General features: G+C 48.2%; 1 protein-coding gene across 3 annotated transcripts; it reads right to left on the reverse strand.

Annotated features, from left to right (window-relative positions):
• Positions 1 to 13,429: 13,429 nt before the first annotated feature.
• LOC123162453 (pentatricopeptide repeat-containing protein At5g65560) lies at positions 13,430 to 47,196 on the reverse strand. 3 transcript variants are annotated; one of them, XR_006481287.1, is made up of 5 exons: positions 44,880 to 47,196; positions 43,862 to 44,078; positions 43,478 to 43,650; positions 43,212 to 43,403; positions 13,430 to 14,522 (listed from the first exon to the last, which is right to left on the reverse strand). XR_006481287.1 is itself a non-coding variant. In XM_044580235.1 (1 exon), the coding sequence occupies exon 1, from the start codon at positions 47,053 to 47,055 to the stop codon at positions 44,836 to 44,838; it is 2,220 nt and encodes a 739-aa protein (XP_044436170.1). In that variant the 5' UTR covers positions 47,056 to 47,196; the 3' UTR covers positions 44,149 to 44,835. The 3 variants fall into 3 exon arrangements, 1 of the variants encoding a protein (XP_044436170.1); XR_006481288.1 differs by having other exon boundaries at positions 43,862 to 44,075; positions 44,880 to 47,195; XM_044580235.1 differs by lacking the exons at positions 13,430 to 14,522; positions 43,212 to 43,403; positions 43,478 to 43,650; positions 43,862 to 44,078 and having other exon boundaries at positions 44,149 to 47,196.
• Positions 47,197 to 72,089: the final 24,893 nt, after the last annotated feature.

Below are 72,089 nucleotides of genomic sequence, written 5' to 3' on the forward strand. Positions count from 1 at the left end.
CTGCAAGAGCCCTCAGCATCATTCTTGAGATGTGCAGGGCCGACATGCATGCCAAGATGCTGGTCAAAATGGTGCGCGGCCGCGGAACCGTGATGGAGCTCCTTCTAACATAGTTAGAAGTCTGAGCACCTCCCGATCCTCGCGCTTGTCGCTGCCACCCACGCGAGCGGAGGCGTTGGCATGAGCACAGTTTCTCCTCAACTTTCCTCCTGCTACGGAGAAGCAAGAAGAGTGGAGGGCTGCTATCCAAAGCCTTATTAGCCACGCCAATAAGGATGGCCACCAGGAGGCAAGTCCTTCGCGGCACCGGTCCACCGAGCCGGAGCGCGCCGACAGTGGAAGGGTTGGAGGCGCCGCAACCACGGTGCACTCCCCTCCACCGCAACAGTAGCGGTCGCCAGCTCGTTAGGTCGACGCCCGTGAGGGCGTACCCACGGCATAGTCAGATGCACGAGCTCATTGCGACCAATGTCAAGTTCTTAGGGAACGGCTCAAGGACGACGCTCGAACCACCATCGAGCGGCGACGAGAAGCGTGCCATCAATCTGATAGGCGTGCAGGGCCCACTGCGTACAGGCCTGCGCCAGGGGATTCTGGTGACTTGCCTTACACAATAACTTGCCCAGCTTTTACCCGTGAGCTGCGGCAGTTCCCGTGGCCCACTACCCGCACGTTCAAACCAGAGGTCCTAGATAAGTACGACGGTAAAACTCATCCGTACGAGTTCCTGAGTGTTTACACCATCGCAATGCAAGCTGTCGGGGCTCAAGACGGCAAGGTACTCGCCAACTACTTCCCGTTGGTACTCAAGCCCAACGTCGGGTCGTGGTTGATGCACCTGCCAGCAGATTCCATCTCCTCTTGGTCGGATCTGTGCCACGAGTTTGTTGGCACCTTTACTGGAGGCCACACAACTCCTGGCCAGGCAAGTGATTTGCATCACATCCCCCAGAAGGATGGAGAATGCTTGCGCAAATACATACAGAGATTCAGCCATGTGCAGTGCAACATCCCAGATATTCATCCTGCCGCTGTCATCAGCGCGTTTCATCAGAATGTGCGCAACCGTCAGATGCGTGAAGAGTTGGCGATGAACAAGGTTACAGATGTTGCTGAGCTTTATGTTCTGGCCGACAGATGTGCTCGAGTTGAAGAAGGAAGGAAGTACCCCGGCGAAGATGCCGGCGCGGGAAGCGACTTTGGAGATGAAGACGTCGTCGCCCGGGCAAAGAAGGGCCGACGATGCAACAGGAAGCGCAAGGGCAAGACCGTACTTGCCGTTGAGGAATCCAACAACCCCGGCACCGCCAAGAAGGCCAAGGTTGACGACCCCGACAAGGAGATTGCCGGGTGCGACGCCTGCTAGGCCTTGGCGTCTGCCGACAAGCCGGAGGGTTCCGAAAAGCAATATTGCAAGATCCATCGCACCAAAGGCCATGACCTCCAAAACTGTCGGCAAGTTGAGCGGCTTATGGAGAGGCAGAGGGCTGAGTACGAAAGACGAGACAAAGAGAAGGGCCAGGATGGTGCTGAGGGATACGGCAAGAAGCGTGACGGCCAAGGGGGTCGCCGCAGCAAGGACAAGCAACAAGAGAGTCCTGCTCGAGGCCGCAACAAGAAAAAGGGAGATGATGATCATGACAATGACGATGAGTCCAGCAAGCACGAGTTTCAGAAGGCCACGAAAGTCATGTTCATTGATGGAGGCGCCTCGCTGCATTCTTCTCATCGCCAACTTAAATAGTGGGCGTGCGAGATTAATGCGACGGAGCCGACGATCGATGCCCAGAAGCCACTGAAATGGTCCAACACACCTATCATTTTTACGCCGAGGATCACCCTGATTGCACAATTGCGGTTGGGTGCTTGCCATTGTTGGTTTCACCAACAATTCACAACCTCAAAGTGACAAAAATGTTAGTGGGCGGTGGGGCTGGTTTGAACTTGATCTCGCCCAAGGCGATCAAGAGATTGCAAATCCCTGATGGAGATCTCGAAGAAACGGGCACGTTTCAAAGGATCAATCCGGGGAGAAGCCAGCCTAAGGGGAAGATCACACAACCAGTCACGTTTGGTGATGACCTGAACTACATGACAGAGAAGATCATTTTTTATGTCGCCGAAATCCTGTTGCCGTATAACGGGATCCTTGGTCGTCCCGCACTGGCCAATTTTGTGGCAGCGTCACACTACGCCTACAACACACTGAAGATGCCCGGACCAATGAGCATCATCATTGTCGGCTGCGACAAGAAAGATGAGCTCATCTATGCTGACCAACTCTACAGGGAGGCAGTTGTAGCACGTGCCGCCAAAGCACTTGCTCCTGCCACTGGAGCTCCTGAGGGGAAGAAGACCGGCAAGGCCTCAGTCGTCGGCAAGACCTCAACCACTGGCAAGACTTCTGGCCCCGGCAAGGCCTCTTGCACCCACTCCGGCAAACGCGCCTCCTCGGAGTGTTGTGTTCCCGATGAGGACGTGCCAGAGAGCTCCACCAGCAAGAGCAAGAAATCCAAGGCAGCACCACCAGAAACCAAGAAGGTGCCCGTCAAGGAGGACAGCGCGGGCGAAGCTTTTACCATAAGCTCCACCCAGCAAATAGGAAAGCGCTCTCGTCACCTTCCTGTGGGGGAATGTCGATGTGTTTGTATGGCAAGCATCTGACATCCCCGGCGTTCCCAGGGAGGTGATTGAGCACCACCTTGTTGGTTGTCCTCATGCGCGGCCTGTCAAGCAGAAGGTCAGGAAGCAAGCTTTGGAGCGGCAAGAGTTCATCATTGAAGAGATTAGGAAGTTAGAAGCGGCAGGCTTGGTCAGAGGAGTGCTCCACCTGACATGGTTGGCCAATCCAGTGGTGGTGCGCAAGGCAAATGGGAAATGGAGGTTGTGCATTGATTACACAGATATCAATAAAGCCTGTCCAAAGGATCCTTTCCCATTGCTGCGCATTGACCAGATAGTGGACTCCACTGCCGGGTGCGACTTGTTGTCGTTCCTCGACGCCTACTCAGGGTACCACCAAATCTTCATGACCAAGGAAGATGAAGAGAAGACCGCGTTTATCACCCCATGTGGTACATATTGTTTTATACGAATGCCTTTCGGGTTGAAAAGCGCTGGTTCAACGTTTGCCCGAGTAGTCCAAATTGGTTTTGAGCCCCGGCTACATAGAAATGTGGAAGCTTATATGGATGACATAGTGGTCAAAACCAAGGACAAAGCAACACTCGTGCAAGATCTGGAAGAAACATTTGCATATTTGCGCAAGATCAACCTCAAGCTCAACCCTGAGAAGTGTGTGTTCGGTGTCCCATCCGGCAAACTTCTCCATCTCCTGCCGAAAGTAGTCATCCCACACCCATTTGAGGCCACTCTCCTCATTGGCGGCCATGGCCTTGTGCTCCTTCTTCATGGGAAGGAGCGTCGGCTCAGTCTCCGGCTTGACGAGGCGGGAGGAGGGCGAGAAGGGACGCCGCCCTCGTTGATGATGAGGGCGCCGCCACGGGTGCGCCGCCCGAGCAGCGTCTCCTGTGGCTCCGGCTTGACGGGGAGGAGCGTCGGCGACCCGGAGGAACGGGAGCCCGACAAGGACGACGATGTTGTCTCCATTTGCCTCGGTATCCAGGAACTGTCGTGGCGGCGAGAGAAGGTGGGGGCACCGGGTACTCCAACCGCGGCAACCTGCCGACCTCGATGTGCTCGAGGACGGCTTCGAGCGTGTGCCCGGGACACCCCACCATTGGCACCGCTCCTCGGAGTTGAGGCGGCCACGGGGTTCGGGCCGTTCGTGGCAGCTAGCTGTTCAGCGTGGCGACGATCGAACTACGCCATCCACAGGTTGTGGTCGTCGAGGGCATACCTCGGCTGATGTCGTGCGTGCTCCGGCAGCGACGACCTGATGCACGCGATCTCGTTGCCCAGTTCAACACCGGAGGGCGGCGGTGGCACCGGGGCTCTGCGGCGCTAAGCCTCCACGAGCCCGACACCCACATGTTTGGCAGCGTCGGGTAGTGCACCTTGTAGAGGAGGCGGGCTTCCGCCTCGTGCAGGTGGCGGCGGTCGAAGCCATTGGTCACCGCTCCGTCGCCGGGGTAGCACTCTGCCATGGTCGCAGTTTTGAGACGGGGAGATATGGGAGAGGGGCGTCAGCGGCGAGAGGGTGAGAGGGGCGTCACCGGCGAGAGGGGGAGAAGGGTTGTGGTGGAGTATGCGGCCAACAGCGAGGGAGGGGCGGCTTTTATAGTGGCGGGTGGGCGGCGAGTAGGCGGCAGTCGTGTGTATGCATGGTGGGAGGGGGCGGGATGCGCGTCGGCGTGCCTTCACTGCGCCGCCCATGAGGAATCAATGGAAGGCTGGCCGGCGGCAGCCTTTGCATTGATTCCCGTGGGAAACCGAGGCGATGAGGACGATGAAAGTGCCCAGTCGCTGACTCGGCGGGTCCACATGATTTCACCAAAATTGTTTCCTCCGGCGCCCCGGGCGCCCCCCAGCGCGCCGGGTTCGGCCTGGGTCCGCCGCCGACCCTAACCGGCGAAAAATGGGCTTCTGGGGGCACGACTGGGCCGATTTTTTCGTGTTGGCGATAAAAAGGGGGCTTCAGGGGGTTATTGGGGGGGCGAGGGGAGATGCTCTAAGAGGCAATTCGCCCACCTCACCCTGACCCTCCTTTCCCTTCCCAGCCTCATTAATGCTCACCATTAGGACTTGGGAAAAAAACAATGGAACGAACAAAGGAGTAGAAGAAAGAGCACCATCCAAAACAAAATGATGAACACAAGTTTCCTCTCCACCATAGAAATATTGATCCCATTTCTCAAAATCCACCCTCAAACCAATGCTAATAACTCTTGAATTAATGCCCCCAAACTTTTCCTTGCCAGTAAATGATGCCCTATTCGAATTGGAGATGAAATTGATAGAAACTTCCCTCTTTCAATCTTCATAACTCACAGATCTGCAGATGAGATCCTCCCCGGCCGTCAAATTGGATAGCAAGAGCTTCTTCTTTGGGATCACTTTCTCGTTTTGATCCCCTTCCATAAATCCCACCATCCCGCAATCGCCGCAAGCACCGCTCTGGGTCGAGCGCGCAGTAGAGGATCCCCCCCCCCCCCGCCCCCCCCCCTCTGCACCACTCCACATGGAAGAGGCGCCAGATCCAGCCGCTCCTCACAAGGGCCCCAGGGGAACCCGAGGCCGGCACCGCCGCCATCTCGGAAAATTCACGCCGCCGGAGCTACAGCGGTCACCATGGCCGTCACCGGTGCATTTTCCGGAGCGTCTTTTTCTTAATCTAACACTATGCTCACATGTGTATTCTTATGAATGCAACCAATTTGTTCTTTTTTCAAAAAAGAAATCATGATTTGCATGCGCGCCGAGAAGGGGCCAAACTGGTTGGCAAATGGCAAACACATGCATTCATCGACGGAGGGCTCCTTTTTTTTGGCTGGAATAACGAGACTGCTCGTTCTGCAACTCGTTCTGTGAGTGGATGTGGTATTTAACATTAGGAAGTGTGAATTGCAAAAAATATCAACACTTCATACAAGGTTTGCAGAAACCACACATTTACGGAATTATGCCAAAAAGCACTAATTTTTTCATATTTTTTTGCAAAAAACACTAGTTGGCAGTTTTGGTCGTTTTGATGACAATTATGACAGGTGGGTCCCGAAAATGATGACATGGCGTAACTGATGATGCTGGAGGTCGTTAGAGATACTTTTTACCAAAAACTCCCTCACTTCTTCAAAAAGAAAACACCTGTGGTCAAACTAAAAAAACACGCCTGCACATAGGACGGCCGGACCTTGCCTCCGTCGCTGGCCTCGGGTCGTACACCTCTGGATCAGGAACATCGGACCAAACCGAGCACCGCCATGGCCGCCGCTTGTCGTTGACGTGGCTGGAGACAACCACGAGCTTCAGCATCATGTGCATCCGCCTCGCCCTGTCTCCCTCTCACTCCTGCTTCATTGACTGAGCCAGGGACACGCCATAGCCATCGGCAGCAACCTTGCTCTCCAACCTCGGTCATGGCGCACCATCATCAAATTAGCCACCGGCAGACTCCTTCGGCCCTCATCCTAGACACCGTCTGGTCCGCAGCGTCAACGCCGACCTCCTGGACATCCCAGCGTCAAGCTCCGCGTCCTCCTGCACCCTCGCCGACAAGCTCCGAGCCCCGGTGGTCGTCGTTGTTTCTCAACTCGCCGTTCCATGCTACCTCGCCTTGTCCGAGCACGCGCACGGGCTCGTGGTGCGTCTTCTCTGGTCCGCTCGCTGCAGCCTTCAAGCACGTCCCGGCGTCTGCAGCAGGAGGCCGACGTCGAGCCCCTCAAGGTGCCAGCACGCACGGGCACCGGAAGCCCGGGTCCGAGCTCGCGGGCACGCTGCCCGCCGCCGCCCTTGCCCCAGCTGGCCGCCACCGGATCGACCTCCATCGCCCCCCGCCCTGCAGCATGGCCGACTGGCCGCGGCCGGCGCGGCTGCAGCTCGCGGCCGCCAGGGCTGCTGCTCGCGCCCATCCGCGGCCACCGCGGCTGATGCCCACGCCCGTGTGCGGCCACCACGGCTGCTGCTCCGATGTCACGCTCCCCCAGCAGCTTCGCCCCTGCAAAAGCTGTTGCTGCTGCCGGTGCTCCGGCGCCCGCGGCAGCTGCTGCTCCCGTGGGGAAGGGGGCCGGAGAGAAGACGCGAGGAGGAAGGGGCTGATTGCTTTTTAAGTTTTTGAAGAAGGGCGTCTGTGTAAAATCCCCGGTTTAACGGCGTCACCTGCGAACCGTTACGCCACATCATCATTTCCGGGACCCACATGTCATAATCGTCATCAAAACGATCAAAGCCGCCAACTAGTGTTTTTTGAAAAAAGTTATGAAAAAAAATTGTGCTTTTTGGCACAATTCCGTAAATGTGTGGTTCCTGCAAACCTTGCCTGGAGTGTTGGTGTTTTTTGCAATTTACTCCATTAGAAAAGATACTTGACCGATGCAGAGAACCTTCCAACCAGAACGAACCTCAGGTTAACCGGGTGCACACTGACATATACGGAGAACACATGAGACTTCTCTCTTCAGCATCAAATATACAAGATACTGCTAAAATTCCATAAGCCCATTCAGAAGAAGCCCATGTTTGTGTTAAGATTAATTAACTAAAGGTTAATTAAGGTTAGTCCCCGCTCCTTCCCGTTTGGCAACCGCACGTCGGTTGCTCCTGAAGGGTTGTGTTCACCAACAGTCACGTTCCAGGAGGCATTCACATGTTATATATGTAACCAATCTGATGCAATAAGGATACACTTGATTCATTTACATCTCTTTCGATTCTCTCTCTCGATTTCTACTTCAACATGTTATCAGCACTTGCCTACCAGAGTAGAGCAAAAGAAAACAGAGAAAGTGAGAAGGAAAGGAGGACTCGCCGCCGGTGAGATGCCAGGCCTCGTCTCCTTTTTCCTTCGCCTCATCCGTGAGGACGGTCACGGCTACCGCCTCACCACTCGTCGCCGCCATGGAGTGGGTGGACTCCGGCGTTTCCGTTGCCGGATGCAGGCCATCCGCCGCTTCGACCGGATGTCGTTGGACGCGGCCACGATGGCGTTGGGAGGGGCGCGCGTGGAGGTCACCACGCCTTTGGACGCGGCCGCCGCGCCGCCGGATGCGCTCACCGCGGTGCTCCTCGTGCCCGTGGCCATACGCCGGTGGGGTTTGACCCCTGGCTGGTGGCCGGCCCAAGCGCTCCTGCAACGCATGGTGCCGCAGTCGCGCCTGCTCCGCCCCCCGGGTCTCCGCCTCCACCCCCTCCACCTCCGGTGGCCTGGCTCGCGCCGTGACCGACAGCGCCAGGCCGTGGCCGCCCGTGGCTGGCAGCGCCAGGTCGTCACATGGTCGTGCCAGCCCGTCCGCTTCGCCCAGCCACCGCTCGCGACATGGCCTCGCCACCTGCGCTCACGCGTGGCCGTGGACGCACTCCCCATTCTCCGCCGCAGGGACCCCATGGGGGCGCTATCGTCGTCGTCTCCTCTTGGGAAGGAGACCTCGTCGGTGCTGTGCCGGTGATCCCCGGAGATGCAAGGGCAGGCAGTGGCGGCCACTCCTCCCGACGGCTGCGCTGGGTGGGTGTGGGGATCGGGGTGTGGGGAGGTCTCTGACCTTATCCAGTAACCGCTCCATCCCCTCCCTCCACTTATGCGGTGGTTGCTGGACTGGGCCAGCCAAAGGCCGTGGTGGCCCAGGCCTAGGCGCTCTCGGCTGTGGACCGGCCCGAGCAGGATTTTTCTTCTTCTTTTTCTCTCAGTTTTATTAATATTAATACTATTTATTAGTATTCGCATGTTTTAGCCTGTTAATTACATTATTTGTCTTGAATTCCGATTTCTGTAGAGTACCTTGTATTCCAGTATGTGCTATAATATATTTCCATGTTAAACACAGGTCGAGATTAATTACATATATTATTTGCAACTGAGATATTTATCTCTTGCAAACATAAATTCAGTACCTCTAGAAAACTGATTTGCGATTGAGAATTTTCTTCTCTCGCAAAACAAGCTCATTGAGATTGAGATTAATTTTCTCCCACAAAATATTAATTCACTTTGCTGAATTATCTTGCAACTTGATACAACACCATCTCATTTAATTTGAGGTCTATACAATTCAAGTTTTCACTTAAATATCAAGTTTACAACATCATTACTATTCATTACAATAGTAGTGTATTTCGTTTGAGTATGATGTATTTCAGAATGTATGTATATCCATGTTCGCTACACGTCGAGATTAATACGTCTATTTGCAATTGAGATTTCTTCAAAGTGATTTCTTCAAATTGATGCTTGGGATCACAAGGTAGTGTGTAGATCTACTGCTTGTAGATTACCACCATTACTATTAAAGCTTACATTTTGTCATTTCGATATTATGATTGCTTTACAAAGTGTTCTCCCACACATTTTACTAAGTCATGACATAAGGCATTACGAGTGAGTATCTATTGATTTCACCAGATTATACTCTCTAGTGTTGCGAGATCTACTCCATTTTTGGAGATTATCTTCAAGGTGTCATATTTAGCAATTTGAGATTCACACTAATGGCTTCAAGATAACTTCTTGAAATACCCATTGATTTTGCTAAGTTCATTACAACATCAACCATGATGGTCTTGATTATCTCTGGTTTACCCATAGCGGTAACATATGGCTATAGAATTTGAGGCACTAGCCCTTAATGGCCACCACTGCCCTATCTGGGCCATGGACATCATGATCTCTCTTGTCACTCGTGGGATAAAGTGTGCAATCCAGGATTCAACTCTAGTCAGGATCACACCGCTAACAAAAAAACGGTGTCTTATATATCATAAGGCATCAGTTCAGATCTCAGCATCTGGTTATTCTGCATTAGCAATTCCTGGGATACAATGAACTCAAGGGCAACGGTTTGAAGCTCACTTCAACCTTCAACCCGACATCACCAGTGATGACGGGATCCTATGGGCACGGAGAACGTGTTGTTGAATATGCCTCAACCGACATGTTTGGAGACTATGAATAGTCTCCCAGTCCCCTGAGTGGTCAATATAATTTATGTCCATTCATGATGTTGTAACAATAACATGAATATTGTTGTCATCATATATTGTATATCACAACATATTGTCTCAGCATTTTGGTACAAATACATGTCTATATATAGATTTCTACGGGGTCAATCCGATGAAAGATGATATGTGCTTTATGGACATATGAACCACAATCTTTGTACTCAGGGACGTCCAATGTTTCCACTCTCATTGAGAGAAAGGAGATATTTTAAAGTCGCTAGACGCGATGAGGTATTTGTTGGCTCAACTCGAGTCATATTTACTATCCCTATGGGTACTCGAGTAACGTCGGCATGCTTTATTGCTTCCCAAGTTTAACTCCTACCCTACTAAGCTATAGAGATATCCGTCAAAATAGTTTCCATAGCGAATCTTATGTTGACAAGAAAGAGGAATACATTCTCTTTACCATATGCAACGGATATGGCAAGCACATTCTCTATGTATCATCTAGATTGTACTACACATACTACAAATCCCGTAGCACATGTTGCACCCAAGATAGTTTTCCAAAATGTCTTGTACATGACAAACTTGGCATACTCGCCTTGGTCATCGAGACACTAGGTTGAAACCAGCACTATCAGCAATTCCAATAGTTTATGATTATTATGATGCTAAATTCTAACGATATTTGGATTTTGTGTGCACTACAAGTGACACAGGGAAGCTCATTTTGAGGCTCATGCATCTTAAAGTCTACACTGAACCACTCAGACTCCTTGAATGCATCAAGTTGAGGTAAGTGGTTCTTCCCATCCATTGACTAGATATTCAGGTGTTCCATGGTTCTAAAAGACACATCTATACGATGGTCTCAAGTGTGGTTTATCCACACGAATCCATTGACTCATTATCCTAACATCGATTTCAAGCAAATCGAATGGATAACATTGTAGAATTCTTCTTGAGTGCCTTCTCTATGGTCCTCGGATTGAAGTTTAGCAATTTGTCGTAATGTCTAGACTCAAAATGGTTTGGTAGAATTCTTTATCGAAAGAGTTAAGCTCATGGCATTATCTTTACTTTGGAATTGCAACTTACCAACTTTACGTTGGAGTCATGAAGTTTTACACGCTCATGACTGAACTGCATAATATTATTCCCCTCTATCTTTGATACGTGGAAATATACAAAGTATTTCTCATCTGCAGTAATTCGGTTGCATACCGATATCACCACCCGGCATACATCATAGGCCCCTCAACATATAGTTGGGATCTATGTGAGGAATAACTGTATTACCGTCAATACCTCAAGCCCCTCACATGGGGAGTTATTCAAGGCTAGTATGTTGATTCAGTGAGGAACATTTCCAGGCATTAGGGGGAGATTTCAAATACTATAAAGAATGCCAAGAAATTAGTGGAACGTGCTACACATTTCTGCCTCAAATCCATGTACTCAAAGATATGAACCATGCGTTCAAAAGATTTGCATCACATTGCAGATAACCTACCAGATTCATTTACTGACTATAAATGTGTCATCCAATCCTAAAATCTTGCAAAAGTACACCTGAAAGAGTGGAGGTACCAACAAAAACCACTCCACTCCCCGTTGAATGTAACAGGGGAGATGTATGGCAAAAGTACATCAGGATTCAACTTCTCGCAAGCAAGGATATCGGGGCCTCTGAATCAGCAAATACAAGTCAACGTCACGTTGACAGACACCTAATGGGTAGTATACCCACTGGATGGGAAACCTCCACCAACCCGGTCATAGTGCACACAATGACTGGGACATCGGAATACCCGACTCAATCGCATTGGGATATCGCGAGCAATCACCATGGGTAACGATATTTCATCAACTCTATATTGATATATAGATTCTGAAGAAACATATAACTGGAAGTCGACAATTGTCGACATACATTTCTCAACTATATTGCAAAAACCTTTCAAATGATTCAGATCCAAAGACCATGGCCATGACAAAGTGTGAACAACACTCGGACTGAACTCAAGCAAAGGGTATAATCTAGGTAGAAATGATCTTGCTCAATAATTGGAAGGTATTCATAAGCAATACCTACACCAGTTTTCTTTTGGAAACAGAATGAGAACAATGAGGTGGTGAAACATAGAGCAAGTATTGTGGCACAAGGGTTCATGCAAACACCCAACTATTCTCCAGAGGTGGAATTTCCGATAACTTATATCATTGGCAGTACAAAATCATCTATCTCTGCAGTTGATAGAGTAGTGATTACATATCCATGCGGATCACTAGATTCAGACATATATGATTGATTCCCGATGGAATCTCAATTCTGAATCGAAATACAAAATGCAACATACATTGTGTAAAATCAGTAAGTCACCATATGATTTATTGTTGCCGGTACATATGGTACAACTGACATAGTAAGATCCTTATACACAAGGATTACTCCTACAACGATGATTATCCATGTTCATGTGTCTACAATGATGACATATGTAATCATCTAAATGACGGAGTTTAAAATGAAGGATTTGGTAAACCAAAATACCGCTCGTTACTACAAATTGAGCACCTTCATTCATACATTATGGTATACTATGTTGTCTATATTCATAATATATTGAAGAAATTCATTATGGACAAATCTTATCCATCCATAACTCTTATAGTAGTTCATTCTCTAAACGTAGAGAAAGATCTATTTATACCAAGAGATGATGGAAATGAGATATTGGGACTCAACATTCCATAATGCCATTGGATCCATCGAACACAATTGGTTGGTACTCAAGAATATCTTTCGATATCTCCAAGGCATCAAACATCTTATCCTGGTTTTTCAGTTTCACAGAAATGTGAGCACCGATATCATTAGATATATCGATCAGATCCCCACTATGTCAAATCATAAACAAGCTTAGTGTTCCTACTAGGTGTGGTAGCCCTCTCGTGAAGAGTCTTCGAAACAGACCTCATGGCTACATCCACCAACCATTATCTCAACGATAATGTTCTTGTGTTGACCGGATGCAAACAGGTTAATAATAAGGAATATCACTATATTGCATATCTTGGAAATCAAACCATGCTACTGATTTGTTCACCAGGTCTCTACCAACTTCTATGTTCTAGAAATGTGTTCATGGAATTGGTATATGACAGACTTCGGAATATGCAAGAATCAGGGGGAGTATCTTCCTGAAGTGTTCCTGTTAAAAGCATCATATTATACTTTTTCCCCTTCATGAGTTTACTTTATAGGTTCTCATAAAGGTTTTTAATGAACTAATATCAACACAAGACCATATGTCATATTTTCTATTTTCCCCACCGAGGCTTTTTCAAGAAAGTATAAGTGACATATTTATTGTGTTCTAAACTCTGAGTTTTCTCGTATTGAGTTAAAAGAGACAATAACCATTATATGTTACATCGTTTTCTCCTTATTTTCCCACTGGGTTTGAAGGAGTTTTAGCAACATATCAAACACCTATCTCCTCATATTTTTCCCACAAGGTTTTTGAAGGAGCCTATAATCAAGATGATGATTATGCATTGTCAGGTGGTGATTAGGGTGAAGTGTTAAGATTAATTAACTAAACGTTAGTTAAGGTTAATCCCCACTCCTTCCCGGCAACCGCACGTCGGTTGCGCCTGTAAGGGTTGTCTTCACCAACAGTCACGTCCCAAGAGGCACCCTTTCACATGCTATATATGTAACCGATCTGATGAAATAAGGATACACTTTTCATTTACATCTCTCTCGATTCTCTCTCTCGATTTCTACTTCAACAGTCTACTCGGTTTATAGAAGTGAAACCGGGTGAAAACCTGCACAAGGACCACACAAGCACAACAGGACATAAAAGAACGCCACAACACAAACATAAAATCACATTGCCGATAAAGGGGTGTCATCATACATCAGCAACCATACTCACAGCCGGGCGACTTCGACTTCGCCTCGACTTTACCAAAGAGCACCACTTGTTGCATCGGGCAGGACTACCACAAGTATGTTTTGTGACCTCGTCGACACCGGAGAGAGAAGCCATATCCGATGAAAGAGGAGCAAACATGTGCCGCTCCAACAAGACTTGCTTGATGCTGCAATGCATGTCACGTGTGCTCCAACTGCCCAACACTGACGGCCAACACTCAGCCCCAAATGGACACGCCACCGCAGACACCACCCCCACCTCGGCACCGCCAGCTTCCGACCAGCCACTTCACCAGTCTAGGTGCTCCTGCCAAGTGGTCAAAACTCCAAAAGAACAATGCTTCCATTGCAGAAACAACGCCAAGGGTGCTGTAGTCGCCGATCCGACGAGGCAGATATTGGTTTTCACCCGGAGAGTAAAGCTCGGGGATGGGAGAGGGGCCGAATCTCCTCGATGAGGCCTCCAAGAAGGAAACAACACCCGCGAGTATTGTCATCACCCATAATGAGCAGGACCTACGTCAGGAGTACTGCACACCTGATAGCACCCCAAACATCCCCCGCCCTCAAATGTGGAGCTGGAGCTCCTCACCTCCTAGCAGGTCCAGATAGCCCCCGCAGACAGAGTAGTAGAAGAGCACCATCCAGAACAGAGCACCATCCACACGCACCGGCCCTGGCGGGTCCAGATAGCCCCCGCCGCCACCCTTGGGAGCAGCGCGAGCGCTCGAGGGTAGGTTTCCAAGAGAACAAAGTTGCTATGTTCTTATTTACTATTTTGGCATGCTACAGAAGTACAATTGCTGGTGTCGCTACAATGTATTGGTAGCATACTGAGCATCCACCTAACCATTCTGAAATATGGTTATATATGACGCCCCGAACAACTACCTCCCTCACAGTTTTTCAGACACCTCTTTACACCAAGTGTGCAGCTTTACAAGCACCTGTCGTCCACGTGATTCTAAAATAATGGAACCAAAGTCTTCAAGTTGCCTTCCAAAACATTCTTGGAACTCTGCTCAGAAGCCAAATACGTTAGTACTACACATTATCATAAAATGTGAATGACTAACAAAAACTACATCTGTCCATCAAATTCATATGTTTCTAAACTTGACTCATCATACATAAGATAAAGATTAGGTTAAGTTTATACATAAGAGTAGTTCCATAATATAATGCTCATCGGTCCCAAATTATAAGACATAAATAAGACACTTATGTCTTATAATTTGGGACGGAGGTTGTATTCATATTACTTCTACTGATATACTTGTTCGGAAATTAATGGTCCACGTTGCATGGTGGAGACTGCGCCCATGTCCTACACATCATCTATTTACGGAAGGAAGTGCAAAACAAGAAAATGTTGTTAGGATAGTTTTATGTTGGCTATGGCCCCAGTTAGCAAACTATTCATTCCATTTGTTTAAGCAATGTGTGTCTTCTTTAACTAGTTTTATGTTCGCTATGCTCCCAGATCTAGATCGGAGTACGAATTCGCTCGGTTTGATCGGAAATTGATGTCCGATTCACCGAACTCTAATCGATCTCAAGTTTCCTTCCGATTCGTCGATCTCAAGTGAACCCAAAAAATGGAATTACAGGCTAGACCCCGCTGCAGCTCTCCTCTGTTGCCACGGCTGTCCATGTGACGACAACGATAGAGACATAGCTGCCGCACAGAGGAAAGATGCATACCTGAAGCGACGGGGTAGAAGATGTGTGCTTGTGTGTACGGACGAGATGTATAAATGTGGCACACAGGCACCTAGTGTGTTCACCTACATAAAGAGTACAATACACTGCATACTAGGGTTGGTGAATCGTCACAAACCCCTTTCACCAACCCCTTCTCTAATGGAGATGTGTACCCCTCTGATGGTGGACGAATTACTCGATGAGCTCGCAGGCACAAGGTTCTTTTCAAAGCTAGATCTTCGTGCAGGCTATCATCAGATTTGAATGCGCCCTAGAGATGAACCAGAGACGGCTTTCAAAACACACCACGTGCATTTTCAGTTCCATGCGATGCACTTCGGTCTTACGAATGCACCAGCGACGTTCCAGTGCGTCATGAACTCAGTCTTTGCTCTTTTCCTTCACAAATTGTGATAGTGTTCTTGGACGACATCCTGGTGTACAATGCATCATGGGAAGCTCATCTGGAACACCTACGCCTTGTGCTCGAGCAGCTCCATGCAAACAAGTTCTTTGCAAAACTGTCCAAGTACTCCTTCGGCAAAGCAACATTCACTATCTTGGCCATATTATTTCAGACACTGGGGTGGCTACGGATCCAGAAAAAACAGCTGAAGAAATGGCCCGTGCCCACCAATGCTACAGAATTGCGAGGGTTTCTCGGATTAACAGGGTACTATCGCAAGTTTGTTCGGAATTATGGTATCATCACGAAACCCCTGACACAACTGCTGACTAAGAAGGGGTTTGTCTGGTCTGAACATGCTACATCAGCATTTGAGCTCTTAAAACAAGTGATGACTCGTACCCCAGTCTTTGGCCTTGCCAAATTTCAAGCTGCCATTTGCCATTGAAACAGATGCTTGCGCAATAGGGGTCATGGGTGGGTGCTGTGCTGATGCAGAATGAGCACCCCATTGCTCATATGAGCAAAGCATTAGGATTTATGAATCAGAAATTATCCATCTACGAGAAGGAATTTCTTGCACTAATTATGGTTGTCGATAAGTGGAGGCAATATTTACAAAGAGGGCCGTTTGTCATCTATACATATCATAAGAACCTGTGAAGTCTGACTGAACAACAGTTGGGTTCAGATCTTCAGCGCAAAAACAGGCAAAACTTGTGGGGCTGCAGTTCAGTTTCAAATACAAATCAGGGGTGGACAATAGTGCCTTAGATTCATTGTCACGAGTGGGGCACTTGTTACTCCTGGATGGCCTCTCAACTTGTCGGCCAGATTGGTGTCTGGACCCAACGCTATCTCTGTAACTTGACAACACCTGACAGCAGAGTTCAGTTAATTTGAATGGTCAAGGCGAGCGCGCGAAGACAGCTGAGCCGTCCATCTCGGATCCAAGGTCTCCTCTTCAACCGTACCACTTCGCTGGATTATGGTGTAACCGTCGCCGTGGATCGCGCATCGAACGGCCCCAAGACCTGGAAGAGTCGCTATTTACTTTCCGACAAAAGGGCTTCTGTTGAACCGGTATGGGCCCAAGCCCATCAAGCCTTTTCACTTAGGGCCCAAGCCCATGAGGAGGTGCTGACCTAGAAGGAGGCATCCAGTCCTCCCGTTCTCAGCTGAGCCACCACACACATACGACACAGCCACAAACAGGGTGAGCCTGCGACTCAACATGGTATCAGACGCAGGCGAGGTGCTAGGGATGATGGCGACGGTGGCCTAGTCGCCGGCCGACGGCGCATCTGGGCGGACGTGGCTGTGTGCGAGCGCACGCGTGCAGCTGAGCGTCATGGCGGCGAGTGCATGGCGGCTGCGCGCGGGCCAGCGGGAAATCGACGGCGGATGTGCGCGTGGAGGCGTGCGGTTGTGGAGGAGAAGAGACGGAGGAGCGGCGAGCGTGCAGAGCAGGAGAGGCGTGCTGCTGTCGTTCGCGCGGAGGGAGAGAGCGAGTCCGCATGGCTCTGCTCGTTGCCGTTGTGTCCTGGCTGCTGGGATTGAAGAGAGGAAGGTGCTGCTGATTGTTGCTGATGCGTGTGCGGAGAGTGGCAGGGGAGAGATTGAGTGGAGAAGTGTTGCTGCTGGGTTCGTCTTGGTCTGCTGCTGTTGCTTCGTGAAAGGAAAGAGAAGTCGAGCTGTGGGCTGCTGTTTCTGCTGTTTTGCGGCTGTGGGCAGAGGGGGAGAAAGATCAGAGAGCCTTGCTGTGTATGTGCAGAGGACTATTGCTGCTGATTCTGCAGAGGACTGTGTGCGGCTGTGCTTGCTGCTGTTGTTGTTGGGTGTGTAGAGGCTGTGTCCGAAGATGAGTGAGCCAACAGGCCTTGCTAAGGCTTTCGAGAAGCTAGCTAAGATCCTCGAGGAGTCGAAATCTGGGGCCATCGTTCCTCGACAGGAAGTGGCTCAGAAGATCGAACTGTCGCCCATGGACATGAAGTTAGAGGGGACTACCAATTATCTGAGTTGGTCCCGGAGGGCGTTGCTGGCTGTGGAACAGAAGGAGCTTGATGGGCACCTGTTGGGTGTTGTTGCTGAACCAGGAGACAAGACTACTGTGGAGGGAAAGAGATGGAAGGTCATAAACTCTGTGCTCATTGGCTGGTTGTTGAACTCGGTGGTGCCCCCCATTGGACGCTCTATGGAGGGGCTATCCACATCCGCTGCGATATGGACGACTCTGTCCACTTTGTATTCAGGCAAGGGCAATGTCATGCTAATTGCTTAGATTGAGGGGAAGATTAGTCGGCTGCATCAAGGTGATGACATGTCAGTGATGGCATATGTGGCAGAGCTGCAGGCTCTGTGGGCAGAGCAGGATAACTGCGACCCTCTGGAACTCTATGATACGGCTTGCATCGAGTCAGGGCGCAAGTGGATTGCACGCAGGCGTGTGCTGAAACTGTTGGAGGGTCTTAGAGGTTGCTTTCATGGCAGGAGGGCATCCCTGTTGCACCAACCTCTTCTGCCCTCTATTGAGGAGGCTATTGCTGCAATGTCTCAAGAGGAGGTGCGGCTATCTCTTGAGCATGCAGACATGAAGGCTGTGCCGGCTTCGACATGTGCAGTCACTAAGCGCATGGAGTGGAGCAATCCCAACAAATGTCATATCTGTGGGGAGATAGGTCACTGGAAGTGGGCATGTCCAACTCGTGACAAAGGCAGAGGATACAACAGAGGGGGAACTGGCAGAGGCAGGGGTGCTAGAGGCAGAGGTGGATACTCAGGGACCTCAAGGGGTCAGGCTTCTATGGGCAGAGGTGGTTACTCAGGACAGTCATGAGATCAGAGGGCTCACATGACAGGACACTCATGGGATCAGAGGGCTCACATGACAGTGGCAGGAGACACTGGGACGTCAAAAGGCAAAGATGCAGATGATGCTGACTATGGAGACTTTGCTCTCTGGGCCTCCACTGATGAAGGTAATCCAAAAAAGGCATCTCTTGCTTCTAATGAGTGCGCTCCAGAGTGGGTTCTTGACTCTGGAGCATCTAAGCATGTTGCTAGTAAATCCTGCGTGTTTGAGTCTTACAAGAAGCACCCTCCATCTCACACGGGCACTATGCAAACTGCTGATGGCACAAACCAGCCTGTCATAGGGGTTGGCACAGTCAAGTGCACTCCGACCATCTCCCTATCCTCAGTTTTACATGTGCCAGCTTTTCCTGTCAATTTGGTCTCTTTCAATGCTCTAATTGATCAAATTGACTGTCGTGTGATCCTTGACAAATTCGGTTGCGTGATTCAAGAGCGACAGACGAGTCAGACGGTTGGGACTGGCACCAGGCGTAGAGGGCTCTGGTACATGGACCAGGAGGTGCAGACGGACTTGGTGTGTGCTGCGACCATGGAGGACAAGGAGAAGGAGGCGATGATCCATCACTGTAGGATGGGCCATGTATCTTTTGATAAGATGAGTAGAATCTTTCCGGATGTTATGTGTGGGATAGGCAAGGGCAAGTTGACATGTGATGCTTGCGAATATGCCAAACACACACGAGCTTCATATGTGAGTAAGGGGCTTAGGAGCATATCTCCTTTTATGCTTATTCATTCGAATGTATGGAAGAGCCCAGTTGTATCAATGAATGGAATGAAATACTTTGTTACATTCATCGATTGCTATTCTCGTATGACTTGGATTTATTTGACGCGTCACAAAGATGAGGTGTTTAGCTGTTTTCAGAATTTCCATGCCTTGGTGAAGAATCAGTTTCAGGTGCAGGGCAGGTGATCAGGACTGACAATGGGACAGAGTATGTGAACAACACATTTGGGGCTTACTTGTCTGATCAAGGTATTCTTCATCAAACTTCATGCCCAGACACCCCTCCTCAGAATGGAGTGGCAGAAAGGAAAAATCGACATATTCTTGAGGTTGCTCGGTCATTGATGTTTACGATGAATGTGCCCAAGTTCTTGTGGAGTGAAGCAGTTATGACAGCCACATACTTGATCAACCGGACACCATCAAGAATACTAAGCATGAAATCTCCGTGTGAGCTAGTATATGGAGAAACTAAGTTTGTTGTTCCCCCAAAGTTGTTTGGCAGTACTTGTTTTGTTCGAGATCACCGTCTTTCTGTTGGAAAACTTGATCCGCGAGCAGTGAAGTGTATTTTTCTGGGCTATTCTTCTAGTCAGCAGGGATATAAATGTTGGTGTCCCTCAGAGAAACGCAGGTTTGTCAGTATGGATGTAACCTTCAGGGAGTCTGAGCCATTCTATGGTGAGCCAACAGATCTAAGTTGTTGTTTCAAGAGCTTGACCATTTACACTCTGTGCGGGATGGTCAAGAGGGGGAGAAGGCTGTATCTCACACTCAGGAGGATTCTGTGGGCACTAACATTGATGATGATGTGCAGGTTCAAGTCCAGCCAATTGTTGGTACAATTCCGATTGGTACTCTCACTGATGGTGGTGTGCAGGTACAGGTCCAACCAACAGTGGGTTCCATTCATATTGGTAATCTCCAGCTCCCTGTTCGAGATCGGTGGCAGAAGACCCCCCTAGTGTACTCTCGACGAGAGCCACTAGTGCATGACTCATCTGACACTTTGGTATATTCTCGGCGGCAGCCACTTGTGCAGGAGGGGGAGCAACAAGTGCAGGGGGAGCAGTCAGTGCAGGGGGAGCAGCAAGGCAGTGGTGCAGGCTCATCTGACACAGTGGAGCTACCTATTGCGTTGCGAAAGGGGACACGTGAAGCGGCACAGAAAGCTTTACCACCGAAGGTTTTTGATAATCATGACATTGGAAATTTTGTGTCTTATAAGGCTTTGTCTCCTTCCTATAGAGTGTTTGTTGCCTCTCTTCAAACCGTGTCAATCCCAAAGGATTGGAAGGCTGCAAAGCAAGATCCAAAGTGGCGTGAAGCAATGATAGAAGAGTTGGAAGCACTGAGGAAAAACAAGACGTGGGTGCTAACCACATTGCCGGCAGGAAAGAAAGCAGTGAGTTGTAAGTGGATCTATACAGTGAAGCAGAATCCTGAGGGGAAGGTGGAATGGTATAAGGCCAGATTGGTTGCCAGAGGATATAGTCAAACTTATGGAATTGACTATGACGAGACGTTTGCTCCAGTGGCAAAGATGAACACAGTAAGGATATTGGTTTCCTGTGCTGCAAACTTTGGGTGGAAATTGCATCAATTAGATGTCAAGAATGCCTTCTTGCATGATGAGTTGCAGGAAGAAGTGTACATGGAGATACCACCAGGTTTTGGTACTTCACAGACCACGGGGAAGGTATGCAGGCTGAAGAAATCCTTGTATGGACTGAAGCAATCGCCGAGGGCTTGGTTCGATAGGTTCAGACGTGTTGTCCGTGCTATGGGGTATGGTCAATGTAATGGTGACCACACGGTGTTCTACAGACACTCACTCTCTAATCGAAAGATCACCATTCTTGCAGTTTATGTGGATGACATTATCATCATCGGAGATGATGAGGAGGAAATAAAGAGATTGAAGGGGTGTCTGAGCAATGAGTTTGAGGTGAAGGATTTGGACAACCTAAAATACTTCCTCATGAAGTCATTTATCCTTCAGAAGACAAAAATGTCTGCATGAAGTTGACGCTCCTCATGAAGTCATTTATCCTTCAGAAGACAAAAATCCAAGACTTGTGTAACCAAGCCAATCTGCGCATTCACCTTCCTAATGTGGCCTCCACTTCTGGTCTTGCTGGTCAGATTAGGCAACCACGTCAAGCTGATACTGAAGCTACTACCAGTACAGTTCCATAAAGGCCTCAAAAACACCCCAAGGTGATGACAGACAGAGAGCTTCTTGTCTCTCTTCAACAAAAGCAGGACAAGCATCACTTATGGCAAAAGCGTCAGATGCAGAGTCTGCTAAGTGACATCAATCGCGTCAGGAACCTCTCCTCCAAAAATGCTTTTGTTGCTCATGAAGCTAATCGCCGCGCTTGGAAGAGCCTCACACTCCTATGCTCTGAAGATGACCTTGCTGCCGATGGCTTCAAGGAAACCTTCAAGTTTGGCTCCAAGCCCCCATCAACAAAGAAGTGGCGAGCTATGTCGTCTATTGAAGACTCAGACTATTCTTCTTCTGCACCTACTGTTCATGCCCGGCTTGTTGATGAAGATGATGCCACTTCTCCAACAATGACTTCTCTGCATCGCGATACTGCATCAGGCCCTTTTGCACCGCCCAACACCAACGTCGACCCGGCTGCACCAACATCTTCACCACCGCCGTCCGGGAACGCTTAGACACCCTATGTCTTCACACCTTTTTGCTCATTCGATGACAAAAGGGGGAGAAGCATATGGGTTGATAGTCTTCAAGCGAGAATTTTGAGTCGGGTTTGTTGTATTTTGTTAAGTTTGCAACTCTCGTTTCGAACATTTGGTATTGGGGTTGTAAACTTCAAGTCTTGATGGACGTCTGCTACATTCGTTGTTGTTTTTGGTTGCCCGCTACTTAACTTTGATCTTATGCGCATTAAGTCATTTCGCAGACGCCCATATTCCATTGTGCATTTCATTATTTTCAATGTAATCTTTGGATGCACATGTTGTGCCTTCATGAAAAGAGGGAGATCTCCACAAAGCAAAATCTGCCATGTACATTTGCATTCGAAAGCAAATTACATATATGCACATCTTCAAAGGGAGCACCTACTACTTCATGAAACCAAACACCTTGTACCTTAACTTCACATATTTGTATCCCCGTTGAAAACTTCAACCAGTTTGTCATCAATCACCAAAAAGGGGGAGATTTTAAGTGCATCTAGTGCCACCCTTTGTTGGTTTTGGAGTATTGAAGACAAACTTGGTTGTGGGACTAACGTGTCTGTGAGATTCACAGGAGAACACAGGTAGAAGTCCTTATTGATTCGGTTTACCCATCGAAGATGACCCCTAAAAATGTATGAAGACACTGAAGACAAAGGTGGTTCACGAAGACATTCATATTGAAGATAATGGTTCATGAAGACATTCATTGGAGACAATGAAGCACGAAGACATAGTCTTTTGGTAGTTTCATTTTCTTAATTCTTGAGTCATAGGAGCCACTGAATGTCAAGTGGGGTAGAGGTAAGCGAAGTCAGAATCTGACGTGATGCTCAACCTAAAATCCTATGTCTTCAAGCGAAGATAAATGAGAGAAAATTTTATCCTGTGTTGGATGAGTCAGCTTTACTTGTAGCCCAAGTCAAGCTGTCGCGTGGGTTCAAATTCCGACCGTTGAACATGTGTCAGTTCCCCAATGATCCAGGGTCATTTCGGACAAATCATGTCGGGTTGCCTTTGAGAGAAGTACACGGCTTTTGTCGTTTGAGAGCAACCCTCCTCCGAAGCCTTTGAGAGAGAATCCTTACAAGGACAAACCCAAAACACCCAAAGCCCAAAGTGATTGAGCATCACTGAAGACATTTTGTTCTGAGTGAACTGAAGACTTATTACACTTGAAGACTCTAATCTTCTAGTCGCTTAGGCGTCCTGTTCTGAGCATCCAAGAGCCATTGTGGATTGCCGATGAACGAAGTCTGTAAAGGTTTGGAAGTCTACCTTGAAGACTTACCTAAGTGATTGGGTGAGGTCTAGGTGACCTTAGCTCAAGGGGAATAAGGTGAAGACAAGGTCTTCTGAGACGTACAACTGTCACAACTGTTGAAACCGGTCAAACAAATCAGTGTCTTCCCCAAGCCATTGGTCCCACCCTCTCTCTTTGTCTGTATTTGAAGATATTCTCTGAAGCCATTCATCTGTTAGCTCATTTATCTTCATACTTCTTGTGTTTATCTTCAATGCATGCATCCATGTATGAGGTCTACACCTGCCATGCCTGCTCATCTTAACCATCAATGCTGTTAGATCCTGTATTGCTTCCGCTACCTTCGTAGACATTGTCTGTTTTCAGAGCCTTTCATAAAAATCGCCTATCCCACCCCCACCCCACCCCACCCTCTAGTCAATAACTAGCACTTTCAGTTTCTCTTTCCACTTCCATGTTTGCCTTATTGGTTAAAATTTCATGGGTGTTTCAGATCTTGACTAAATATTTTCTGAAAAAATAGCGATATTTTTTTGATTTTGCATCTGCCATTTTTGTAGGATGTGCAAGGCCTCAACATGTTGAAGGCGTTGAAAACTGCTTCCAATCTTTAATTTAATTTCACCCATTATATTTTGTCCTAGCTTAAGGGGAGTTGCCAACAAGCTCATGGTAAGAGTTACATCGAACAAATTTTGTGTCATGTATAATATTAAGCCTACTAGACCTGGAACTGTTACCCACCAGCTATACATTGTGCAATATTAGACCTCATGTTTCATGAGATTTTGATCAAATTGCAATTTCGGGTTTGTCGGCTATACCGTCAACTGGTGATTTCTTTTTCAAGTACGTTGTCATTCCTTATCAGTTATTCCTTATCAATATATATTCTCTATTAAATTCCAATCTCTCTGCCATTACACGGGACATTGAGCATATATCACACATTGTTTCGGTAGCAGTTAAAGTTGATTATCATTAATAGTCAGCTTTAAAACATCTGTAACAGCTCAAGCACTATTTAGAGTGTTGCTTATGAGTTCCCCCATGAAGATACCTATCAACAACTCTGCTCAGTACTGTTACTTCTGTACCATAAAATGCCATGTGTCGGTGTACTAGAGTAGGGGTACCCTAGTATCCCGAACTTGTGCACGGGCAGTGGCAGCACCCCGCGGCAAGGCTTGCCGGGTGACCGCCAAGGTCCTCTGTGGTTCTTTCTGGAGCCATTCAAGAACAAAGTATTCAAGTCAAGGAGACAAGGCCCCGGCAAGAGGAGCTTGCCGGAAAGGCCAACCAAGGCATCTCAAGGAACTTGCCGCGACGTGCCACGCGTCCGGGCAAGGCCCGGTGAGCGACAAGCTTCCGGGCGCGGCAAGACAACGGCTGCGGCAAGGCGCTTGCCGCGGCAGGCAACCACTCTGTACCCGCGCTCCAGCACATCCACCAACGTGTCGCCCTGGGGGCCTTTCCAGGCGCGCGTGGCGAGAGGCTGTGCAGCCAGCGGTGGCGTCCCTGACGGTCCTTTTTTGCATTGTTTGGGCGACGCAGACAGGCATGTAATGCCTTTGTCCCCTGCCGTCAGGGTTAGGTAGGATGCACTGTACGAGTAGCTGTACCAACCACCCCTCTTTTTCCATTTTTACCCTTGTCTACGTTGCCACCTGTCGGTGACCCCTTGTGCGTATAAAAGGAGGCCCATGCGCAACGTAGAGGGGGGTTCGAAACCAGAAAACACTCACGCTCGGTCTCGCTAGCAGCTTGTGTGTACTGTAGCACTCAGCGCACCCGAGCAAGAACTCAATACAATCAGACAAGCAGCAGTAGGAGTATTATCTCTCCGGAGAGCTCCGAAGCTGGGTAAACCGCTCGTGTGTTTCGCCTCGATCTGCTCTTCGTGCGATCTCCGCCCCCCGCCGAACCGAAAGGGGCCCGGTCCGCCGGCCCCATAGGTGTTCGTGGATCAGCTTCCCCGACATCTTTGGCGCGCCAGGTAGGGGGCGTCGAGGTTGTGTGAACCCGATCCGGCGTGCACACGAGCCAGATCTTCATCTTCTTCATCAACATGCCACCGAAGAAGAAGACTTCGGCGGCAGCTGCTCCGTCCACGTCGATCCCACCATCACCGGAGCAAACGGGTGGTGGGGTAGACGCCGGCGGAAGAACGGACATCGACGAGGGAGCTCACGACGCTGCCAGGTCCAAGGACAAGGCTGCGCAGACCTCGGCATCCGCGCATGTTCCGCGCCCATCTCAGGAGGCGCAGGACCGACAGCGTCATGGTACTCGCAGTACCATACGCCTGTTGGGCCAAGATCGAGCTGGTGGATCTCGGGATGCTCAAGACCAGCATGCACGCCAACATGCTGGCACGAGCGAGGCACGGTCGCCTGGACGGGATACTGCTCCTTCTAACATAGTTAGAAGTCCGAGCATATCCCGCTCCTCGCATCGTTCGCCACTGCCTCCCACCACTCCAGCAGAAGCTTTGACGCGAGCTCAACTGCTCCTGGATTACCCTCCAACGGAAGACAAGATCGACGGATGGAGGGCCACCATTCAGAGTCTCATCGGCTTCGCCAACGGCGACACTCCGCGGCAGCCGAGTACATCGCTGCCGCGGCAGGACTGTCAGGCACGAGCCGGTGGCGACGAAACCGGTGGGGGTGCAACCACCATGCACTCTCCCCCCCCCGAAGGCCAAGATCGCCGACTCGCCGGATCCACCTCGACAGCGACTCCACCGCATCATCGGATCCACGAGCTCGCCGCGATCAGCGCCAAGTTCTTCACGAACGACAGCAAGAAGACGCTCGTATTCGCATCGAGCGCCGAAGAGAAGCGCGACGTCAATCGGACCAGCGCGCTGGGCCCTCTGTCGACATGCATGCGCGAGGGGAACCAGGCGACTTGCCGTACGCGGTAGGATGCCCTGCGTTCACTCGTGAGCTGCGGCAAGTCCAGTGGCCAGCACGAAGAATTTCAAGCCAGACGTGCCAAAGAAGTACGATGGCAAGTCGCATCCGTCGGAGTTCCTCAGCATCTACACCATCGCGGTGCAAGCTGCCGGGGGACGGGATGACAAGATCCTTGCCAACTACTTCCCGCTGGTACTCAAGCCCAATGTCAGATCCTGGCTCATGCACTTGCCGGATAACTCCATATCCTCCTGAGCAGACCTATGCCATCAGTTTGCCGGCGTCTTTACAGGCGGCCACAAGCCTCATGGCCAAGAGAGCGACCTTCATCTGCTCGCCCAGAAGGAAGGAGAGCCCCTGCAAATACATCCAGAGATTCAGCCGTGTACAGCACAACATCCCAGATGTCCACCCTACCGCGGTAATCAGCGCGTTCCATCAGAACGTGCGAAACCGCAGAATGCGGGAGGAGATGACGATGTGCAAGATCAGAGACGTCAGTGAGCTATATGCCCTGGCCGACAAGTGTGCACGCGCTGAGGAAGGGAGGAAACTCCCCGGAGAGAATGTAGGAGCAGGAGGATCTGATAGTGAGGAGACTGCCCCGGCAAAGAAAAACCGGCGGCGGAACAACAGGAAGAAGAAAGGCAAAGATGTGCTAGTCATTGAGAAGTCCGGCAACGGAGGTGGCGCCAAGAAAGCCAAAGCTGGTAGCTCTGGCGAGGAGGCTGTGGCGGTCGCCGACAAGCAGGACGGCACCAACAAGCAGTACTGCAAGATCCACCGCACCAAGGGCCATGACCTCCAGAGCTGCAAGAAGGTCGAACAGCTTGTCGAACAGCAAAAAGCTGAATACGAGCGACGCGACAAGGAGAAAGCCCAGGAAGGTGCTGGAGGAGCCGGCAAGAAACGTCCCGGCCGAAGAGCACGTCGCGGCAAGGCCAAGCAGCGGCAAGGAGATAGACCTCCCCGCGGCCGCGACAAGGATGAAGATGACGACGACGATGAAGATATGGATGATGACGAGACCGATGAGCAGGAGTTCCAGAAAGCCACAGAGGTCCTGTGCGTTGACGGCGGTGCTTCTCTGCATATTTCGCACCGCCAGCTCAAGCAGTGGGTGCGGGAAGTCAATGCGGCAGAACCACCCATCGAGTCACGCAAGCCTCTGAAATGGTCCAGCACGCCTATCATCTTTGATATTGAGGACCACCCTGATCGCATAACTACGGTCGGGTGCTTGCCGATGTTGGTTTCATCAACTATCCGCAACCTCAAGGTCACTAAGATGCTAGTTGACGGCGGGGCCGGCATGAACCTGATCTCCTCCGCGGTACTCCAGAAACTCCAGATCCCTGATGGCGAGCTCGAAGAGACCGGCACGTTCCAAGAAATCAATCCGGGAAGGAGCAAGCCGAAGGGAAAGATCACGTTGCCGGTAACATTTGGCAGCGAGTTGAACTTCAGGACTGAGAGGGTCACTTTTGACGTCGCAGACTTTCCGTTGCCTTACAATGGGATACTCGACCGTCCAGCGCTCGCCAAATTCATGGCAGCCTCTCACTATGCATACAACATACTGAAGATGCCAGGCCCGATAAGTGTCATCTCTGTCCCTGGCGACAAGAAGGATGCTCTTATCTGCGCCGACAAGATCTACCGGGAAGCAGCAGCTGCAACAGATCGCAAGTCACTTGCCGTTGAAGCTCCCGGGGCGAAGAAGAATACCAAGTCCGGCAAGAGTTCTGATGCCCACTCCGGCAAGCGCACCTCTTCGGAGTGCTGTGCTACCATCGAGGACGCACCATCGAGCTCCACCGGCAAGTGTAAGAAGACAATGGCAGCTCCACCAGAGACCAAGAGGGTGTCCGCCAAGGAGGATGGCACTGGTGGTACCTTCACCATCAGTGCCACTCTCGACCCTAAATAGGAAAGCGCGCTCGTTGCTTTCCTGCGGGCGAATGTCGACGTATTTGCATGGCAACCGTCTGACATCTTCGGTGTTCCCAGGAAAGTAATCGAGCACCATCTTGCCGTCTGTCCTCATGCGCGGCCCGTCAAGCAGAAAGTCAGGAAACAGGCACTGGAGCGCCAAGAATTCATTACGGAAGAAATCAAGAAATTGGAAGCAGCAGGCCTTGTCAGAGGAGTGCTCCATTCTACGTGGTTGGCCAATCCTATGGTCGTGCGCAAGACCCATTTCCCTTGCCGCGCATCGACCAGATTGTTAACTCCACGGCCGGATGCGACTTGCTTTCATTTCTTGATGCATACTCAGGATACCATCAGATCTTCATGGCAGAAGAGGATGATGAGAAGACCGCATTCATCACCCCATGTGGCACTTACTGTTTCGTACGGATGGCTTTCGGTTTAAAGAATGATGGTTCAACATTTGCAAGGGTAGTCCATGACGCTTTTGAACCGCAAATACACAGAAATGTGGAAGCCTACATGGATGATATAGTGGTCAAGAGCAAGGACAAGGCGACTCTGATTCAAGATTTAGACGAAACCTTTGCAAATCTGCGCAAGATCAACCTCAAGCTTAACCCCGAGAAGTGTGTGTTTGGAGTCCCTTCCGGCAAACTTCTCGGGTTCTTCGAGTCTCAGCGGGGAATTGAAGCTAATCCCGACAAGATCAAGGCCATTGAGCAGATTGAAGCACCAAAGCGCGTCAAGGATGTACGAAGACTTGCCGGTTGCGTAGCTGCTCTCAGCAGGTTTATCTCTAGGTCTGCTGAGCGCGCCCTGCCGTTCTTCAAAATATTGAAAAAGGCAAGTCCAATGACATGGACTCCGGAGGCGGAGGCTGCGCTGCAGGACTTAAAGAGATATTTGTCCTCCACTCCAACACTTGTCGCACCTAAGCCACAAGAGAAGTTGTTGCTATATATAGCGGCAACCAATCAAGTGGTTAGTGTTGTGTTGGTAGCGGAGAGGGAGGCGAATGATGAGCCAGCAACCATGGCAGATGCATCCAGCGACAAGCAGGGGACTTCACCGGCAAGCTCTGGTCCCGACAAAGATGGATCTGCGCAGGAGCGTGACAAGATGCAGAAAAGAATGGTGCAGCGCCCAGTTTACTTTGTCAGTTCTCTTCTGCAGGGGGCTAGATCAAGGTACTCTGGTGTGCAGAAATTGCTTTTCGGCCTTCTCATGGCCTCAAGAAAGCTGCGCCATTACTTCCAAGCACATGAGATCACAGTCGTCACTCATTTTCCGCTGAAGAGGATACCGCAAAATTCAGAAGCAACAGGCAGGATTGTCGAGTGGGCACTGGAACTGTCAAGCTTTGGCCTCAAGTTTGAGAGCACTTCAATTATCCAAAGCAGAGCATTGACAGAGTTCATAGCAGAATGGACGCCAACACAAGATGAAGAAATTCCAGAGACAAGCATCCCCGTCAAGGAAGCAAGCAAAGAATGGCTGATGTACTTTGATGGTGATTTCTCGCTGCAAGGCGCCGGTGCGGGCGTGCTACTTGTCGCACCCACCGAAGAACACCTCAAGTACGTAGTCCAGATGCACTTTTCCAAGGAGCAAGCAACGAACAATACCGCAGAGTATGAAGGTTTGCTTGCCGGTCTCAGGATCGCAGCAGACCTTGGGATCAAGAAGCTCATTGTCAGGGGTGACTCACAGCTTGTCGTCCGCCAAGTGAACAAGAATTATCAGAGTCTGTTGATGGAAGCTTACGTTGATGAAGTGAGAAAGCTAGAAGAGCACTTTGACGGCCTGCAGATGGAACATGTTCCAAGAGCTCAAAATGACATTGCCAATGGCCTGTCGAAGTGCGCTGCACTTAAGTTACCTGTGGAACCAGGGATCTTTGTGCTCAAGTTCACTCAACCATCCGTAACGCCATCAACTGGACAGAGCAAGAAGAGGAAGTTGATTTCTGGTGACTATTTTCGGCAGAGCTCCCCGAAGCCGCCACCAAGGTCATCAAAATCAACACCAAGGGTGCTGAGGAGCAGTCTGCTCCGGCGAGGCCTAGGGTTTGTTCCGTTGAAGCAAACGCTCCCGACAAGTTTTGCTCCGGCAAGCTTGCCGGGGGACATCAAGCTCCGGCTGAGCCGCAGGTTCTTGCCGTACGAGCAGATGTTCCCGCAGCAGCAGATATGCCTTTAGTCCTTGTTGTCGAGCCGCAAGCTCCAGCATGGGCGCAGCAGATTGTCTGTTTCCTTCAGACAGGGGAGCTTCCCAAAGAGCAAGAAGAAGCGGAAAGAGTAGCCCGGCAGTCAAGTATGTACCAGTTTGTCGACAGCACACTGTACAGAAGAAGACTCAACGACGTGAAATTGAAGTGTATTCGCCGGGAAGACGGACAAGAGCTGTTGGCAGAGATACATGGAGGCATATGTGGTCACCACATTGGCGCAAGAGCACTTGCCGGCAAAGCGTTCCGGCAAGGTTTCTTTTGGCCAACAACCCTCCAGGATGCAACTGCACAAGTAACCAAGTGTGAAGCGTGTCAGTTCCATTCCAAGCAGATACACCAGCCAGCTCAACCTCTCCAGACGATCCCTTTATCCTGGCCATTTTCGGTCTGGGGGCTCGACATCCTCGGCCCCTTTCCCCGAGCTGTCGGGGGCTTTGAGTACTTGTACGTTGCAATCAACAAGTTCACAAAGTGGCCGGAAGTGGAAGCAGTGAGGAAGGTGACAACACAGTCAGCAGTCAAGTTCTTCAGGTCGATTGTTTGCCGCTTCGGGATCCCTAACAGGATCATCACCGATAACGACACGCAATTCACGAGCCGCACCTTCATGCAGTATGTCCAGGATCTTGGCGCCAAGATCTGCTTCGCTTCTGTTGCTCATCCAAGAAGCAACGGTCAAGCGGAGAGGGCGAATGCTGAAGTGCTGCGCGGGCTCAAGACCAGAACTTTCGACAGGCTGCGCAAGTGCGGAAAGAACTGGATTGAGGAGCTGCCGGTGGTTCTTTGGTCGATCAGGACGACGCCAAATCGAGCCACTGGCCAGACACCTTTCGCTCTAGTCTATGGAGCAGAGGCAGTTCTCCCCACGGAACTCGTATACGGGTCACCTCGAGTGCTCGCTTATGATGAGCTTGAGCAAGAGCAATTGTGACAAGATGACGCGCTGTTCCTTGAGGAAGACCGTCTTCAGGCCGTTGTACGAGCTGCTCGATACCAGCAAGCTTTGCGCCGCTACCATAGCCGCAAAGTTAGTACCAGAAGTCTCGAGGAAGGCGACCTTGTTCTTCGGTGCGTTCAGTCCGCCAAGAATTCCAACAAGTTGACGCCGAAGTGGGAAGGCCCTTACCGGGTGAAACGAGTCACTAGGCCCGGCGCTGTCCGCCTTGAGACCGAAAATGGCATTCCGGTGAGCAACTCCTGGAACATTGAGCATCTTCGTAAGTTTTACCCGTAAGGCGCGGTTGCCGGAACCTGTTCCGGCAACCACCTTTTGTACAAGTCTTGCCGATGTTGCATGTAATCCTCTTTACGAAGCCGGGCGCAGAACCCGTGCATAAGTAAAGCTCATGTGCTCCGCACATCTTGTCAATTTCATGCTTTCTACTATCTTTGCATGCGTTATCTGACATTTTGTGCAGCGCCTACCCCCGGTAAGCAATAACGAGCCGTAAGGCTCCATATCTTTATTTTCTCTTCTTTCTTTTTCTCAAGTTTGCCGGGGGAAAAAGAGAAGATAATGGTGTGGACCAGGCATCGTTCAAGCAAATTTTCGCCTTACCGGAAAGCAAGTGACAGAAAAGCTAAATTGCCAAAGTTTGAGCAATCAGTTTTTAAATTTTTAAGTTATCTTCCTCGAACGACCGTGCTTTGTATGGAAAACCTGTGCGCGGAGGAACCAACTCGTAGCTAGTTGCGCCCTTACTTTGTTTCGAGTCCGCTCAACAACTTAAGTGAGCTGCGACTAGTTGCGACAAGGCTTCTTGCCGGAAGCGGCACCGCCAGCAGGCTGCTGACGTCCCGCACTCAGCGCTCGCGGCTCAGGTGCCTGCACCGACAAGTTCCCTAAAAAGATAGGGCAAAAACATACAAAGGAAGGAATCAAGTAAAGGAAATAACATAGCAATCCCTACCCAAAATAGAGTTATATTACAAGATAACTTGTCGCGGCTCTAACAGATTGTTCTCATAACATGACCAACAGCGACAAGGAAAAAAGAGAAAACGGGCGGCCTAGTCTACGCGATCACCCTCAACCCTCTTGATTTCGCTCACCTTATCCACAATGGGTGCGACAAGGGCCTTGAGCGCCTCCAGATCAGCATCTGGCGGCAAGGACCTGAGGACGTTGGTGAGGTTGAGGCCTGGGTTGCGGAAGACCACCTTCATCAACACTTTCTAAAGAACTCCCGAACAGATCTTGCGCGACTCGTCGGCCAGCTGCTTTGGGATCTTCTCCCGAAGTCGCTGGAGGGCCGTCGCCACACCTTTGAAGAACAAGCTGAGCTTGGCGCTGGGTTGGAGGTGCTCATCGGAGGAGTTCCCGAGATCCTCCATCCCCAGCTGCGCCAGCTCCCCGTCGATGTCTGTGGCAACATTCACCAGACCCTCGGTCCAGTGCTCCACAGTCTCCCTAAAAATATCCTGGGCGGCAGCAGCACTCACCAGCAGCGCCTCGTCGGCCTTGATCTTCTCCGACAAGGCCACCTCCCGCTCCCTGGCGTCGTCCAGCGTCTGAGTCAAAGTAGCCAGCTTCAACTCGAGATCTGCATTGGAATCCTTGGCGGCGCTGAGCTCCTTGCTCCTCTCAGCGAGAAGACCCTGCAGCTCACCATGAGCGGCAGCGTCCTTCTCGCGCTCACGCTTGAGCGCGGCAAGCTCCTCGCCGCTCGCCCTGAGATCAGCTTCCAGCTGCGCCACCTTCGTCTCCAGCTCCTTCTTGGCGGCCTCGGCAGCTGCGGCAGCATCTCTTGCCTCCTTGAGAGCCCCGCCAATTGCTTGCTCGCGCGCGGCAAGCTCCTCCTCGTGGCTGTCAAGGTTCACCTTCCGCTGCGCCAACTCACCTTCCTGCGCAGACAGCTTCTCGGCAGCGAGTCGTTGTTGCTCTTCAACTTCAGCCTTCGCGAGGAGGAAGGCTTTACGCTCCTCGAGAAGTTGCTCCCGCTCCTCCGCCAGGGACCGGAGGGCTTCCTGTCTGAGACCCCGGAGCTCCTCCGCCCGCTTCTCAATGTCCACTCCCGCCTTCGCGACAAGTGCTTCTCGGGATGCCAGCTTGGCTTGTCGGGCGCGGTAGAGCGACAGCAGCTTCCGCAGCAGCCGCTCCTCCTCAGGCTCGTCGCTGCTGCTGCTTGGCGTGTCGACCAACGTCAGCCCAGTGGAGGCGAGCACCTCTCCATCCAGAGTCTCTCCTTCGACCGGCGCCCTGGAGCTTGACGCCCAGGGGAGCTTGATGAAGATGCCATCGCCGGCCTTCAAGTAGGCACCGGGCTGGGGCTCTTCGGAGCCTGGCTCTGCAGCAGCGGCGGAGGGATCGGCGGTCGACGCAGCGCCTGGCGCTCCTGCGACCTCGGGGCCGTCAGTGCGATCCCGGATCCCTCACCAGCTTCTGCGGCGGCAGCCTTGGCGGCCTCTTCGCCGGCGGGATCATCAGTGTCGGCTTCTCCTTCGGTGGCAACGGCGTCGTCGGTGTCGCCGCGCGCGCCCTCCTTGCCGGCGACCTCGGTTTTCATCGGCTCCGTGGCAGGTGGATCTGACGAACGGAAAAAGGAGAAAAGTCAAGCAAATATCCAGAAAAAAAATAAGAACCCAAGGGAAGCTTTCAAGCAAGAGGAATACATGTGCTAGGATCTGCGGTCATGGCCTCAACCACCGAAGGGTCGCTGGCGCTGTCCCTTGCCGGAAAACTGTCCCTTGCCGGAGAACGCTCCCTTGCTGGGAAATCCTCCCTTGGCGGTGTAGTCGAAGCAGATGGCACCTCGAGAGCGGCTTCCGGGCACTCCTGGTGAGGCTGCTCTGCTCCTGCACAAATCAGCAGTCCGGTATCAGCAAAGAAAGAGCACCCATGCGCACCAGACAACGGGAAGTAAATCATATACTTACGCTGGGGGCTGCGCTGGGGCTGCTTTGAGGAATGCTTGTCGGGTCCGGCAAGGTGGTCTCGGACATGTCCCCTACCGTCGCAATGAGATCATCCTCGATGACAATCACTGGGCCTTGGCTCTCTTCGCCGCTCTCTGGGCCAGCGTCCTGAAAAGGAATAGGTTCAGAGTAGAACAAATTAGATACAAGACAAAGCAACCAAATTGAAAAACTACAAGTACAGCAAAGAATCTTACTCTTCTTCTTCCTCGTCGGAGCTGAGCGCGGAGAGATCGAAGTCCGGCTCGCCTCCGGTGCGACGAGGCGGAGGAGTAGGTTCCCTTCCCGCTTGGCAGGGGCAGTAGCGGTGGACCGGGAAGACCCCGCCCCAGTTGCCGCAGTGGCGTGAGGCGCTCCCGCGGCAACAGTGCTTACCGCGGTAGAGCGCGTCGCGCGGCTCGGCGGCTGTTGACCCGTCTGCCGCCCCGCTACGTCCGCGGTCTTGCGGAGACGCCTTCTTGATGGAGCTGGGGGCTCCGCTTGCGGCAAGCTGTCTGAAGGTTCGGGCCCGACAGGCTCTCCCTCGGCGGGCTCGCTCGACTCGGCTTCAGGCCCGACAAGCTCTTCCTCGCCGGCGAACTCCTCTCGCTCGACAAGGCTTGCCGCCTCTGCTGCCTCTGCCTCCTCCACGGTGAATCCAAACTCACCCGCGGCAGCGGCTGCCGCAGCCTCTTCCAGCCTGGTGGCGATGCGCTGCATCTCCGCATCGGTGGTGTCGCGGGTGAGGCTCTTCTGCTCGTCGGCACAGACCGGCACTTCTACCAAGCCGTCAAAAAAATCCCGCACGACGTCGTCTGCAGGCTCTTGCCAAGTCGGGACGATTCTGTGCGAGTCGCACAGCGGCATCATTGCGCGGATGCGGTCGAGCGCGGAGTTGTTGCACAACGGAACGACACCCCTCGGCAACATGAATGGATGTTGAGGGTCGCGCTTGAACAGCTCCAAGAGCATCGCATCTAGCTCCAGGACGGTGAAGTTGAAATTGAGGCCAGGGCGCAGCCTCATGATATCCGCCGAGTTCTGGAACTCCCAGGCGGGTCTCCTCCTCTCCTGCAGGGGGGCGATGCGGCGGCGAAGAAAATTTGCGCCAACGGCACCTACGGTGAGCCCGGCAAGCCTGAGGCGTAGGATCCGGGTGACGGCGATCTTCAGTCTGTCGTCTTCCGGGGCCACGTTGCTCCAATCGTTACCACGCACGATTGGGGCTTGGCGCAAGGCAGTAAATGGCTGCGGGTTCTCCTCGACAATCCAGCACCACTCTGCTCTCCATTCCTCCCACTTGCTGCGGAGCTCTCCCTCCAGATAAGCTTCCTTCTTGCCGACTCTCGAGATCCAAGCGATCCCGCCGGCAAGAGGCTCCCCTCTCTCAACCCGGGGCATAAAGAAGTGACGGAAAAGGGCTACATTTGGATGGACTCCGACAAAGTTTTCGCAGAGATGTGCGAAAATTGCCATGGTCAGAACGGCGTTGGGGGTGAAATCAAAGAGACGAAACCCGTAGGTGTTCATGATGTCACAGAAGAATTCAGAGAAGGGCGGGCAGAGCCCGCAGTAGAAGAACAGCGCGAAGAAAGGGTACCCGTTTGGAGCTAGTTCCGAAGCAGCGGCCGGGAGTACCTCCATGCGCGGATGCGCTCGCGTCTCCGTCGACCAGAAAAGGTAGTAGTACTCCCTCAGTTCCTTCGCGCCAAGCTGAGGGGGGAAGATGGCCCGCTTCTTTCGCAGCGCCGCGAGCCGCTGCGCCTCGACAGATTTCACGCCCTTCCCCTTGTCAGCTTTCGGAGCCATGGCGGAGGTGGTGGGGGAGATCGACGGCGTTGGTGGTGCTGGTGGCAATGGGGGGCGGAGCGCTGCTCTCTTTCAGCTTCGGGAAGAAGGGGGGAGCAGCGGAGATTTGTGAAGTTGGAGTAACAACCGGCGAGATGGGCGAACTGCCCCTGTTTCCCCTGCTTATAAAGAGGGAGGAGGCGGACGTTTCGCCCTTCCGAATAAAGAGACCACCCACGATCTCTCCCGCGACGCCGCATTCAACGCGTGCCGTTGGGGAAAGGCGCGGTGGATACGGAGTAAGATACAACATAACCCAGGCCGCGTGTGCCCGTGCCCTGTTTTGGGCCTGGCCCAACAGCGCTCAGCACCGTGTGTGGCCCAGGCCCGGGGGCTCCTGTCGGTGTACTAGAGTAGGGGTACCCTAGTATCCCGAACTTGTGCACGGGCAGTGGCAGCACCCCGCGGCAAGGCTTGCCGGGTGACCGCCAAGGTCCTCCGTGGTTCTTTCTGGAGCCATTCAAGAACAAAGTATTCAAGTCAAGGAGACAAGGCCCCGGCAAGAAGAGCTTGCCGGGAAGGCCAACCAAGGCATCTCAAGGAACTTGCCGCGACGCGCCACGCGTCCCGGCAAGGCCCGGTGAGCGACAAGCTTCCGGGCGCGGCAAGACAACGGCCGCGGCAAGGCGCTTGCCGCGGCAGGCAACCACTCTGTACCCGCGCTCCAGCACATCCACCAACGTGTCGCCCTGGGGGCCTTTCCAGGCGCGCGTGGCGAGAGGCTGTGTAGCCAGCGGTGCGCGGTGGCATGCGACGCTGACAAGATTGCCATCGTGGCAAGCGGTGGCGTCCCTGACGGTCCTTTTTTGCACTGTTTGGGCGATGCAGACGGGCATTTAATGCCTTTGTCCCCTGCCGTCAGGGTTAGGTAGGATGCACTGTACGGGTAGCTGTACCAACCACACCTCTTTCCATTTTTACCCTTGTCTACGTTGCCACCTGTCGGTGACCCCTTGTGCGTATAAAAGGAGGCCATGCGCAACGTCGAGGGGGGTTCGAAACCAGAAAACACTCACGCTCGGTCTCGCTAGCAGCTTGTGTGTACTGTAGCACTCAGCGCACCCGAGCAAGAACTCAATACAATCAGACAAGCAGCAGTAGGAGTATTATCTCTCCGGAGAGCTCCGAAGCTGGGTAAACCGCTCGTGTGTTTCACCTCGATCTGCTCTTCGTGCGATCTCCGCCCCCCGCCAAACCGAAAGGGGCCCGGTCCGCCGGTCCCGTAGGTATTCGTGGATCAGCTTTCCCGACACCATGCTAAACCTTACTATTTGCAGAATAATGTCCCTGAGTATATGAACCTGTTAGCTTTCCTTAATTCATAAGAGAAGGTTATAGCGGTTACGCTGGCACTGCTCATGCCATCCTATCTTAAATGATTTTTTTTATAGTTCAGTTATAGTGATTTCTCAAGTTAGGCATGGTATGATTTTTCAACATTGGGTGTGTGTTTGTTTTCGACTGTGCCTAAAAATTGGTGTTTATATCGCAATGAAGTTGATGCATAACAAAATTTTTGATTTTCTCTGATTTAATGGCACTGTCTCCTCCTTGTAGAAGATGGTTCTAGATGGGCTAGTGAAACAACGACAATATGCCAAGAAGGCTAAGAACAGTTGGATAGCACAAGGAACAGATTCCTAATCAGGCAACAACCATCTTTGATACAGAGAATACATTATTTGTTGACCGGAAGTCCTTGAAGAAGGATGGATACAGCAAATGCAGAGAGCTACATGTTGTTTGTCAGGCATAATGGAAATGTCACAAGAAATGTTCAACCTTGTTATAAGCAGACATAAATGATTGTCTGGTTTTTGTTTTGGATTATTAGAAGTTTCAGCCCATGTCATGAGCCATGAGTAAGTTTGTAAAATTCTTTCTTATGAGGCCCGATTATTGTCATTCAGTATGCTGCTGCCACTTAGTAATGTAACCTCATAAGAGGTGGAGAGTATTCATTCTCAGGATGAGAGCAATAATTAGATTTTCCTTAAATGCTAAGGACTAGATGAATTGGCTTTCCATGGCCGAATGGTGGTATAACACCACCTACCATACATCCTTGAAAGTCACACCATTTGAAGCTCCGTATGTATATCATCCTCCTCAAATCGATGAACTGACACTAATCCAGAAGTATACTGCCTTGGAGCCCAAGCTGATATGCTTGACAAAGATGAGACAGAAGCTCAAGGATAACCTGTTGCATGCTCAAAAATCATACGAGACATTTTGCTGATCTGAAACGCACTGAAAGACACCTGGAGGTTGGAGACATGCTGTGCATTAAGGTACAGCCATACAAGCAGAATGCTTTTGGCCTAGGGGCTGTGGTCCTTACAAGGTGTTAGCAAAAGTGGGCGCTGTTTCTTACAAACTTCAACTCCCAGACACTGCTCAAATTCATCCAGTGTTTAATACTCCCTCCATTTCATAATGTAGTGCGCCCACGCTTTTCGAGATTCAACTTTGACCATAAACTAGACCAATAATACATAAATCATTTTACTGAAAAATTATACCTTTGAAAACTTCTTTTGAATACGAATTCAAAGGTATTTGTCATGCTCCCGCCGCACTCGCCCATGTCAGTTAAATTTATGGTCAAAGTTAAATCTCGAAAAGCGTGGGCGCACTACATTATGGAATGGAGGGAGTACTAGCCACCTCAAGAAACATATGGGTAAGTTTGCAGTTCCTCTGCCTCACGTTCCAATGCCAACAGAAGATGGGCTATTGAAAACAACCTTTTGCAGTGCTGGACAGGCACATTATTAGCGCAACAAAGTTCCTTTTGCGCAATGGTTGATTCACTGGGAGAACTTAGCACCTACTGATGCTACCTGGGAAGATGTCCCGTTTCTTCAGACGACGTATCCAGATTTTATGCCTTGAGGGCAACTCGTTTCTCAGGCAGGTGGTAATGTCAGGACCCAGACTGAACCCAGTATTGTCGATTCCAGAACGACACCTCTTCAGTTAACGGATGGACGAGATCAAACCATAAGAGTGGCAATGGATGGTCCACATACAAGAGAGTGCCGTTACATTACTTTCAGTTAACTCCATTTATCAATTTAACTGTTTATCTTCCTCAGTTAAACATGTAATTGAACCCGAAGCTATATATGCTGATTACTTGGAATGGAAGAAGTAAGAAAGGAGGAAACTAGTCTCATTAGTTACTGCAGCTAGGGTTCTACTCCTTCTCTTCATGCGAGCTCTCTCTCCGTTCGATCCCCAAATCAGAGACGAACACACCAAATTCCATGATCCTCGCATTTTAAACCTGACAGGTGCACCGTCATATTATTACCATGGCACATGTGTAAATTGCTTAACTTCGACCCGGATTGTCGGGGTCACATCCCACATCCCAGATTAACTTCCCAAAGAACAGTACCCCTCTCGATCCATCGATCTTAACTACCATGATCCTCGTCCGTCGACCCCGTTCCTCGACCCAGTGGATTCGGGTTTCTGGTAACTATGGGTTAGCCGCCACATGCATGTCCAAAGAAGTGGCCATGTAGAGGGCTACAGTAATGCTGATTGGGCTAGTTGTCCTCATGATAGAAGGTCAGCATATGGCTTTTGTGGCTATGTTGGAGGAGCAAAAAGCAGATTGTGGTCTCTCAATGTTGAAGCGGAATAAAGAGCAATGTGTGTGTGCTTGAGTGAGATGCTGGGTGAAATGCCTCCTGTTGGATTTGAGGCGGTCATTTCATCTGTTTGTGATAACAAGTTGGCCATTAATAATACAAACAATTCAGTTTGACATGACCGAACGAAGCATGTGTAAATAGATCAATCCTTCATCAACAGCATCTAGAAGGCACATTGAAGCCAAGCCATGTAACCTCTAGAGAACAAATAGCAGATTGGTTGACAAGGTGATTAGTTAGTGAAGAGTGTTTGTTGACATGTAACAAGATAGGGGCATTAGATAGCTATCGCCAATCTTAAGGGGTGCTGGGCTATATGTGTGTGTGGGTGTATGTGGGTTTTAGGCCCATAAGCCCATACTAGTGTATATATATTTGCACTCGTAGCAAGTTTGAGGGAGAAGATTCAAGAAATTTGCCCGCCAAAACTAAATAAACCAATAGGAGATCCAATAGAGAAATCATGGCTCATAAAAGGGAATCGTTTGCGCCCGGTCGACCGGCTGAGTATTCGGCCGGCCGCACCGCTCACGCGCACGACATAAACTTCTGCTCGTGGGTCCGCGCATCGAACGAAGCCGCTCGTCCACTCGTCGTCTTCTTCACTCGGTCTCTCGTCTTATCCATCCAATGCCCCGCATCCACTCCTCAGTTTTCTCATATCTCCGCCGGCCAGCCAGCCGTACTTCCAACACCAGCGTGCCCGGAGCACACAGCCCCTGCCTCCACTCCGGCTAACCCGCGGCCGCTCCCCCTGAACCAGCTCCTTCAACCTTTTTCCTATCAGCCATGGTTGCACGCTTCAAGGCCGTCATGCTTTTGAGGATGGGAGGACAGGCAGCGCTATGCGGGGGGACGGCCGTCGCGTGCTGGAATCTGGTCGGTGTCGAGGCTGCAGCACCGACGGCTGGCCGGTGCTGCAGCCTGCAGCCACGGCCGCCGCACTCTGAAACATGTAACGCGCCGCCCTGTCAGCTCTAGACATGGTGCTGGAACCGCTGCGAGGAATGCTACAACCATAGCTTGGAGATGCTGGAACCGAAGACTCAAGGTGTTGCGACTGGGCGACCAGTGACGGGAGACGGTGGTATTTTTTGCTGGAATCATGGATTTCTTTTGCTGGAACCTTCCCCAATTTTTGCTACCACAGTCTATTTGGTTGGTTTGCTAGAACTAGCACCCTTTTTTTGCTACCATCTGTCTTTTGTTTTGCTGGAACTAACATCCTTTATTGCTAGTTTGCTACCATCATCTTGATTTTTGCTACAAGTAGCCAGCCGAATGCCACAACTGGTAGCTGTTTTTGCTACCATTGGCGACGGCCATGGTGTGATGGCAGCGGCGGCGCCATTTTTTAGCTGCAACCATCCAGCCTAGTGCTGGAACCGGCAAAATCTGTGCTACAACCCACGACAGCGGCAGCCCTGCGACGACTGCGGCCGTTTTTGCTGCAACCGCGACAGCGGCGGCTACCACCGGCGACGGCAGTGGACATTTTTTTGCTGCAACTGGCGACAAGGGTAGCTATCTCCGGCGACGGCGGCGGGCCGCTTTATTTTTTGCAGCAACCAGCGACTGCAGCAGCTACCACCACGACTGGCACGACGACGAGTTGTGCGGATATTTCTGAGTGCGGCGACGAGGGAAGACCAGCGGCGGCGCGAGCTGTGGATCTGGGCAGGAACTGGCGTCACGAGATAGATGAAGCAATCCGTGCGGGAGGATTTCCCCCTTTTTTCTGTGAGGGGCCCGCGAGATCGTGCACGTACGATTGGCACAATCGAACGATTGAGAGCCGACCGGCCGAAAGTTTCGGACGGCGGACCGGCGCCTATCACTGCCCCTAATAAAAGCATGCTACCACTTGGGTCATTGGATCTATATGCAAAATTGCAAATGAGTTTGCAAGCTCTAGCTATTGTATAAGAGAGTAGGTGTGATTTATTGGAAGAAAGACGTGGTACCAGCAAATCAGCGAGTAGGTGCAGCTTGAGGGCGGTTCAAACCTACTGAATCAAGATAAGCATGGGACTCCAGAGCAAATTTTTGGAGGAGCATGTAGCACATCAGACAAGAGTCGGGGTAGAGATACTGGGAGTTTTGACTCGTATCCTAATCCTAATAGCACGTACAGAGATGAACTACAAAAATTATAGACTAATCCTACTACTCACATGAGGATTCCAACTTCCTTCGGAAGCGGGGCGGTGTTTGTATAAAGTGAAATGGTCATTGTTTAAGCATTTGTTTTTTCAGCGGAAATTTTCACCACTTAACTAGGTTAATTTTCTATCGCACATTAGAACCTGGTATGTGGCATACTAATCGAAACCTAAAAAAATAGTAGCTACCTTGTTTTATACAACCACCAGCTTACTACTAGGATCACAAGGTTTTAGACAGTGGCTATCGCTCCATGACTAAATTTGACCCAAAAAAGTACTGCCACAAAACGCTGTCCTATATACCAGTATTTACTTTATAAAGCAATTATATTTATCATTCAAGATTTGAAAAACTAGAAAGGGTACTAAACAGAAACATGATGAGACATGTATAGTATGGACTCGAATAATTATAATTGTATAACCCTCAATGTATATTACAAATTATGCACTAAACAGCATTATTTAAGTATGGACATGAAATACTTGATGCTAAATTTATTCAACACAGCCACTGACATCAAGGCAAAACTAGGGAGCTGGCCACTAGGCACATCTCCTGTCTGGTCGGGTCCAGGTTCCGCTTCAGGTATCCACACCAGGCACGTCCAGCTGCTATGGCCCTCTCATTAGGCGGAGCCAGATCTGTTTTCTATTTTAGGGATTCTGGGAGTACCTCATAACCTTGCCAAGCAGTCCAAGATAGCACAATCATTTCAATTGCAACCCAGATGCAATCGGGCCCATGACGCACTCGGGGGATACTGACGATGCCATGTACCAAGGGTACACCAGCAGACCGGAAGTCAACCCATCAGGCCACGGTGTGGCCCAAGCCCTCTAAAAGGTTGGTGGCCTCATCAGGACGCATCCATCTACTTGGCGATCAAGACAAGCTATCCCGGGGATCTCAGAGGATCACCACCCAGGCATAACAGACCTTGAAGTTTGTAAACCCTAGGCCTTGTCCCTTGTATAAGCAAGGATACAATGGGGCTACTGACGATGCCATGTACCAGGGGTACCCGACAGATCAAAAGTCGACCCATCAGGCCACGGTGTGGCCCAGGCCCTCTAACGGGTTGGCGACCTCATCAAGACGCATCCATCTACTTGGCGATCAATAGAAGCTATCCCGGGGATCTCGGAGGGTCCCCACCCCGGCGTCACCGACCTGGAACATTGTAACCCCTAGGCCTTGTCCCCTGTATAAGCAAGGCCTAGGACTAGATCATAGGTTATCTAATCTGGATACACCTATGTGATCATAGCGATCTCTCCATTGTACACCACATCATAGCTCCCATACCAAGCTATCACCATCAATTCAATCAAGTAGGAATAGGGTTTTACCTCCACCGTGAGGGCCTGGACTGGACCTGGGTAACTGCCTCATGTGACTCCCTTTTGGCCTTCCGGTTACGCATGACACCCTATCGAGGTTACTGCCGGTATTATGAACCGGCATATATACAGAAGCTGACTCGGTGCATTAGCAATGAGTTGCATCCATAGAATCTTCCAGAATTTGACTATCCTATTTACCTGCGGAATGGAAATTATAAATAATTAGATTGTAAGTGCAAAATTGGTGAAAGCAATAAGCAAATGCAGCTTACCATTCAAGTATTCTTCGAGGAGCAGTCTGGAACATACTTAGATAATTGTCAATATTCATGCTCTTTACCATTAGAAACTAGTAATTTCACCAAGTTACAGCAATCAACTGAACAAACAATTCAACTTCGGTGTTGTATATATCTCTTCAAGCAGGTAATTGATATCCCTGATCCTGACAAATAAAAAGAGAAACACATCCTTCAGTGCACAAGACACAAACGTTGCACAGGGCACGGTAATAAAACTGTGTGCATTTAATATAACTCAACAACGAAGGAAGTTGTCTCAAAAGTGATGGAGCAAAATGTGCATCATAAAAGGTAAAGAGGAAGCAATAGTTGGCAACTAAACACAACATAAACAGAAGATAATTTGAAAAATACCTTCTTTCTTCCTGTGACGACAACTGCCTTGCCATCTGCAAAATAGAATGCACCCGCTCACGTTGCTCTCCGAGTTGGTTGAGAAGTTCCCAATACCATTGAGAATCTGTTGCATGCCTGACACATACAAGTCTAGCCATTGGCTGAGAGCTATTCTATGTAGAGTTTGTGTGGTATTCTGAAAGGGTGTGCTTCCTCCAAGGGATGAAACAGCCTGCTGAAAGAGCAAGTGGCTATCACAGGAAAGATGCAAAATGCATTTCTTACTTACTGTTGCAATACAACGACAACGACTGAACCACTACTTTGATAGAAAATGTACATCAAGGGGGGTTACAGAAAATAAGTACCAGATGGTAACAATAGTCAGCCAATACTGGAATGCGAAAAGGTTGGCAAGGGGCAGTAAAATAGGGCACAACAAAGTCTGCCATAAATCTGTGAATGACTAATAAGCCTAATAATACTAATATGGGCTGTATCACAGAGTGCTTAATCATTGGCATTAAATATATTAGATCCAAATCTGTTTACCTACACAATACTATATTAAAAAAAATTAAGCAAACGGGTTAAAGCCCAGTTTCCATTAGAGAACACAATGCGTGATTTAGCTTTCCATTCTGTTTTTACATCAAGCTTTCCTTCATATTAGTAAGTTAGTGAATTCTTGGTCACTGATGAAAGACTTTTCATAGTTTATACTGTTACATAATATCATATGAGTTGTAATCTACCAGTGTTACTAAACTGAATTATGAACATATTCCACTAGACATCTTCCTACAATCTATCAAATAAAATGACTGAGATCTTCCATACGATTCTATACATTGCTGAAAGCCTGAAATCGTGGAAAGGAAACCAATAACGGGCAGAAGATATGCTGGAATGGAACTGATGAGACATGAAAATGCATATGCCTCGGCAATGGACCATCAAAACACGGCAGTTTATTGGTTTGTCTAATAATTTTATTGAGCAACTTCATGTGCATCATTTGCAATTGATACTTTACCTGTAAGCTTGGCATACAATGCGTCACCAGGACGATAATCTTGCTCCTCCATCACTGAGAGCAGAATCAAACACTCAGCAGCATTGCCCTTCCGCAATAGACCATCAATCAGAATCTTCCAAACAATCTCATCATAGTTGTATTCCTCCAATAACATGTGACCCAAAACCTTTTTAGCAGTCTTAATACTTCCCTCCTCACAAAGAGAACAAATAATATGCCTATACGATTCTATACGTGGTAAATAACCACTTTTGACCATTGAATCAAGAAATGTCAAAGCTTCTGTTGGCATTTTTAGTCTGCAACAACACCCTATAATTGAAGTATATACATCCTCACCAGGGGTCAAGTTAGCACTCTGCATCTCACCGAGCAAAATTTTGGTTTCCTCCAATCTATCAACTCGGCATAAAGACCTAAGAAAACAATTGTAAATTTCAATGTCTGAAAGCAACTGAAGCTTAACCACCTCCTCCAGAAGCTCCTGGAGATATTCCATTTCTGCTATTTTCCATATATCAACAGAGCTGGCAAGGATATTATTAGAGGATTTTTTCTTTACCAATAATCTAAGCAGGGCCGTGTAGGACTCCTCATTTGGCTTGCATCTACTAGCAACCATGTGCTTGAAAACTGAAAATGCTTGACTGGCTAGTCCTAAATTTGCATACCCACTAATCAAAGTGTTATATGTCACTAAATTAGGGGAAATGCCCTGATCAACCATTTCAACCATCATATGTTCAGCATCTTCCATCCTTCCCTCATGACAGTAGGAGCGAACAAATATTGTGTACGTGAAAACATCAGGATTAATTCCTGCCGCAATCATCTTATTAAGTATCTTCTTTGAACCTTCAGATCCTAGCTCCCTAACAAGCTCATCAATTAGAATGGTATACGTGACAGTATTGGGTTGTACTCCTTTCACCATCATATCATCCAACACCAACATCGCTTGTGACAACTCCTTTTGCCTGCATAATCCATCAATTAGTGAACTGTATGTGTGAGCGTCTAGCACAAACCCCTGTGAAACCAATTTCTGCATTAACTTGTCAGCAGCATCAACCTTTCCTGCCTTGCACAGTCCATCAATCAAGCTGCTGTAGACAATCTCATTCACTCTGTATCCTTTCTGTATAAGAGACCCAAGAAACAACTGAGCTTCCCCAACCCTTCCACGTTTGCACAGAGCATCAATCAACATCGAGCAAGTCCACTCACTAGGAACCAGCCCAGTGGCCTCCATCGATTGGAGCATCCTAAAAGCACATTCCAACTGCCCATCATTGCACTGCCCCTGAATTAAGGCCGTGTATGTCACCACATTTGGAGCCAAACCAGCCTCAACCATCCGGCTGAACATCACCATGGCTCTGTCCACCTTGCCAGATTTGCAGAACCCACATATCAGCTCAGTATACGTTCGCACGTTCGCTGAGCACCCCTTAAGATCCATCCTCTCATAAACCTTAACCGCGAGCTCCAGATCCCCAGCATTGCAGTAGCCATCAATCAGGGCATTGTAGACGACCACATTTGGCTCAAAACCCTCAGCCATTGCCTCCGTGAGAATAACCTCTGCCTCACCAGTTCGCCCCGCCCCACACAGTCCATGCACCATCGTGGCATACACATGTGTGTCAGGGGCGCACCCGTCTGCCCGCATCCCAGCAAACACTGCCACAGCCTCACGCACCATACCGGCGCCACACAGCCCATGGAGCAACGCAGTGTACGTGAACACAGTGCGTGCACATCCTCGGAGCGGCATTAGCACGAACACCCGGCAGGCGTGCGAAAGCAGCCCGGCCCGACAATATCCGAGAACAAATGAGGTATACGCATGAGAGTCCGGCGCAAGACCAGCGCGGAGTAGGGAGGCAAGATGCCGCTTGGCAGCAGGGAGGTCGCCGGCGAGGCAGTAGGCATTGATAAGGGTGGTGTACGTGTGAAGGTTGCGCGCGGGCATGCGGGATGCGAAGGACTCCATGTCTGGGAGCATGCGGTGGCGGGCGAGCGCCATGAGGAGGGTATTGAGGCAGCGGAGCGGGGGGAGTGGGGTGTAGGGGGTGAGGAGGAGGTGGGAGAGGCGGCGGAGGTCTGCAGTTGAGGACGCGGCAGCGGAGATGGCGGCGAGGAGGCGGGAGGTGGGAACGGGTAGGGGCATGGCGCGGAGGGCTATTGTGTGGTGGGTTATGAAGGTGGGCGGCGCCGCCGCCGGAGGCGGATGGTGATGGAGGTGGGAGGAGGGAGATGGGATCCTGGGCCTTTACTGAGGTGCCTTGTTTGGGCTGCTGCGATTGATTATCAGATTTAGTCTTCCGAAAACAAGAAGTGTCAAACAAACTCCCCTAAAAAAAACAGCTTTTTAGACTAGCAGATCCAACATATCCTGTCCAACAAAATTCGTTTACGAAATTCATTTACAGGACACTTGTAAAATAAATTACGATACTGCAAGGTCTCCGACGTGAAATAGATCATGTAACTCATCCCACAATATAGGATCTGTTCCGCGTATGAGACTTCGCGGTACCGCAATTTTACGAAGCTTCGTAAATTCTAGATTTTCAACCGTATAAATCTAATAGAATCATAATATAAATTAAACATGAATATAAATGGTCCGAAATGCAATTCACAATACAATAATCATTTTTCATTAGAACAAATGTTCACATTCGAATAATCATTACAACAAAAAATTGTTCAAATCACACTCAAATACATATGAAGTTTATTTATTAAATAAAAATGGGAATTTATCTCCCATAGAAGTGCCACAGATGCTCAACGAGATCATCACGGAGCTAGTAGTGTGAAGCATTGTTCTCAATCTTTCGGTAGGAGTCAAGAAATGCAGTAATCTCATACGCGTCCGTGTCAGGCTTCACACGGCTAGCAACATTGCCATAATAAAACTCTAAGTTCAAATCCCTCTCATCCTCGATGATCATGTCGTGTAAAATTACACATGCGGTCATGATGTTTCTAGGGATTTCTTATCCCAGAAGCGAGAGGTACGTCGAACAATGGCAAGCCGAACTTGCAACACACCAAATGCCCTCTCAATATTCTTTCGGCAAGCTTCTTGTGCTTCGGCAAAAAAAAATTGTGCTTCTTGGTTTTGGGGTCGCTAATGGTCTTCACAAATGTTGACCATGGAGAAAAAATACCGTCGGCAAGATAGTACCCCATGGTATAGCCATGGCCATTTACGGTATAGTTGCAAGCCGGTGCTTTTTCACTAGCTAGCTGAGCAGAGAGACGAGATCGCTGTAAGACATTGATATCATTGAGAGACCCTGGCAAACCAAAAAAAGCAATGCCAAATCCATAAATCACGTGAAGCTACGGCTTCAAGCAATGGTGAGTTTACGTTTGTGGCTGGTGGTTGATAACCCACAAGTATATGGGATCGCAACAGTTTTCGAGGTTAGAGTATTCAATCCAAATTTATAGATTCGACACAAGGGGAGCCAACGAATATTTGCAAGTATTAGCAGTTGAGTTGTTAATTCAACCACACCTGAAGATTAATTATCTGCAGCAAAGTGATCACTAGCAAAGTAGTATGATAGTTTTGGTAATAGTGCTGACGGTAATAGTAACGATAGCAGTGATAGCAATGATTTTGTAGCAAGTGTAACAGTAACAGCAGCATTAGTAACTTGGCAAAAGCAATATGTGAAAAATTTGTAGGCATTGAATCGGTGAATTCGTTGGATGATATTCACCATGTAACAGTCATAACCTAGGGCGATACGGCACTAGCTCCATGTGACGCTCCCGATTCAATCGTACACTAATCATGCACGCAAACGTGTACGATCAAGATCAGGGACTCACGGGAAGATACCACAACACAACTCTAAAAACATAAATAAGTCATACAAGCATCATAATACAAGCCAGGGGCCTCGAGGGCTCGAATACAAGTGCTCGAACATAAACGAGTCAGCGGAAGCAATAATATCTGAGTACAGACATAAGTTAAACAAGTTTGCCTTAAGAAGTCTAGCACAAAAGTAGCAACGATCGAAAAGGCGAGGCCTCCTGCCTGGGACCTCCTAACTACTCCTCGAAGCCAAACTCCATGTAGGATCATCCTCGGGATCATCTGGCTCCTGGGCTCCAGCATCTGGTTGCGACTTCCGGGAAGAAGAGGAAAAAGGGGGGGGGGGGGGAAGAGGGAGCAAAGCAACCGTGAGTACTCATCCAAAGTACTCGCAAGCAAGGATCTACACTACATATGCAAGGGTATATGTGTAAAGAGGCAATATTGGTGGACTGAACTGCAGAATGCCAGAATAAAAGGGGGATAGCTAGTCCTATCGAAGACTACGCTTCTGGCAGCCCCCGTCTTGCAGCATGTAGAAGAGAGTAGATTAAAGTCCTCCAAGTAGCATCGCATAGCATATAATCCTACCCGACAATCCTCCACTCGTCGCCCTGTGGGAAAGCGATCATCGGGTTGTCTCTAGAACTTGTCTGGGTGTGTTTTATTAAGTATCCAGTTCTAGTTGTCATAAGGTCAAGGTACAACTCCGGGTCGTCCTTTTACCGAGGGACACGGCTATTTGAATAGATAAACTTCCCTGCAGGGGTGCACCACATAACCCAACACGCCGGACACACTTTCCTGGGTCATGCCCGACCTCGGAAGATCAACACGTCGCAGCCCCACCTAGGCACAACAGAGAGGTCAGCACGCCGGTCTAACTCCTATGACGCAGGGGTCTGGGCCCATCGCCCATTGCACACCTGCACGTTGCGAGGGCGGCCGGAAGCAGACATAGCCCCCTTAATACAAGAGCAGGCTTATGGTCCAATCCGGCGCGCGCCGTTCATTCGCTGACATCACGAAGGCTTCGGCTGATACCACGACGCCGAGTGCCCATAACTGTTCCCGCGTAGTTGGTTAGTGCGTATAGGCCAGTGGCCAGACTCAGATCAAATATCAAGATCTCGTTAGGCGTGTTATTATGAAGTAACCGCGAACGCCGACCAGGGCCAGGCCCACCTCTCGCCTAGGTGGTCTCAACCTGCCCTGTCGCTCCGCCTCAAAGTAATAGTCGGGGGCCGTCGGGAACCCAGGCCCACCTCTACCGGGATGAAGCCACCTATCCTTCCAGCCCCCACATCGGAATCACTTGCGGGTACTCAACGAGCTGACCCGACTTTAGTCACCATCTGTTTAGTATATGTATGTATAGTATATACCCGTGATCACCTCTCAAGTGATCATGGCCCAATAGTATAGCATGGAAGACTGACAAGAATGTAGGGCCACTAATGGTAAACTAGCATCATATACTAAGCATTTAGGATTGCAGGTAAGGTATCAACAGGTGTAGCAACAATGACAGGCTATGCAACAGAATAGGATTAATCGAAACAGTAACATGCTACACTACTCTAATGCAAGCAGTAGAGAGAAGAATAGGCGATATCTGGTGATCAAGGGGGGCTTGCCTGGTTGCTCTGGCAAGGAGGGGTTGACGGTGACGTAGTCGTACTCAGTGGCATCAGCGCCGATCTCGGGGTCTACCGGAGAAGAAGAGGGGGAAGAAACAGTAAATACGGAGCAGACAAAGCAGCACAAAATATAACAAGGCAATACGCGGTGCCAGGGGTGATCTAACGCAGGGGTAGGTGATACCGGCGAAGGGGAAAAACATCCGAGAAAGTATCCCCAGTGTTTCGCGTTTTCGGACAGACGGATCGAAGGGGGATTGTCGCATGTTCGCTATGTTAGGGACGTGTGGCAGATGAACGGACTGCGTATCCGGATTCATCTCGTTGTTCTGAGCAACTTTCATGTACAAAACATTTTCATCTGACTTATAGATCAATTTATATTAATTTTCAAAGTTTTTTTAAACATTACATTTCTTCTTTCTATTTCCTTTAGTTACTAAATAGGCAGAATCCTTTTTACACCTACTAGGGGGCTAGCCATGTGTATGATAGTGGGGCCAGGGTTGGTCCAGTCAGCAGGGTCACATTGACTGGTCAACTATATCAAGGGGACCCACATGTAAGTGTCACATGTGCTAATAAAAGTAGGTGGACTAAATTAAACTAGAGGGGCCACACGTCATCTACACATTTGACTAATTAAACAAATAAACTAACCTAATCTCTACTACCTAAAGGGACGACCCCATACACACATACGCACACAGCCTCCATGGATGGCTAGCAGTAGCAGCTTGCGGCAACACGTAACATTAGCAACGGCAACTACACTGGTAGCAGGGGAGTAGCAGGGCACAGCGGCCAGGAGCAAAACAGCAGCAACCGTTGGCTGCAGCGACGCAGTAAAGCAGCAGCGACAGTAGAGTAGCAGCGGCACCAACAGGGAGAGGAGCGCAACAGCAACGGCAATACAGTACGCAGTAGGCAGAGCAGCACGGATCAACAGTGAACAGCAGCGGCCGCGGACGCTGGGCGAGCAGAGAGTGGGCGGTGCGAGCGAGCGCACGGGCAGGGGGATGCGGGCGTGGCGGCTAGAGGCTCGCGGTGTGGCCAGAGGGCTTGAGGACGCGCACGGCATGACGACGAGCTTCGGTCGCGACGAAAACGGCGGCTACGGGCAGGAATTCGAGTACTAGGGAGAGGGCTTTCGAGCGGGTTCTCACCGAGGATCACAAGAAAGGCTCGGCGAGGGACGGGAGCAGCAGAGGGTGCCGGAATCAACGGCGGCGCTGCGGTGGCCGGAGATGGAAGAAGGCCTCGATCCACTTGACTTGGCGCGTTCCAGCTCGATCCTTGGACGTAGTCAAAGCAGTGGATGGTGATGAATCGTGGGGACAAATTCTCAGGTGCACGAGAGCTCGGTGAGCGCCAGAACGACGAAGGCCATGGCGGTGCTGGTTTGGCCTAGCGGGGGCGGGGAGGTCGATGGCGGCGCAAGGAAGGGAGGGGAATGGAGCTAGGGTTCGGGAGGCGTCGGATGACGACTTTATAGGCGGGGACAGGGGGCGGATGGCCGCCATGCATGGCCATCGCCGGCGGATGGCCGCCACGGCACTCCTGCCTCGTGTAGCGAGAGGTGGGAGGCAAGTGGGGTTGGCCTGGTCCGTTTTCATAGATGGGCCAAAGGGTCCAGTAGATTAGGTTTCTATTCTTTTTTACTAGTATTTTCCCATTTACTTTTCTGTTTATTTATTTAGCTACTGTTTTGTACTTTTCTTTTGCATCAAACTACGTTTATAAAATGTAAAACCTTTCCATATAATTACTAGGCAATATTTTGCACTGCCACAAAAAGTTTGTGTTCAAAATAATTCATGAAGTTTGAGATTATATTTAAATGAAAAAAAGTGTTGTTGGTCCACTGTTTTAATATCCAGGAGCATTTTTATATTTTGAAAAATGTTAATTCTTTCATGAAAAATTGTTAGTGAATATTTGCATCCCACCGAACATTTTTGTTTTACCGTTTGAATGAATAATAATTTGACTTTATCTTAAATTTGAATTTGAATTGGTTTTGAAACAAGCGAGTTTGTCAACAGTAATCGTGGTGACGTGGCAATATTAGTAGAGGTTTACTGTAGCTTAATTATCTGGGTGTCACACTCCAGTTCATAAAGATAATGTAGGCATGTATTCCGTAAATAGTCATGCGTGCTTATGGAAAGAACGTGCATGGCAACTTTTGTCCTACCCTCCCGTGGCAGCGGCTGTAGGGAAACGTTGCATGGAAAACAAAAAAAATTACACACACGCAATGATCTATCCATGGAGATGCATAACAACGAGAAGGGAGAGTGTATCTACGTACCCTTGTAGACCGTAAGCGGAAGCATTTAGTCAACGCGGTTGATGTAGTCGTACACCTTCGTGATTTGCCCGATCAAGTACGTAGGACACCTCTGTGTTCTTCACACTTTCAGCTCGGTGTCGTCCTCGCCATCTTGATCCAGCAACCGTGACGAGGTAGTAGATTAGTTCCATCAGCATAATGGCGTGGTGACGATGGTGGTGAAGCAACCCCGCAAGGCTTCGCCTAAGCATTGCGACGATCTAGAGCGGAGGAGTAAACAAGAGGCAGGGGTGCCGACACACGGTGTGGAATAAGTTGTCTATTGTGTGGCACCCCTCCCCCCCCCCCACACACATATATATATATATATGTGGGGGGGGGAGGGGAGGAGGCAACCCCTAGGGCACCCCAATAGGTGTGACGGCAGCCCTAGGGCTCCTCCCTTTGGTGTGCCCCCCTTTCCAAATAATGGCACAAGGGGAAGGAAAGGGGGAAGGCGCCCCTTTCTTTCCTTCCTCCTTGCTCCGGGATATGGTAAGAGGGCACTAGTACGTGTCAGTGCTATACAAACGGTTTTAAACCCCTTTCCGCGAAGGCATTTGAAACCGTCGCCAAGTGAGTGTGGGCGATAGGGGGCCCTTCCCACACGATCCAGAAACCGTCGAGGATATGGAGCCATGATCCAGAGGCCTTGCAAAACGTAATCGTGTGTGATGCAGCACACACTAAATTCTTTTGCATGTGTAGGATCGGTGATTAAACGTTTCTAATGACGCAGTGAAACCAAACATTGTGTCGTAATGAACTGTTTGGGAAACAGTATGCAAGGTACACGGGCCAACATATGAACTGTGTGCGATATGTGCCCTATCACACACAAGTTTTCTGCGGAACCTGTCTGCCATGGAAGACTCCATCGCACACGTTCTCCCAACATTTACCGTCTGCAATAAGGTTCAATGACAAACGGTTCAGGAGCCCCTTCGCACACATACAAGTGTTGCAGACCATTTGTGATTTGCTGTGTGTCACCGACGGTTGCGGCGAGAGTGACGTGTGCTTTTCGTTTGGGATCCACACGTTTCCTGAAAGAATTACGACTGGGATTGTATTTTACATTCGGCACGGTTTACTCCGAGTTCCCGTGTGCGATAACTTGATATCACAAACGGTTCTGGAGAGCCTACACACACGTAGTAGCGCTACAAATCGTTTGCGATCTGTTGTGTATCACCGACGGTTCCGCTATGATTGACGTATGCTTTTCGATGTGGATCGCACACACTCATTTAGTTGAACCATGTGCGGAGAAATTGCCAGGTTAAAACAAAAATATCCCATTTTGAATCGGCATGCAAAAAGCAAATTCGCCACAATATTCAATTGAACAAATAAACAAAAATATTCCATTTTGAATCGGCACGTATATAGCAAATTGACCGCAATATTCAATTGAATAAATAAATAAGAATATCCCATTTTGGATCGGCACGCAAAAAACAAATTCGCCACAATATTCAATTGAACAAATAGTGTCCACAGGAAGAACATTCATCAGATTTCGCAACAATTGCAATTGAACATATAGTAGCTAAATTTCAATGATTTGTCCACACATATATGCATTACATAATTGATCATAGTGTATGAAATACGAAGACCTCATCAGATGGCGTATATGTTTAGCGATAACTCTTACTCAATGTTTCAGGAGAATGCATGCTGAAATCTTCATTATCACCAGTGGGATTGATGTAGTGATTCAGGAAGAAGTCGCTGATAAATCTCCGAACCATCAGCAATTCACCAGCCAGGAGTGGTTTAGGCATCCTCGGTTCTAAGATGAGTTGCAGTATTTTTAAGATCAGAATGTGCCATATGAGTGGAGTATAAGGCATTAATTAAGATAGACTTACTGGTACTAATTCACAAGGATCATCACAACTATCAGCAGATTTGCAGATGGAGATCATGTGTCTGCAAACATAGTATCCACAAAGGTTGGTCCCTGCTTCTTGCTGAGGACACTGAAATTTTTTGTACAGAATTAGTCATATTTGTCCTGTTAGGAACAACCTAACCGGTTTTAGATGTATTATTTTTTCTTTGGACAAAATAGAAAGAGATTTAATTAGAAGCTTGAACATTTGACTAGCGTAAGAAAAGGTATTTGCAGACTATTGGATAAATTTTCCAAAAATAACGGATTTCGGTATGTTACCGGAGAAACGATCTCGTGCTGCAGAGGTAGTTACCTCTTAAACATGTTCCCTGGTTTAGTTTTCCACAATGCGAGCACACTGCAAATGAAGATGAATTTTAACAACATCAATTATCGAACCAGATATGAATGCGAATTAATTTCAACACCATAGAATTCAATACCTATCCATTAATTGCTGAAGATGCGTCAGATCCTGAACGTTTGTTGACTCTTTGACAGAATTGATGTAGTAAACTGTCTTCTTGTTTGGAACAATGAATATCAATATCCAGTGAAGGCTACATATTAAGAAAGCCATGAACTTACGAATTATGTCGAAATCTGAAAGACAATCAGTGTATGCGTGTGAAAGCACAAGTGCTTCCTGGGTGATTTTGGTAATTTATGTCAACATATCTTTTGTTGGACTAATACTTTTACCTAGTATGTTTCAGATAAGTTCAACAATGGAGTGGCATGGACTAGAGGATGTGAAACCCCTTCAACATGCTAAGGACAAAGGATTGGCTCAAGCTCCAAGCACAAGACTCTACATTTTCTATTTTAGTGATCCAAGATCACATTGAGTCTATAGGAAAAGCCAATACTATCAAGAGGGAATGAGGTGTTGCTTAATGGCTTGCTTGCTCAAAGTGCTTAGTGATATGCTCCAAAGCCCTCAACTACATTCTCACATCCACATATGACCCAAACCAAAAGTCCAACTCGGTCCTACTGATTCTTTCTATCCGGCGCCACCGAGTTCAGATGTCATAGCCACTGCCACAAACCCTAATCAAATCGGTCTCACTGATAGGGATCTCGGTCTGAGATGGGATTGTAATCTCTCTGTACGTATCCATTACCAAAATCGGTCACACCGAGTTTGTGTTATCTGTCCTACCGAGATTACAATGCAAACTCTCTGTTCCTCTTCGTAACGTTTCGGTCTCACCGAGATGAGCAAATCGGTCCCACCGAGTTTGCCTGACCAACTCTCTGGTTAGCTTATTACCAAAATCGGTCCCACCGAGTTTGAGTAATCGGTCTCACCGAGATTACGTTATGCCCTAACCCTAACCATATCGGTCCCACCGAAAATCCTAACGGTCACATTATTTGCTAAATCGGTCCGACCGAGTTTGACGATTCGGTCCCACCGAGATTGGTAAGTTTGTGTAACGGTTAGATTTTGTGTGGAGGCTATATATACCCCTCCACCCACTCTTCATTCATGGAGAGAGCCATCAGAACGTGCCTACACTTCCAGCATTCATTTTCTGAGAGAGAACCACCTACTCATGTGTTGAGACCAAGATATTCCATTCCTACCATATGAATCTTGATCTCTAGCCTTGCCAAGTTGCTTTCCATTCAAATCTTCTTTCCACCAAATCCAAATCCTGTGAGAGAGAGTTGAGTGTTAGGGAGACTATCGTTTGAAGCACAAGAGCAAGGAGTTCATCATCAACACACCATTTATTACTTCTTGGAGAGTGGTGTCTCCTAGATTGGCTAGGTGTCACTTGGGAGCCTCCTACAAGATTGTGGAGTTGAACCAAGGAGTTTGTAAGGGCAAGGAGATCGCCTACTTCGTGAAGATCTACCCTAGTGAGACAAGTCCTTCGTGGGCGACGGCCATGGTGGGATAGACAAGGTTGCTTCTTCGTGGACCCTTCATGGGTGGAGCCCTCCATGGACTCACGCAGCCGTTACCCTTCGTGGGTTGAAGTCTCCATCAACGTGGATGTACGATAGCACCACCTATCGGAACCACCACAAAAACATCCGTATTTCCAATTGCGTTTGCATACTCCAATCCCATCCCTTTACATTCTTGCAAGTTGTATGCTTTACTTTCCGCTGCTCATATACTCTTTGCATGCTTGCTTGTTATGTATTGTGATTGTTAAACTTGTGCCAAAACTCCACTTCAACTTAAAGAGATTAAAAACTGTAACTTTTTCACTTAGTGTCTAATCCCCCCCCCCCTCTAGACACCTCTTCTCGTTCCTTTCAATTGGTATCAGAGCTTTGGTCTCCATTGCTTTGGTTTAAACACCATTGGAGGAAGATGGATGAGTCTACTTTGGGGAGTCTTAGACATAGAGTGCCTATACTTGATGGGGAGTACTTTCATGAGTGGAAAAATGAGATGCTTGTGATTTTCAATAAATATCATTTGAACAAGTACATTGCTAGCCCTTGTGCACCTCATGTTGATCCCATGCATCCTACCGTTGATGAGTCAATTGACATGATTCGCAATCTTAGAACTATTAATCTTATCACTAGAGGCTTGCCTAGAAACTTGATTGGATGTTTGCCTACTCTTGAGTGTGCCTACACTATATGGAAATTTCTTGAGGAACGTTTTCCAAATTATTCCTTGAAAAATCTAGATGAAATTCTCCATAAGTTTATTGCCTTGAGTAAGATGAATTCCAATGATCCTATGTTTGGTGATTGTCTATTTGAGCTTACAAACCTTATGTGTGCCAAAGGAGATGTTGGAATTATTACAGTCTGTTTGGATGTATATATTGAGCCCCAGAATTAGGATTTGGTATTGGGCAGCCCGAATATCGCTGTTTGGATGGTCACGGCATTCGGGCGTGGCATTCGAGCTGAATATCTCTCAGCCAGCGATAACACTCGCGCGACCCAATCCTCAATTCAGAGTCGAACCCCTCCGTTTTCCTCTGTATTCGCTCGCCTCGCGTAACCCTTCGCTAACAGGAGTAAACAGAAGCAGATCCTCGACGGCGGCATCTCTCCTATCGACGGCGGCGCAAAGCGAATCCCAGGCCGACAGCTTCTCCGCCAAATTGAGGCCAAGGGCAATGTCTTGGATGGGGAATCGGGAATGGGTGCCGCGGCCCCGCTCCTGCCGCCGGCGCAGCAGTGCTCGACGCTGGAGGACTAGGGTCCGAAGGCCTGCTGCTCGTCACATGGAGGCAATGGCCGACTCCCACACTGGCGGCGAGGAGCACAGGGGCATAGGCGGAGCGGGGGCCGATCTAGCGCGAAAGCGGCGGAGATGTCGGCAGTCGGCGCCGGCGCGGGCCACACATGGAAGCCTATAATCGCGGCGAAGGTTGCGCTGGTGCTCCCGCTTATCTCTATGCTCGCCTTCGTCTGTGAGCTGCACGACTTCATCAACCCTACCTCTAGGCACAGATGTGCAAACTGCAATACAATACTTGACCATCCAAACAAGATTTGGCATTGTTGCTCCTCTTGGATTCCAAGTACGAAATACCTAAACATCCAAACACTAATATTGGCATTGAAGCTCAATATCAATGTCTCGAGTATTTGGCATTGGAGCCAATACAATGCCAAACCCCTGAATGTCTACATCCAAACGAAGCGTTAGTGATATTATTTCCGAAGCTATTAAAATTCATAAAGAAGATCATTGTCAAACTCACTCTAACGAATCACCCTCTCAAGGATTTGATCCACCACATGACGATGTTGAACATGGATACTATGATGAGGATGATGATAGTGACTTTGATCTTGATGATGCAATGAGACACTTTGTTCTTATGGCAAATCTCCGGGGATATATGGCAGGAGGAAAGGAATGGGTTCTTGACAGTGGATGTACCGATCACATGACTGGAGATAAAGATATGTTTCGTGAGCTTGATGAAAATGATGGCCCTCGAAAGTATGTCACTTTTGGTGATAAATCAAAGGGTAAGGTGGTTGGCCTCGGTAAGGTGGCCATCTCACATGATAGCTCCATACAAAATGACATGCTCGTTGAATCTCTTGGGTACAATTTACTTTCAGTATCTAGACTTGCTGATTTCGGTTTCAATGTCCTATTTACTGAAGTAGATTGCCAAGTGTTTCGTAGAGATAATCATAAAATGGTCTTTACCGGCATACGTAGCGGTGATCTTTACATTGTTGATTTCACTAAAAAGGCTCAACCTAGAACTTGCTTTATTGCTAAATCCTCTAAAGGCTGGTTATGGCATAGACGACTAGGTATGTTGGCATGCGAAACCTTGATAAGCTTATTAAAGGAAATCATATCCTTGGCGTTAACGATGTCATATTTGATAAGGATAGACTTTGCAGCGCTTCTCAAGCAGGTAAACAGGTTGGAGGAAGGCATCCCATGAAGAACATCATGACCACAAGGAGGCCACTCGAGCTACTTCACATGGATCTTTTTGGTCCCAACGCTTACAAAAGTCTCGGTGGAAATTCTTTTGGTCTAGTTATAGTTGTGATTTTTCAAGATTTACGTGGGTGTTCTTTCTTGATGATAAATCACAGGTCCAAAAGATCTTCGAAAATTTTGCTAGAAAGGCCCAAAATCAATTTGAAGTGAAGATCAAGAAGGTTCGCAGCGACAACGGAACAAAGTTCAAGAACACAAATGTGGACACCTTTCTTGACGAAGAAGGTATCTCACATGAGTTCTCGGCTACGTACACACCTCAACAAAACGGAGTTGTTGAGAGGAAGAACCGGACGCTCATCTAAATGGTGAGAACGATGCTTGATGAGTACAAGACGCCGAAGCACTTTTGGGCGGAAGCAGTTGAGACAGCTTGTCACGCAACAAATTGCTTGTATCTTCACAAGCTACTTGGCAAGACGACATACGAGCTCCTCACCGGTAACAAACCCCAAGTTGGATACTTTCGAGTATTCAGCTCAAAGTGCTACATTCTCGATAAGCATAGTCGTTCTAAAGTTGCTCCTAAGTCTCATGAAGGTTTCCTACTTGGTTATGGCTCAAACTCTCACACTTACCGTGTCTACAATAATTTCACCCGAAAGGTTGAAGAGACGGTAGATGTGAAGTTTGATGAGTCTAACGGCTCGCAAGTAGAGCAATTGCCAATTGATGTAGGAGACAAAGACCCCTCGGAAGCAATCCAATACTTGTCTATTGGCAAGATCCGTCCAACGGAGGTGAAGGAGAGCACCTCGTCCGTCCAAGTGGAAGCTTCTACCTCACTACAAGGTGAACCAAGAGTTGATACGGAAGCATCCACAAGTGGGACACACCAAGATGAAGAAAACGAGGAAGTACACCAAGATGAACGTCAACAACCTCCTTCTCCACCACGACAAGAGAACGACAACGTCAACAATGAAGAAGGCCAAGAAGAAGAACAAGATGAAGAAGATGTTCCACCTAGATCCAAGCAAAAGCTTTCACGAGTTCGAGCAAGAATTGCTAAAGACCATCCCGTCGAGCAAATCTACAATGACATCCAAACCGGGAGAATCACTCGCTCTAAAACTCGTTTAGCTAAATTTTGTCAACACTATTCATTCATCTATAGCATTGAACCTATGAAGGTTGAAGAAGCATTGGAAGATCCGGATTGAATAAACGCCATGCATGAAGAGCTACACAACTTTGAGAGAAATCAAGTTTGGACATTGGTCGAGAAGCTCGACAACAACCACAACATCATCGGTACCAAATGGGTGTTTTGCAACAAGCAAGATGAAGATGGACAAGTAGTTCGCAACAAAGCATGTCTCGTCGCCCAAGGCTACACTCAAGTCAAAGGTATGGACTATGGTGAGACATATGCCCCTGTTGCTAGACTTGAGTCCATTCGCATCTTACTTGCCTATGCTAATCACCATGATATCACCTTGTACCAAATGAACATTAAAAGTGCTTTCCTAAATGGTGAAATAGAGGAGGAAGTTTATGTTAAGCAACCTCCCGGATTTGTCAATCCTAAGAAACCTAATCATGTTTACAAACTTCACAAAGCTCTTTATGGTCTTAAACAAGCTCCTAGAGCGTGGTATAATGCTTGACCAAGTTCCTTATTAAAAAGGCTTTGAAATTGGAAAAATTGATTCTACTCTTTTTACTAAAAGGGTTAATGGAGAACTATTTGTGTGCCAATTCTATGTTGATGATATTATATTTGGTTCAACTAACCCTTACTTTAGTGAGAAATTTGGAAAGCTAATGTCAGAGAAGTTTGAGATGTCTATGATGAGTGAACTCAAATTCTTTCTTGGTTTGAATATCAAGCAAACTAAGGAAGGTACCTTTGTCTCTCAAACAAAGTACACCAAGGACTTATTCAAGAAGTTCAATATGCAAGAATGCAAAGGTATGACTACACCCATGCCTACTAGTAGACATCTTGATTTGACCAAAGATGGTGAACCGATTGATCGAATGGTTTATCGCTCTATGATTGATTCATTGTTATATCTATGTGCTTCACGTCCCGATGTTATGCTAAGTGTGTGCATGTGTGCACGATATCAAGCTGCTCCTAAAGAATGTCGTCTTAAGGACGTGAAAAGGATGGTGAGATACTTAATCCATACACCAAATTTTGGCATTTGGTATCCAAAGAGGGCCTCTTTTAATCTTGTTGGCTACTCCGACTCGGACTATGCCGGTGACAAGGTTGATAGAAAGTCCACTTCGGGTACTTGTCAATTTCTTGGTAGATCTCTTGTGTCTTGGTCTTCCAAGAAACAAAACTCAGTATCCTTATCCACCGCCGAAGCGGAATACATTATCGTTGGTTCATGTTGTGCTTAATTACTCTGGATGACCCAAACTCTTAAAGATTATGGGATATATGTGAAACATGTTCCATTTCTTTGTGACAATGAAAGTGCTATCAAGATTGCTCACAATCCCATGCAACACTCTCGAACCAAGCATATTGAAGTTCGTCATCACTTCATTCGAGATCATGTTTCCAAAGGGGACATTAATCTTAAACATGTTCGCACTGATAAGCAATTAGCGGATATTTTCGCTAAACCACTTGATGATAAAGTGTTTTGCAGGTTAAGAGGTGAATTGAACATCATTGATGCTTCAAACTTGGAGTATGAACTCCATTTGATACATGCAAGACATGAGCCTATGACTAATCCTTGACATTTCTCTTGTGATGACCCTCTTATGTCTTGGATATATTTGCACCTTGCATGTTATCTAACCCGTGTAGGTACTTGGATGAATCTAAATCTATGAGATTGCAACTCACTCACATCTTGAGCAATCTCTACATCCCCAAGTCTCTACACGATGGTGGTTGAAGACAAGGAAGAACAGAACCATTCAAACATATCCTTTGACAAATTTGTTATTGAGTATCATGATTGTCATTTTGGATAAACAAGTGCTCTTCCTTGCAAAAACTAACACATGTAGCTAGATGAACTCACATTCCAAGTGGTGCTCCCAACTCTTGATGAGCTACATCAACCTTGAGCAACCCACATAAGTTCAACTACATGATCACGATCAACACCACCGCCCAAGGTATGATATTCCATCTTAGAGAAGCTTTACTCCAAGTCATGAGTCAAAGCAACTCGACAAGATGTGAATACATCAAGATGCTTAAACGAAAAAATGGTAACCCCATTTTTGAGCTTAAACGATGAGTATGACCCATGATCAAGTGATCTCACTTGACTCCTAAGTCAATATACTCTAACATAGGTGACTTTGTCGCCAACCAATTCTAGATGAAGTTTTCTTATGTTCTTTTCTGTGCTCTTGCTTTTGTCTCATGCATGTTTGTTTCCCCTTTCAAAAAAAACTTTATCTAGATTTCTTTTCTATTTCTTTTGTTCCGCATTCCCTGCATCCAATTCATTGCAAATCTTTCAGTTAATTCCTTGCAAATCCTTGTGAGATCTTACTTGTCTAGTGAGCTGAGGTGACAAGTGTTTTCTCTGCGATGAACTCGGTCTCACCAGTCTGATGCCTTCGGTCCAACCGAATCCTTTCGGTGCAACCGAAGCACATAACTTGGTGCCACCGATTTTACTACATGAAAGACAGCTTGCCACTTGTTCCTGCATTCTTCTTGATCCAGCTCCACTCAATGATTCTTGTCCTCTACCAGCATCACATTCAACTTGCTGCTTTGTTCTGAGACTCAAGGACCAAACCCATTTGTGACAAAAATCCAGAAGACCCTTCTTGGAAATTGATGTCAAAGGAGGAGAGAGAGATCACATCAAAGCTTAATCATATCTATAGGGAGAGAGAACACTCAAGGGGAGAGAGAGTAATCATCAAGGACCCCAGATGCTTGGTGTTCAAGAGGAGATAAGTCACATGTCTTCAAGAGGGGAAATACATGTTCATATTTGTTTGTTTGCATTAGCTCTGTTTATTTTCTTTGAGCTCTGATTTTCTGTTCCCTATCTTCTCCCAGTATCCCATGCTAGATTCAGGGGGAGCAAGACATCTGAGGGAAGGAAATCCTCCTTAAATTCATTGTACATCTTTACCTTTGGGGACATGTCTATATGCAATGTGGTACTTAGTACTCACTCTACATGTCATCCCAGTCTTGGTACTCTTGTGGTTTCTTTTGTTTGCTCTGGCTAGTAGGTGCATCTATGTTATCTAACCTTGTGTTACACAGGTTCATTCCATCCTAAGCCAACTCAAGACCACAAGGTAAGTATATGCATCACCGTCATGTGTATGAGGAATTCTTGCTGATGTACATACTGTTTGCAATAAGGACTCACAAGCATGAAGGTACATTTCCCACATTCACATCTTTTGCTCTGATGCATATAGCCAAGATACATGTAATACATTCACTACAAAAAATACACTTTCGTGATGATACGTGTTTGTCACAGTAGGTCGCGTTTTTTGTCATGCATGTACATCCATGACAAATTTATGACAGAATCAAGATAGTCATACATGTGCTGTCGTAGAAGTGTTCCATGACATTACCAAAATTATCATCACGGAAGTGTCCACTTCCATGACGATAAATCGCGCGTCACAGAAGTGCTTTCGTCAAGGGTGACCGACACGTGGCATCCACCGTAACGGAACGCTGTTAAGCTATCGGGTCGGGTTTTGGATCCGATAACCCGTTAACAGCCCCGGCCAATGGGGATTTTCCACGTGTAAAATCATCATTGGCTGGAGGAAACACGTGTCGGCTCGTTGTTGGGACAGATGTCATCCACTCATTGGACAGAAGGCGCCTATGATACGTCGACACATGGCACGGCCCAACAGAGGCCCATTCCTGTGAAAAGGCCGGCCCGTTTGACTTGGTCAAAAGGTGACGGGCCGGCCCATGGAAAGCCTGTTAACGGCCTGTTCACATATAGCCCATTTACGGCCTGCTAACCCAAGGCCCGTTACGCCCTATCCGAATTAGGCCCAGTAGCGTCATCTGGGCCATCCAATATGATTCCAGCCTGTTTTCACTTCTGGCCCATGTATGGCCCATGACGTCTTTCGGCCCATATGGGGCCGTGTGTAACTCTTGGCCTATTAACGGCCCGTGGTGAAACTGGCCCGCAATGAATAGTGTATCTTTAGACCCATTAACGGCCCGTGGTGAAACTGGCCCGTAATGAACAGTGTATCACTTTATACCCATTAAGGGCCCGTTATTCAGTTGGGCCATTTCCAGCCCATGTTATTTTTTGGCCTTCTCAGAGCCCATTTATTCTTGGGCTCATTTCGAGCATTCGTTTACTTACGACCCATTACTATCACTACAGGAATCAGCTACTTTGCCATCAGCCACGGCGGACGGCAATGGCACGGATGGCGGACGACAAAGGTCTTTGCCGTCCGCCGCGGACGGCAAAAGTGGACGGCAACGTACGGGACGGCAAAGAGCTACATTGTCGTCCGCTTCGGGCGGCTGATGGCAAAGGGTCCTTTGCCATCAGCTGCCGACGGCAAAGAATACTGTCGGCAATAATTGCGCTGTTACTCCGTTAGGTAGTTAACGGCAAGCCTTTGCCGTCGGCCGCTGAAGGCAAACATCGGAAGGCCTTTGCCGTCCGCCGCTGTAGGCAAAGTGTTTTTTCTCTTTGCCGTCAGCCACTGTTGGCAAACTGACCAAATAGGTCAGCCTCCCAGGAAGCACAGTTGCCTGCCACGTGGCCTCTTTGCCGTCCGCTGCTGATGGCAAAGAGACCTTTGCCGTCGGTGGCTGACGGCAAAGAGCCTGCATATTGGCTCTTTTTCTGTTTTTTTTTAAATCCAACAATTTTCACAACAAATATATATGAAATATATAGATATATTTCATAGAGCTATTTAACAGCACATAAGTTTCATGGTACATACATATATAGTTCCATCCACTCATACATAGCAAGTTCCATCAAGATAGCAAAGTTGCACATACATATTACAATGCAAAGTTTCATCAAGATAGCAAGTTCCATCGTAGCAAGCTAGAAGAATACTAGAAGAGAATGAAATTAAAAACAAGCACTCCATCATAGCAAGCTAGCTTCCGAGAAGTGAATGAAATCTGCAAAATGGCAAATAAGAAAGTTAGGAAAAGGTGACTAGAAGAAGAAGACTAGAAGAAGAAGCACGCCATCGTTTGTGAGGTAACTTAGGTGAAATGGATCGTTTATGAGCTAACTTAGGTAAAATGCATCATTTTAGAGCTAATGTAGGTAAAATGGATCGTTTATGAGCTAACTAAGATAATTATGCCGTTTTTTTACATAAGTAAGGTAAGTACATGCCATTATTGAGCAAACCTAGTTAACTAAGCATATTATAACTAACTTAGGTCATTTTGGAGGAAACAAAGCTAAGTATAGATCGTTTTAGAGCTAACTTAGGTAAAATGGCTTGTTTTGGAGGTCAGTAAGCTTATTAAGTCATTTTGCAGGAAAAGAAGCTACGTCTAGGTCATTAAGGTAAGCATATTGGATGAAATAAAGCTAAGTATAGGTCTTTATGCATTTGTTAAGCAAAAAACTAGAGAAACTTACCTTGATCATGGAGGTGTGGGAGCGGGCTGGCTCAGGCCAATAGCTGGAGAAGGATCGTGTGATGCTTGTGTGGAGTAACGCTGCACCAAAGATCATTTCCAATGTTTCGTTAGCATGATGACACTCAAATGTTAAGACTAGCAAGTAACGTCCATTCAAATTAAACTCACCGTGGTCTCAGGAGCAATCTCTGGATCAATGGCTATGGAGCCACGGGACCTCCCGCCACTAGATATCATCACCTGCTCTGGATTGTAGGGGATCTGGCTCGGGTTAAACTCCTCGCCTTCCCCTTGACTTGCTTGTAAGAGGCAGTGTGGGCCATGGCATACAGGTCGTACCCCTCTGGCACCTTATCCGTCTTATTGTAGCATGCCTGAAAGAGAGAAACAAAGTAAATTAGTAATTAAAGGGCTCAAGCTAGCATGATGAATGAATTGCATTAATAATGAAGCAAACCACATTACCCAATTCCGCCCGAACTGATATAAGCTGGAGCTACCTTGATGGTGTGGCACACCTTCAATTTGGGCACGTTTGTCCTTGGCCTCAGTCGGCTCCCCTTCCATCTTTCAACACTTGCCATGACAAAGAGTAAACGAAATTAGTACAACATAAAAAAAATACCGACATGAATAATAATATGTATATCACTTAAGTGTATCATCACCAAGTACAACATAAAAAAATTGAATACCTGACACTACTAATAATCTCGATCAGTATCATCAATAAACGCATAATCATCATCATCACTATAATCAATGATGGGCTCATAGGGTTCAGTGGCATCAACATGTGGAAGGCCACTTTTACGTAATCGGTCAAGCGTTGAGAGGTCGTCCGCAGCAGTAACCTCTTCTTGTTCCGGCTCTTCTTGTTCCTCCTCTAGGGTGATGTGGGATTCACTGTCGCTGTCTACTTCAATGTTTTGGGGTGAAGTATACCGGTTCTTGAAACACTTTTTGGAAAGACTTGTCTCTTGGAAGAATTCTCCTTCATATGTGTCTGGGTTAATGTGAGGTTCATAATCCTCTTCCTTTGGGGGAGATAGTCTAGCACGTGGCGGCACTTCATAAACGACATCCCAACCTTTTAGATTTGGATTAGTTTGGCAGGCCCAGGGTAGATAGAATACTTGGGTCGCCTGTTGAGCCATAATATAGACATCAGGAACATCTAAATGGGTGCTTTGGTTGATTTCAACTAGCCCTATATGTTCATGAGTCCTTCTAGTCTCCTTCGGCTGAAACCAATAACATTTGAAGACTACAACATTCGGTGGGTTTTCACCATAGAATAGAAGTTCATAAATTGCTTCAACTCTCCCATAATACTCGGTACCTCCTTCGCCGATAGCAGATACACAACAATTTGTAGACTTTCAGTCGGCCATAGATAGCTCTTTGCCATAGGTACGAAAACGATACCCGTTGATGTCGTATTTGTCAAATGAATGGACCTTATAGTCAAAACCATTAGCGACTTGTCTCAATTCGGCGTCCATAGACTCTGAATTAGCCTACAAGTTTAATATGAAAGGATTGTTGCATTACACACAAATTAGCGAATGAAATGAAATTGTCTAATAGAATTTACCGTTTGTTTGAACCAAGAGATGAAACCGGGATAGCCGCCTCCTTGCTTTGCGAGAAGCTCATACTCTTCGACGGAATCCTTTTGGATCACCGCTCCATACGAGAATAGGGCGACGTATCGACTGTATGAAATATCCAGGAATAAGAGCAGTTCAAAGGAAATAGAAGTTGCGAAACAATGTACCGAGAACTTACTCGATGTACGGCCGCACTTCTATCAGGTTGTTAAAGATATACAACGAAATGGTCCGCCATTCTTCGTTATCCAAAGATACTGGATTTGAAACACTGGCTGGTGCGAGATTGCCTTTGAATAGGCTGAGGTTGGATCCACCCTTTTTAGGCTCGTCAGCATTGTACCGAGGCTTCGGATTATGCAAATGACGATTTTTGGTTTCGTAGTGTGCTGTCACGAAGTTTGCCGCCTCCTCAGTGATGAATGCCTCAGCCATAGACGCTTCAATTCTACGTTTATTTTTACATTTTTCTTGAAGCGTCTTTTGCATCCTCTCAGTTGGGTAGCACCAACGATTTTGCACGGGCCCCCCCAATCTTGCCTCGGTCGGGAGATGCAAAATCAAATGCTGCATTGGATTAAAGAAGCCCGGTGAAAAGATCTTCTCTAACTTGCAGATCAACTGGCGCCAACTCTTCCATTTCTTCTAGCACGCCGGGCGATAGTTCTTTCGCACAAAGAATCAAGGTTATAAATATGCAAATGCATGCATATTTATAACTATGATGCTTTCGAACGGGAGACACATATTGGTTACGCATACTGATGATTCAAGACACATATATAGCTAGCTACCAAATTTCATGTCATTTGTGCAAATAATTAATGGGGGAGAAGGACATGTCATTTGTGCTCACCCACGAACGAAGGGGCAGAGCTCGTCAAACGCACGGCGAGGTCGTCGAACACCAAACCTCGCAGCAATGAAACAACTGCACATTTAAATCTACCCGATCAACACAATTATATATGATGTTTTTCATAACAAAATCGAAAAATACGTGACCTAACTAATAATTCACAAATATATAACCCCGTCGGCCTCTGGAAGGCCAAAGAGCACCTTTTCGGGAGGTTTAGGGGGTCGAGGTGTCATGTCGGTGTCGGGGTGCTGTTTCAGGGTCAGGGTGTCGTGTCGGGGTCGGGGTGTCGGGGTGTGGTGTCGTGGTCTGTGTGTCGGGGTGTGGTGTCGGGGTTGGGGTGTCGGGGTCAGGGTGTCGGGGTCAGGTGTCGGGGTGTGGTGTCGGGGTCGGGGTGTCGGGGTCAGTGGTCGGGGTGTTTCCTTCTATCCTTCTTCTTCTTTCCTTCTCTTCTTCTTCTTTCCTTTCTTCTTCTTCTTCTATCCTTCTTCTTCTTTCCTTTCTTCTTCTTCTTCTTCTTCTTCTTCTTTCCTTTCTTCTTCTTTCCTTTCTTCTTCTTCTTCTTTTTTCATCTTTTTTCTACTTCTTTTACTTCTTTTCTTTTCTTCTATTCTTCTTCTTCTACTTCTTCTACTTCTTTTCTTCTTCTTCTTTTTCATCTTTTTTCTACTTCTTTTCTTTTCTTCTTTTTCATCTTTTTTCCACTTCTTCTTCTTTTCTTCTACAAATTCTTTTTTCTAACACTAACACTAAATTTTTCTTCTTTTCTAACACTAAATCTAACATTAACACTAACACTAACAATTAAACAAGAATTAAACAAAAAAAAAAGAAAAACAGAAAAAAAACTCACCGGAGCAGGGGGCGATGCTGGCGCCGGGGTGGTGGGTGGGTGGGTGGGGGGGGGGGGCGGGGCTCCGGGGCAGTGGGATGGCCGGGCGGCGGGGGCGGGGGCGGCGCCGGGCGGGAGGGGCAGGGCGGGGGCGGGAGGGGCGGGGCAGCACTGGGCGGCGGGACGGTGGGGGCGGTGGCGGGTGGGGAGGGGGTGGGGGCGGCGGCTGCGCCGGGCAGCGGGGGGCGGTGGCGGGGGCGGCGAGGGCGGGGCGGCGCCGGGCGGCGGGGGCGGGGCGGAGGAGGTCGAGGGAGAGAGATGAGTAACGGGCGGGGGAGGGGGCTCGGCCGTTAGTTAGGTTAGTTAGGGTAGCCTTTGCCGTGCGCCCTCCTTTGTCGTCCGCTTTTGTTCATATTTGCCGTCTGTGGCGGACGGCAAAGCGGGGGGACGTTAAGTATTTTTTAACCAGCTCCTCAGTGGGCCCCCCTCCCTCTTTGTCGTCTGCTAGCGGACGACAAAGATTCTTTGCCGTCAGCTAGCGAACGGCAAAGAATAGGCTGATGGCAAAGGCTTTCTTTGCCATCAGCCAGTTCTTTGCCGTCTGCTTTCGGGTAGCTGATGGCAAAGAGCTTCTTTGCCGTCTGCTAGCTGACGGCAAAGAGCTTCTTTGCCGTCTGCTAGCTGACGACAAAGAGCTGGCAGATGGCAAAGTAGCTGATTCCAGTAGTGTGTCATTTTCTGCTTGTGGGCCAAATTCAGCCCGTGGTTATAGTTGGCCCGTTTGTGGTCCGTTAATACATTGTGCCGTTTTCATAGCGTCATCAAATACAACCTATTAACGATGGCCCGTTATGGTCGGCCCATGAACGGCGATTCCAACTCTAGCCCGTTTACAGCCATAATGCGGCCTGTTATTGGCCCATGCTTGGCCAATCAATCATACGACCCATATAAGGCCCATGGATGATATGGCCCGTAGAAGGCCCAATGTTTCTACGGCCCGTAGAAGGCCTACTGTTTCTACGGCCCATAGAAGGCCCACTATTTCTACGGCCCGTAGGAGGCCCGGTGTCACTACAGTAAATATTAGCCCATGGTTATTGTGGCCTAGTTTTGAAAAATAGGTTTTGCAGCCACTAGCAAACCGTGGAAAAAGAACTGCACTGACTACAAGCAAACAAATAAACAAGACAACAAGGAAATAAATAAGCAAGCAAATTATGCTAGGCTATCACGGCTATTACACATATTACATCCACTGGGCATCAAAGTTCACCACCAGTGCAAATATAGGGAACACAGCAAAATATAAACGCCGCAGCAAAACAAGTCCAGAACTGAAACCACTTTAGAAGTGTTCAAGAAACAATATCCTGGGTACCCATAATGCTGGCAAGATGCTTAGAAAACTTATTAACTTTCTCTTGTTTGGCGCTTAAATCCTCCAGCGCTTGCTGTTGCACAAGAAAGTACGCATCTGAATTCTGCAGGGACTTCCTCAGTCCTTCGGCTTCTTGCCGCAGCACAACTGACTAATGCCTTTTAGCTTGTAGCTGAGACTGAAGAAGCCGAAGTGATTCAGGCAACAAGTTCGAAGAGCTTGTGCCAGCGGTACTGGCCAGTAACTCGAACACTACATCAACACAGGACTATGGGGTTTTCTCACTGTCTACAAGATCATTTTTATCACCTTTCTTGGAGACCAACAGGGTTGTCTCACTATCTTGAACCTTATATGCATTACTTTCTCTACCATTGCATAGTGGGGTGCTCTCCTCCAATATTCTGTTTGCATACTACAAGAGAAACAAGCAGACACATCATAGGTTTAGCTTGTAGTATACCAAACTCATTTTGGTAAACCGGTTCAGTAGTAAGGTGGACAGGATAACAGCATGAAACAAACATATATCTATGTACTATGGTCACTGTATTGTCCATATCATTCTAGTTTATGTTCCCTAATCAAGATAGAGACACAGTTCAACTCATATATTTTTAAGACACAACAGCATAGACAGAATATAAGTGTGAGAAACTACACAACATTGGCAGCACTTGTAATGTGCATCACATGAGAACATAACTGTTTATACAACTTAAACTGAAATCAACATAGAGCAAGAAGTTAGAACAGCAATCCAGTTAAAGAAATAGGTTTAAAACATACCTGTTGCGCCATTGGAGTTTCAATTGGATCCTTCAAATTCGAAAGTAGTTGGTATGAGTAAATACAGTGATGCAACAGCAAAGGAGTATGGACCATAGCTATGGAATCTGACCTGAGAACAGTTGCTCTTCTGCTTTAAACGTGGAGTTTGGGTTAGCTGTGGTGGTCTTCGTGCTTTGGGCACTGCAGTAGCTTTACAAATTGCTCGTGTGGGGGTACTTTGTGGTGGACATGGTGCTTTGTCAACTATAAGTGGGTTACTATCCGCTGGGGTTGCGGTTAGATGGGTTGTAGCTGGTTCTCTGCCCAACGGTGTAAGTGTGCAATCTGGAAGAGTCTCGATTATGTGTGGTGGGGCTAGTTTGTGGGCCAGTACAACCATGGTTCTATCTGCATCGACGGGTAGCACTATCTTTTGTGAAGAACAGGTTTTTGCTCCCTTAGATACTGCCATCACCCCCTCCAATTCAAATGGCTGATAAACAAGAAAAGAAATTGAACGTACAAACATTGTATGATAGACAGATGTGGTAATTCACATATATGTTGTCTAACCAAACAGGACAACATGACACAATTTCACATATATGATGCCTAACTAAACATGATAGAATGACATAGTTTCAGATATATGATGGATAACTTAACAGGATATAATGGCATAATTCAACATATGATGAGTACCTAAACAGGATGCCATACAAAACTATATGATGTCTTTCTAAAATAGGTTGGGATGAAATAATTCACATACATGTTGTCTAAGTATATAGGATGGCATGATATAATTGATTCATATACTAAGCAGCTGGCACTCACATGTATGATCTCTAAACTAAGCAGATAGAATTCAATATTGTGCATATGATGTCTAAACTAAGCAATTCAAGACACCATATGCATCATATGAGAAATATAAACATTGCAACTTAGAGCATACACCTCAGGTGGGATATAGGACTGGTCATCTGTCTC

This window comes from Triticum aestivum, chromosome 7B (genome assembly GCF_018294505.1).
Source record: "Triticum aestivum cultivar Chinese Spring chromosome 7B, IWGSC CS RefSeq v2.1, whole genome shotgun sequence".
NCBI lineage: Eukaryota > Viridiplantae > Streptophyta > Magnoliopsida > Poales > Poaceae > Triticum > Triticum aestivum.

Coding starts and splice junctions, on each gene's coding strand:
- LOC123162453 (XM_044580235.1), bottom strand. CDS start 47,055: ATGCCCCTACCCGTTCCCACCTCCCGCCTCCTCGCCGCCATCTCCGCT.